Here is a 72089-nt window from a genome sequence, read left to right on the forward strand (position 1 = left end):
ACCTCTGCTGTGCATATTATGAGGGGCTGCCACCATCCCTGCGTTGTGCTGACTTCCTCCTGGGGCTGCTTATTATGAGGGGCTCCCACCATCCCTGTGCTATGCTGACTTACTCCTGGGGCTGTACCTCTGCTGTGCATATTATGAGGGGCTCCCACCATCCCTGTGCTATGCTCATTATAAGGGGCTCCCACCATCCCTGTGCTATGCTGACTTCCTCCTGGGGCTGCTTACGGTGCAAGGTGTCAGTGCTGTATATCACGGTGCTGGTGTCAGTGCTGTATATCACGGTGCTGGTGTCAGTGCTCTCTATCATGGTGCTGTTGTCAGATCACTCTATCACGGTGCAGGTGTCATTACTGTATGTCACGCTGCTGATGTCAGTGCTCTCTATCATGGTGCTGGTGTCAGATCACTCTATCACGGTGCAGGTGTCATTGCTGTATGTCACGCTGCTGATGTCAGTGCTCTCTATCACGGTGCAGGCGTCAGTGCTCTATATCACGGTGCTGGTGATCATCGCCTGCACCCTCTTCTTTGCCTACCCTGACCTTCCCTCTCCCCCATTGCCTTCATGTGCTCCACAGTCCTGAATTGTCACAATTTCACATATAAAAAAAGAATGCTTGTAGTTGTCGATCCCAGATTCACCTCATACATGTGTTATGTCGTTGGCCATATGGTGGGACTATGTATGCACAGCTAGTAATTATTTTGTGGCTGCAAATATGACCTGTAGGTTTGTAAAGTTTGCCTCCTATTGAAGTCAATGGGGCCCACCGCGAACGTTACGGTTCGCAAACTATCGGCCGCGTTCGTGGTTCGCGAAACGTCCAGTCGGAAGTTCGTCCATCACTATTTGTGAACCTGGTTACCTTTATGATTTATCTATCAAGTTTGGAGTGTGCCATCCAAGTCCACTAGTCACCATTTGCATCGTATGATTACATGCGTTTTCATACTATTCTGGTAAGCAGACTGAGAGCACATGGGTGTGGTGTGCTTTTCATATGCACATTGAACCTTGTTGGAGGATCTACGTCATTTTTATATGGATAATCACATTTATTATTTACATGTTTTTTTTTTTTTCACATGGACAATTGCATTTCATTTTTAAATTATTTCAGCGATGCACTTTGGATTTTTTACATGTAAATATCTGGTCTGGAATGGCAGAGGAAAGGAAGAAAGTACTTGGAGGAGGCAGTGGCTTAATTTCCTGAGCAGCTGCTCCCCCCTTCTCTCAGACATACAGGCAGGCAGGGAATAGTAACAATGCAAACCGGGCTTCCTTTCCCTAGAACAAGCCTCCATCAGTAACATGATCAGAAATAGAGCATCTTAAATAGTCAGAGTGTCTCAGAAGTAAAGATGGGCAGAAGAGCCCCAACTGTACTAGGTGTGACTTGGAGGTGGGAACATTTTTCCATATGGTCTGGTCGTGTCCGCGGCTGCACCAGTTTTGGAGTGCGGTTGCGGATACCTTGGGAGAGGTATGTGGGATGCCGATACCACTAGACCCATTGACATTCTTACTTAGCCACTTGGATGATATAGAGGGAGACCGGTATGTTAAACTGTGCCTAACCTACGCTCTATTCTATGCGAGACGGGAAATACTACTCAGGTGAAAACAAGCAGACCCGCCGTCTAGAGAATCATGGCAAAAGACGATAAACAGTGTACTGCCACTATACCGCATTACATACTAAAGCAGAAATTGTCCACAGAAATACGATAAGATCTGGTCAAACTGGGTTGATGCGTGCGTCTGACCCTCCACAGAGGGGGCGGGCCTCATACGGAGCTCTACGCTCATAACCCCCTGGGCCCCGTAGTGAGTCCGCACTTGACCTCCTTCACATGGTGTCTGGTCTCACTCCCTGGTCAGCCTATGCCGGAGGTGGAGTTTCTCCCCACACCCCCCTCGGCCTGAGCCGGAGATGGATTTTCTCTCCCCCCCCCCCCCCCCCCGCAGTCGCCTGGCTGAGGGGTTGAGACTAACCCCTGAGGGTATGCTTTTTTTTGGTTAAGTAAGTCCCTCCCAGGTACGATCCTTCAGAGCCCCGGGCTGCGATCGTTCATGCCTTGATAAGACACGGACAGGAGATCTCACCGTTCTTCACTCTGTGTGATGGGTTGTTGTGGCTGTATATTACTTTATAATACTGATTATGTACTAAGTGTCTCTTAGCGTGTTCATGTTACCAACTACATGTATTTGGATCCTTCTGTAAACGAATGTTATGCAAGTACTGTCTTGACTGATTGTCACAATGTAAACAAAATAAAAAAAAACTTCTGTTAAAAAAAAAGATGGGCAGAAGTTCAACAATCTGTGAAAAGCTGCATCTAAAAATGATCAAACAATTTCAAAATAATCGATGTAAAATTGCAAAGACTATAAATATATCATCATCATCTACAGCAGCCCTCAAATTTTCCACTCGCCTGCTCGCATTTTGTGAGTGGAAAATGAGGGCTGGTGAGGAGCTGGGCTACCTGAGAACAGGGTGGGTGAGCACCGCAGACAGGCGGGGATGAATGGGAGCCGTTCTCCCAGAGGAAGAGACTGTTATTAAGTTTCTTTAATCTAATATTCATCAATTAACAAATTAATGAATGGATTAGATCTTTATAGAATAAATGAGTTGAATATAATAAATATATATTTATTTATATCTTCTAGGTATAGCTAAAGTGATATTATATAGACTCTTAAACTTGTGAGAGTATACATATTGTTATAAGCTTTATATTTCTATGGAGATCCAACATGTGTTAGTAATTATCTTGAGCTGGATTCTTACCATCCCATGGCAAATAAGATTAATGGTTTCACATTTCTTAAGATGTAAAAGTTCATGTTTTAGTTAAGATTAAAAATTCTTTATACTAAAATATTTCTTGAGTAGGATCTTAAAAAGAACATTGTTTTTTTTTTTTTTTTTTTTTTTTAAATATGTTTATTAAGAGTTTCATAACAAACAACACTTATAACGACAGTGCTCACAGTATACAAGAGCCGTTCAATGACACAGAAATATACAATGCAACATAATATTTCAGCATTTCACAGTAAAAAGGGTGCTCCGCTGGCGGCCCCAATGCCCTCGGCCAGTATATACGATCCCCCATCTGGTTCCATAAAAGAAAAGGACAGCTCCTAAGGGCATGAAGGGGGGAGGGGAGCAGAAATAGAACATAACAGAGCAAACGTACCAATTCCCCCCCGCAACCACAGTCACTATCCCCATCTAAGCTGTTTCGGGGTCAGCTACCCAAGCATGCCAGACCTTATCATACTTCTTTGGACATCCACGATGGAGGTAAGTATCTTTGTAAAGGGGAAGACTGTTATTCACCAGGCGCTTCCATTGCACCACGGATGGGGGTTCTGCCTTTTTCCAGTGCATAGCAATATTCTTACGAGCATAAAAGAGCAGCAGGCCAGTCATCGTGCGTTTGGCGGTGGACTGCACCAGCCATTCCCAGTATGCAGACCTCCATGGCCAAAGGCACCGTAGTCATGGTGACCTTTCTGATCAGATGTAACACTGACTCCCAATACTGCTGGACCCTTGGGCACTGCCAGAAAATGTGTGAGAAGTCCCCAGGGGAGGCCCCACACCGCCAACAGCTCGGAGAGTGCGCAGGGTTCATCCTATGGAGTCTGTACGGGGTGTAGTAGGCCCGGTGTACAATTTTAAATTGCACAAGGCGGTCCCTAATAGAGACCAGGGAGTTAAAAGGAAGGTCCCAAACATCATCCCAGTGATCTGTGTCTAGTGAGGGGATGTCAGTCCGCCACCTGGTCCAAAGTTTGTCAAGACCCGGCAGCGACACAGTTATGAGATGGGAGTATAAAACTGAAGTAGGTTTCCTGTCGCAGTCAGCCCTGAGTGTGTGTTCCAGTTTCGATTGTGCCAAATTGCAGGAGGAATTCGGGAATTGCGCTGTGAACGCGTGGACCAGTTGAAGGTATCTAAATAGATAGTGACCAGGCACATTGTACACAGAGATCAGGCTGGTAAAAGGGAGTATAGAGCCCTGCTCCACGACATGCGACATAAGCTTAATCCCGTGCCTAGTCCATGCGCATGGGTCAGGGATCTGGTATAGGTGAGACAGGCCAGGATTCAGCTACAGTGGGGCATTCGGGGACACATCAGTGCGTCCACGTCCCTCCAGGGCCAGCCCTGCTCGCCATGCTCGCAGGGTAGCGACCATGGAGGGAGTCAAAGAATAAAGAGCCCGAGGGCCTCGGTAGATTAGAAGCTGGAGGGCCTCCAACGAACCCAGAACCGAAGCCTCCAGAAAAGTGGAGGAGTTTGTTTGGTCCGGCTGCAGCCACCAGGCTACCGTAACCAGCTGTGCGGACAGATAGTATTTGTAACAGTCTGGGAAAGCCATGCCCCCCTGTGTCCGTGGTCTCATCAAAGTGGTCAAGCGGTATCTGGGTGACGAGGAGCCCCAAATAAAGGAGGAGAAAATCTGGTTCAGTTTTTTGAAAAACGACTTAGGCAACCACTGCGGGGAGTGACGAAACAGGTAAGTAAGTCTGGGGATGACCTTCATTTTAAGGAGATTTACACGCCCCCAGAGCGATAATGGCAGGTTACTCCATGATTTAAGCTTAGCCTGGATATCCAAAAAAACTGGGGTAAGATTTAGTGAGAGGTAATCTGACGCCAAGTGAGATACCTGAACCCCCAGATACTTAAATGAGTCAACCCAGACAAGGGGGTTGTCCGAGAGCGAAGTGGCCCTTGCCCCCTGATCAATCGGAAACAGAAGAGATTTGGACCAGTTCACCCTGAGACCAGTGACCCCTGCATAAGTATCCAGCACATCCAACACTCCCTTCAGTGCAGGACCAGCATCATTTAGAAAGAGCAGCATGTCATCTGCGTACAGGGCCACCCTCTCCTCCAGCAGCCCAATACGCAATCCTGACACCCGGGGCGAGACACGCAGTGCCTCCGCCACAGGTTCGATCGCAAGGGCAAACAGAGCCGGAGAGAGAGGGCAGCCCTGCCTGGTCCCCCTAAAAAGCCTGAAGGGGGCGGAAAGGGCTCCCCCCAACTGAACCGACGAAGTCGGGCTCTTATAAATCACCTGAAGCCAATTAATAAACAGCAAAGGGAAGCCCATTTTCCGCAGGGTTCCCCATAAAAAAGGCCATTCCACCGTGTCGAAGGCCTTTTCGACATCCAAGGAGGCCACCACCCGGGTTCCCACATTTAAATGGTGGGCGTGAATGTTAGTAAAGAGTCTCCTGAGGTTAATATCCGTAGATCTACGGGGCATGAAACCAGTCTGGTCAGAGTCAATCACCGAGGGGAGTATGGGATAAAGCCTACGGGCCAGGAGCTTGGTCAATATTTTAAAGTCAGAATTTAGTAAGGCTATGGGCCTATAGGAAGCACAGGAGGTGGGGTCCTTAGGGGCCTTGTGAATCAATGTTAAGTGGGCATGGTACATGGAAGCAGGCAATTCACCAGCAGTCAGACAGGTAGTATAGAGCTGAGCCAGTAGGGGCGCCAGAAGAGCCCCGTGGGTCTTGTAAAAGGCCATCGGAAGTCCATCAGGCCCCGGAGCCTTACCCGGGGGAAAAGAACTAATGACCCCCAGGACCTCCAGCGCCGTAAAAGGTTGGACCAGAGTCTCCCTCTCCGAGTCAGAGAGCCATCCCAGCGCCAACTGGTCCAACAAAGTATGGAGTGACTCGGGTCGAAAGTCTGTAGGGAGGCCAGAGGAGTACAACTTTTCATAAAAGGCGCTGAAAGTCCGCAGTATATCCGAGGGGGAGGTCACGGTGTCCCCATCCGGAGTCTGCAAGGCAGACACCAGAGTGAGGGGTTGGTCATGCTGAGCCATCGTCGCCAGGAAACGTCCATTTCTATCTCCTTGTTCAAATACCCGCTGCTTCCCCTTATACATGTCAAGTCTTGTAATTTCCGTCAGGTGTAGCTGCAAGTCCCTCTGAGCTGCCATTAGTAAGTCAAAATTGGTAGGGTTGGGGTCCGCCGTGTATGTGGCATTACAATTATCAACAGCTTGTTGTAGTGAGAGAGTCATATTCGCCTGTTTTTTCTTAATGTCAGCAATACAGGAAATATATTGGCCCCTGGTATATGCTTTGAAAGCGTCCCAAACATTTGCAGGGGAGGAGGACCCCACATTCATCTCCCAAAATTCCGCCAACTGATCCGGCAATTTGTCGGACAGGTCAGAATGCGAAACCTAGTGTGCACCCAGCCGCCAAAGTGCCACGTTACGGGAGGCTGGGGAGCGGAGCACCACCGACAGCGGGCAATGATCAGACAATCCATTGGGGAGATAGGACGCCTCCAACACGTCCGCTAACAATGCGGGGTTGGAGAAAGCCAAATCAATCCGGGATGCCGTCTGGTAAGAAGCTGAAAAACAGGAGTAAGCCCTCTTGTCAGGGTGCTTCCACCTCCAGACCTCCACCAAACCAACCGCCTGAGCCCATCCGGAGAGCTCCATACACTGCCTCTTAGCAGGCGAAGGCCTGTCTAGGTCTGGAGACAGGGTGGCATTGAAGTCTCCCATCACCAGCACCCGCCCAGGACAGAAAGGTGAAATCTTGTCTAAAACATCATACAGTAATGCGGGTGAAAAAGGGGGGGAATATAGAGATTTATAATAATGTACCTTTGAGAACATAGGGTAAACACTAAAATCACAAACTTCCCCAGGGGGTCCGTGCGGACCTCTTCAATAACACATGGAAAATTCCTGTGAATAAGAATTGATACCCCCCTGGCGTAAGTGGAGTAAGTGGCATGTACACCCCGTTGTATCCAGGGTTTCTTAAGAGTTAGGACCTTGCTGCCCAAAAGGTGAGTTTCCTGGAGGAGAATAAGCTGGGGGGAGTGAGTTTTTAAATATTGGAAGAGCAGAGCTCTCTTGAATTTAGAGTTAAGGCCTCTAACATTCCAGGAGAGGACAGTGAATTAATCCGAGACCTGGCTAGCCATATGGCATATAAAGGAAGGGGGAGCAGGAGTATTGGGGGAGGCCTGTCCAGGGGCACCCTGTAAGCAGCAAGATCATAATTACATTGCAGATAATACTGTCAGCGCTGAGACACAACATAAAACACAAACAAACATATGCAATTGCATATAGAACTGCGGAGACCCAAACAGGCTCCAAACTACCCAGGCACGGAGTGCCTTTCCTACTATATCCCATCGCTCCCCCTAAAAAGAAAAACGAGGGGGGTTCCGGGAATAGTTTGTCCCCAAACAAAAAGAAAGTCCTACCTAACAGGTGTAAGCGCCCCCGACTGGGAACCTACACCGTCAGTGTTCGCCCCTCGCACCACTGGTCAAAGGCACATGGCCAGGAAGCAAGTCAAAGTTAGGAGGCGTTGACCACTGACCAGAAAGGGGGAAAAACAAAAAGTATAAAAAAAGAGGGGGGGGGACAGGGAAGGGGGGTATAAGAAAGACCAGGGGGGGGGGGGGGGGCGGCAATCACGCCGCGGTGGCAGTACTTGCTTGTAGTAGTGTGTGTGTGTCTTCCGCAGTCTGCTGAGTAGGCCCGCTCCTGCAAAAGTGCCCAACAGATCAGTAATGGTAGCACAGCCAGGTGTACAGGAAAAGAAAAATAAAGACACAGGGGTGTAGGTGCCGGAGCAGGCACATGGTAGGTGGCAGCACTCCGATTCCCCGTGTTCAGGCAGGATGAAAGATGAGAGTCAGCAGGTGCAACGGCCACCTGGCAAGGATCCAGCGGGGGGAATCAAGTAAGGAGCAGAGTGCCAGGCAGTGTAAAGGTGCAGGTGGCATCCATAGTTTGGTGCAGCTCATCTGCGGCCATCCAGCCAGGACATGGCAGCTTCTGGGTCCATGAAAAAGTGTGCACGATCATCAGCAATCACCCGAAGTTTGCTTGGATACAGCAGGCTAAACTTGAGGCCCTCATTTCGCAGGCGCTTCCTGACCTCAGTAAAGGAGCGCCTACGGTGCTGCACTTCTGGGGAATAGTCAGGAAAAAGCATTATCTTGGCACCATTAAAAAGTAGGTCTCGCTTTTCTCTAGCCGCCATCAAAACCCTGTCTCGGTCTCTGTAGTTTAACAACCTAAGCAGAAACGGCCGCGGTGGAGCCCCGGGGACCGGGGGAGTTGGAGGGAGCCGGTGCGCTCTCTCCACTATGAATGTGGGAGGCAGATCAGGCAGGTCCAGGAGCGTTTTCAGGAAGGCCTCTGTGAATTCAGCAGGCCGCGCACCCTCTGCCTTCTCGGGGAGGCCTATGACACGGATATTGTTCCTCCTGAGCCTATTTTCAGTATCTATGGACTTCTCCTGCAAGGCTCTAACTTGCAACTGTAAAGCACGGAGGTCCCGGGAGTCAGATCTGGTGGTGTCCTCTAGCTGCGATATGCGGCCTTCGGCCTCTGTAAACCGGGACCTAAATTTGTCCATGTCATGCCTAATTAGGCTTACATCAGCCACTAGGTGATCAATCTTCACCATCACTGAATCCCTGCCCTCCTTGATCACCGCCAGGAGCTCAGAGTGGGAATCTGCCTGAGATGGAGGAGGATCAGCGGCGGCCTGAGAGCCGACAGACATCGTGGTGGCGGGGGACCTCGTGGGGAAGATGGCCGCCGCGGACCGGGCCTCACCTGCTGCGGACGAACAGAGCCTTCCCGGGGGCTGCAAAGAGGGCCGCAGGGTACCGGAGGTTTTCTTCTGGGTGTCAGGGGGAGAGGCTGTGTGATGGTAGAAACGGCGCTGGAAGTAAGCAGGATAAGCGGTGGAGCGGAGCTCAGCAGTCACACGTCTGCTCTCGTTCACATCCCAGCCACGCCCCCCGAACATTGGGTTTTTAATGAATATAATATACATACTGATTTATGTAGTATTTGGTTTAGATGTTAAAGAAGTTATATCCTATACTTAAAAACTTTCCACATAGCTCTTCTGGCCCATCCCCATGGAATGTTGTGAATAGAGATGGTGTTGTATTTCAACATCTGGCGTTAGACTGACAGATAGAAAACCATTTGCCACTAATTCCTCGTGCACACTATCGGATTGTTCGCTAACAAAACTGTGGAATTTTGTCCGAAGGGCGTTGGCTCCAACTTGTCTTGCATACACACGGCCACATAAATGTTGGCCAACAATTCTGAACGTAGTGACATACTAGAGGTACGACAAGCTGATAAAAAGGAAGATCAATAGTCATGCGCCACCCTTTGGGCTCCTTCTGCTTATCTCGTGTTAGTAGAATTTTGGTGAGTGACAATTCGCTCTTTTCAGCCTCGTGCTTTTCAGTTCGTTTCTGCTTTTCAGGTTGTGCTTGTCAGTTTGTAACGGTTTTTCAGTGCGTGCTTGTCAGAGCTTTCTATTTATAGGTTGCTTCTGATTTTCAGGCCGTGCTTGTCAGGTCCATTCTCATTTTCAGTGCGTTCTGTCAGTTTGTTCTGAGCAGCCGTTCATATACTAGCCATGTGGTGTTTTCGTCAGAGGGATTTTGCTATTGTTGGGCTTGGAGTTATTGCTATGACCCAAGTCCAGTACAGGAACAGGGGGAGGAATTCTTGGACCAAGAACTGGTTGCTTAATCGTGACCAATTCTGTCATATGCCTTTGCTGCTGGTGCTCCAGGAGAATAATCCTGATGATTTCAGGAATTATCTCCGAATGACGGACCCCTGCTTTCACTGTCTATTGGCTTTGCTGTCCCCCTATACTACTAATCAGGACACCTTGCAGTACTTGGCGATTGGGAGAAGTCTCCAGGACCTCAAGTTCACAACTGTGATCTTCCCCCAGGCTCTGGAAATCATTATTCCAGAGACCTGTTCTGCCATCATTCAAGTCCTGCAGAAGGACTATATTTGAGTAAGTGTTATCCTTTAACATCACATTCTATGTATTTAATGTTTGCTAATATATTGTATTCATTTCTTAATTCCATAATTACCATTATTGTAATATGCTGTGAATATCCTCTTTGTCCTTGTGCATGCTGTAAGCTTTTAATGTTCCTTTTTTGTCCTTCATGCATATTTGCCTTCACTAACCTCCCTAGCATGCTATCCTGGGCCCATACACACCTAGCCTAGTAACTCAACAATGTATTTTGTCAGCTCCATTTTAGTGCTTACCCTAAACACCCCCTAAAATGTGTCCAAATGTTATTGTCCTTAAATTCAGGCAGAGTGCAAGAGGCTATTTTTTGGGGGGCCCAAACTCATTTGGAACCCTCCCTCCCCCCAACCACTAAGTCAACCGATACCAATACTCTATCTGCTGACTTGCCAAACCCATACACACTATACCTCTTTTGTGGTCATATTTATGGATGAATTCACCAAAGCATGTAGTGCAAGGGCCTGCCTGAATACTTTCAAATGGTACTGTTGAAAGTTTTGGTCTCCTATTATCTTGATGGGTAATTTCAGAATGTAAAAATGTGCTTCAATTTGGATAGTGTGTATCCATATTTTTGGATTATGACACTTCTTACACTATTGGCAGCCCACTGGACAGGTAAGTAAGGAGAGGCTGGCCAAAGTAACACACATTATTTATGCATTCAGCTCTCAATGAAGTGGAGAGGGTTACCTGTCCAAAACTTCTACCCATCCACCCGTCCCACACCATAAAAATTTTCCAATGAGCCAACAGAGGGGGTGAGGAATCTGATAAGTTGACCTTATACTTTTGTCTTTAACCACTTCCTTACTGGGCACTTAAACCTCCCTCCTGCCCAGACCAATTTTCAGCTTTCAGCGCTGTTGCACTTTGAATGACAAATTTTTATCATTTTTTCCCACAAATAGAGCTTTCTTTTGGCGATATTTGATCACCTCTGCTGTTTTTATTTTTTGTTAAAAAAAAAATGTAAAAAACGAAAAAAAAAAAAATATATATTTTTATATTTTGTTATAAAATTTTGCAAACAGGTAATTTTTCTCCATTGATGTATGCTGATGAGGCTTCACTGATGGGCACCTATAGGGCGGCACTGGTAGGCACTGATCGGCAGCACTGGTGTGCACTGAGAGGTGGCACTGAAGGGCATTGATAGGTGGCATTTGTGGGCACTGAGATGTGGCACTGATAGGTGGCAGTGATGGGCACTGTTAGGTTACAATGAAAGGCAGCACTACTAGGTGGCACTGATTGGCACCACTGGTGGGCATTGATAGGTGGCACTTGTGAGCACTGATAGGTGGCACTCATGGGCATTGATAGGTGGCACTGGCAGGGGGTACTGATTGGCACAGAGGAGGCTAAGGAGGCAGATGTGCCTCCTTTCTCTTCGGGACCAATGTCCCTTGAGCATAAGCCTGTGATTGGCTTTTTTTTCTCCTCATGCTGTCAGCGTGAGGAGAAAAAAACGAAATCGATTACCGAGCTTTTGTTTACACACGTGATCAGCTGTTATTGGCTGACAGCTGATCATGTGGTAAGGGGCCGGGATCAGCCCCTTACTCGGATCAGTGATCACCCGAGTTTTGGTGACTCAGTGATCACAATGCATGCCTGTTGTCGACACCATTTCTACAACTTCATCCAGTACTTCCTGCACATCAGCATCCACATCTTCAGGGTGTGTGGCAAGTTTCCTTTCTTCAGGATGTTCAGTAGGTGCTTGGTTACTGGTGGTTACTGGTGTCACCAGATGTCCCTCTTCTTTTCTCCCCTATGTGAATACAAAAAAAGTATAGTTAGCAGACAGATATGTTAGGCTTGAAATAGTAATATGAAACATTGCTTGGAAGTAAGGATGAGCCGAACACCCCCCCCCGGTTCGGTTCGCACCAGAACCTCCGAACACACCTAAAATTCGCATGAAATTTAGAACCCTATTAAAGTCTATGAGACTCGAACGCTCAAAAGTGCTAATTTTAAAGGCTAATATGCTAGTTATTGTCCTAAAAAAGTGTTTGGGGACCTGGGTCCTGCCCAAGGGGACATGTATCAATGCAAAAAAAACTTTTAAAAACTGAGGTTTTTTTTCAGGAGCAGTGATTTTGATAATGCTTAAAGTGAAACAATAAAAGTGTAATATTTCTTTCAATTTCATACCTGGGGTGTGTGTATAGTATGCTTGTAAAGTAGCGCTTGTTTCCCGTGCTTAGAACTGTCCCTGCACAAAGTGTCATTTCTGCAGGAAAATAAGTCATTTAAAAGCACTCGTGGGTATAATGAATTGTCGGCTCTCCATAATACATAGAACAGTCATTTAAAAGTCATTGATAAAAAAAATTAAAAAAAATGCGTGAGGTTTCCCCCAAATTCAATTACCAGGCCCTTCAGGTCTGGTATGGATATTAAGGGGAACCCCACGTCAAATAAAAAAAAAATGACGTGGGTTTCCCCCCAAATATCAATACCAGACCCTTCAGGTCTGGTATGGATTTTAAGGGGAACTGCACACCAAATATTTTTTTTAAATGGCGTGGAGTTCCCCCCCAAAAATCCATACCAGACCCTTTATCCGAGCACGCAACCTAGCAGGCCGCAGGAAAAGCGGTACATTGTACCCCTACCATTTCACAAAGAAAGTGTAAAAAATTGTTAAAAAACACCCAGACACCGTTGGGACCCCGGAAAGATGATCAGCCATCGCAGGATACCAAAAGTGGATTACCACCGCTGGAATTTATTTTTATTTTTTTTAATAAAGCACTTATCCCAACAGTGTCTGTGTGATTTTTAACAATTTTTACTGTCTGTGTGATTTTTAACAAATTTTTACAATTTTTTTGGGCCAAGGCATGTCTGCACTTCAAATTGGAGTAGATGATATAGAAAATTATGCATCAAATTATTCAACAGATATTGAAAGTCTTAAAGAGGAAAATACGGTCCTCCAGTTCAGATTGGAAGATTATGAAAACCGGGCTAGACGCTCTAATTTATGCATTAGAGGAATTCCCGAATCTGTGACTGACTTACAGGCTACAAAGATAGCTTTTTCGGGAATTGCAACCAGCTATACCGGTAGAACGCCTCGAGCCCTAACACCTAAAAAATCAGATGGCCTGCCCCATAATATTATTGCAAAGTTCCATTTCTACCACACAAAGGAACAATTGCTAGCCACAGCAAGAAATAGTGAATCTTTTCATTTTCAAGGGCACAATTACTAACTATTTGCAGACCTATCACAACTAGCCATCAATAAAAGACAAGCACTGAAACCACTTCTTCAAATATTGCAATGCAATTCAATCATTTATGAGTGGGGTTTTCCCTTCTCTGTGTGTTTCACCTATTAAAGCTACAAATACATGTGCCGTTTCCGCTAAAGACCTGCAAACTACTCTGCAGAATTTAGGATTGATGAATATAACCAAAGACCCTCATGACACACGTCAAAGAACAACCTTGTCTTCTGGTAATCCTTCCTCTGCATCAAGGAGAAATGAACACCAGAGCTCGCATAAAAGAAGTTGCATACAATCTCCTCATCCGGATCTGGCTGATGCTATGAATTGAAAATGATCTTTCACTAAGACTCCCCTTTTCTGAGAGACTGATTGAATAAAATAGTTCAGTTACATTCTTCAACTGATTCCTTCATGGTTATATCTCTAGCACTGCATATTGGTTTCTGCTAATGAGAATCTTCCTTACCTTCTCATATAAATGGTTCTAGTTCGTTATCTTTTGAAGCCTAGTGAATTTATTACTATTGGTATCATTAATAATTATCATATTTTTTTTTAATTATTTTATTTGCCAAATATTCATACATGTTATCTCCACATTACAATCTCAGTAAGTCCATACTATTTGTGTAGGTAATAAAGATTATTATTCATTCCAATGTCTTGTTCATGCATTCGGCTACTCCTTTTCTTAAACCAAACCGGGTTGTACAAAATAGAAGTACATTGAATATTGAAAATAATAAAACCTCTTTGGTTTCTGTACCTAAGTTATAGGTTGATTTCAGTGTACTCCAGAAAGGGAAAAAAAACAAACAAAACAAATACACTTAAAACCTGAGTGAAAGATCCCTCAAACATTTGTGCTGTGTGCTGCCGTTCATCTCCACATCTGATCATCCAATTGTCAATTCAACTATATCTCGATCTTTTACAGTTATCCGTCGGAATGTATAGTGCTTTCGGAGTTAACCCATCTCCCCAAGACTTTATTGAATTTTTTGGTTGAGCCCCTGTATTCATATGTCATTTTATACACGGTGATGTTAGCATTTACCAACTTTTTCCAATCATTTAATGTAAGACGCATTCTCCTGATCCAATTAAGTACAATTTGTTTTCTTACATAATAGAACAGGAGCCTTAAAAGTGTTCATGTATTATTACTCACAACCTCATCTTCTATAACTCCTAACAGTCCTAGAAGTGGGCTACATATATTTGGTATATCAAACGTGTCAGCAATAAATTGGGTTACCTGTGACCATAATGGTCTTATTCTGTCACATTCCCATACCATATGTACAAATTAACCTTCTGCTATCAGACACTTATGACATGTGGGGTCATCTTTCCTTCCCATTTTATATAACCTTAGAGGGGTATAGTACATTTGGTTTAGATATCTGAGTTGTATCAATTTGTCTCTAGCCAATTTTCTCTTGGGTTCAGCCTTTCAGTTAGTGTGTTATAGTAAGTAGATATTATTTTTGTATGATCTGGATCAGCAAGTAATTTTTTCCAATTTAGAGTTCTAAAGGGATACTGTACCCACTCCAAATTGTGCATGAGCAGAATGCCGCAGTCTAGTGAACTAGTATTCCCATGTCCCTGGAATGTTTAGTTCTCTTTTAAGTTGGACTGTTGTGAATTTATGAAGAAATACATTTACTATTCACTGGCAGAAATGTATAATTCCAAAAAGGCCTCAAAAATGAACTATTGGAGACCTTTAAGACTCATGTACCCCAAGCCGTTAATTACACCAACCACCTTGTAAGTTTTACAAGCCTGTATTGAAACAAAATGTTGCCTGAACAAAAGGATCTTTTTGTCACAGACACCAGAAAAACTCTTATCTATCTCCTTGAATGGACAAGGAAGGCCGTGCAAATATATATATGGCAAGGTTTGGGCCATACTTAGGATGTACCTGTGACTAACAGTCATTAAACCTGAATGACCAGAACAAATATCCCATTGTCTCAGAAAGTGAGAGATCAATAAGCCAAGTAGTCAGTATTGTCCTAGCTTCTCATGAGACAATGGCAGGAGATATTTATATGCTAGGATGATAACAGTTATAGAAACCGAGAGTTGAATGACAGGTGCATGTATCTGGGGTGTTGTGTCACAATGTTGGAATAGATGTTATAAGATTCATATACCAGTATCATCCACATCTTTTCTAAGCCATTCAAATTATGAATAGATCACAACAGAGACATTATAATTTTAGTATCCGATGAGTTGATGAAAACGGTTATAAAGAAAATATATATGAAAGTATAAGGTTATTAGCAGAATTGTTTTAGGAACAAATTAGTATTAAGACAAACATATGATCATGATATGAATGTATAAGAACTGAACCTACGCTTAGATAAACAAATATTGATTGGATACCCAAATTATACAGGTATCCAGATAGATAAAAATTGTATGTGTTGTTGATATATATATATATATATATATATATATATATATATATATATATAACCTGTGTCCTTTTCAAATGGACTAAATTTTTACAGATATACAATGATATGCATATATATCACCATTTTATGCAAGTGATTAATCAATAATTATGCTAAGCATATTTGATAGTATGTGGTTAGTAGAATTCCCAGTTTGAGAGATTATTTTCACTAAGGTACAAAAAAAAATACACAATATAAAATTAAATATATCACTTATAGAGATAAACCACAAAACACGTGTGAGACACCTGGTGGTTGAAGGTGCAATTACCTTAAAAACATTTAGACTACTGGGAAAGGTGATCATTAAGTCTGCCTGCCAATAGGAAAGGGACACATACCTTTTGGGCTGAACATATTACAAGTTTTATAATCTTATTGTGTGAGAGGGTATTTAAGAGACAAGAAGGATACCATTGAGGGACCTCAGGGAGAGCTGAGGGACATATCCTGGGGGGAGGGGACACTGGGAGACTCCCAGACTGATCCTCATGCACCATGCATGAATACATATTTTTACATTCCTCTGTAAGAGAATCTATATTGAAAGCCATGGCAGCCATCTTAAAATTCCTGGTAACCAACAATCCACACTAGTAGCCAATTGGAATGGGTAAATATACCATATTGATAATATTTTCTATGTTCTCTTAAAAATGGATGTTTTGAATATTCTATTATTGAAAATCTTTCTCCCGAATCAATAACCGCCTTTTAGATTTTTCTCTAAATTCTATTTTTCATTATAAATTTCTTTTTTTGCATAGTTGCCAATTTTATTGACAAACGTCTAAATTATTTCACATTGTTAACCACTTACTTACCTGCAGTATAGTAATGGTTGGACGTGTGAAATACAGTCGTTCTGTTTAATTGTCAATTATCAAAAGGTTATTGATTCTACCGAGAAGTGATAATGGTGATGATTAAGTCCAAAGTACGACACTCCCATTTTGTGGGTGTTTCCATTAATTGTGAAGGTGTTCATGTGACGCAATCGATATTTTAATTTCATGTAAATATTTGTCTTTTGTCAACCAATAAATGTAACTATTTTGTATGATCACTTGTCTCCGTGAATACGTTTCACATGTATAGACTGTGTCATATAGATTGATTCTGTATCTTAAAAATATCTTCATTAAAAATTACTTAATAAATATTGTGCGGGAAAATGTCCTTAAAAAGCACAACAGGATGAAGGACTTTAATTTTGAGACCAAATTTGGCCCATTTAGATCCATCGTCCAAATGAAAAAAATCCTTCAAGCATGGACTGAACTATAGTGGAGCATTAGGGGAGAGGTGGAGAGGATTGTCCATTATATGTTTTATACAAATCTCCAAAATCTTTTTTGCAGATTTAAGTACCTTCTGTGGGTACCTCTCACCTAAAATAAAAAAAGTTTAGTAGGGTTTCGTATGAGGTAACTGCTGCTGCTTCAACTGCGGCGTTGCTTAGTTGTGGCAACATACTCCAGTGGGTAAATACTAGTTGAGATGCTAGGTAGTATAAGCGCAGGTCAGGTATCGCTAATCCCCCTCTCTGTACTGGAAGTTGTAAGATTTCTAGAGAGACCCTGGCTGCCTTATTGCCCCAGAGAAAGGATGTTAGTAATGAGTTAATGTGTTTGAAAACTCTCCTTGGGATGTAAATTGGGGCATTAGAGCGTGCATATAAGAATTTTGGAAGAAAAATCATATTAAATAAGTTGGCTCTACCATAGAGTGTAAGTGGGAGATCTTTCCATTGCTGTATTCTAGCACTAAATGCCCTTATTAGCTGCCATAGATTGAGTTCAGTGAACAAATCTACCGGTAATTCGATCATTATTCCCAAGTATTTAAATTTATTGATGATAGCTAGTGGACACTAAGGTGGAAGGGTCAGGTCTGGTTGTGGGTCCAGTGGGAAAAGAACTGACTTAGTCCAATTGATCCGGAATCCAGAGTAATCTCCATACTCCTGGATCAAGGAGACTGCTGCCTCTAAAGACATCTCCACATCTCTCAGGTATAGAAGCATATCGTCTGCGTATATTGATATGCGTTCCTCCAAATCCCCCACTAAAAAACCTTGCAATGTGTCATGGTTTCTGATCTTAGCAGCTAGTGGCTCAATGGCAAAAGCGAATAGGAGAGGAGACAGAGGGCCCCCCTGTCTTGTTCCCCTATTTATCTGTAAGGAATCAGCTATGAGTCCGTTTACTCTAATACTTGATTGGGGTTCCTTATATAGAAGTTTGACCCAAGACACAAATTTTCGGGCCGAAGCCCAAGTAGGGAGAATAAATAGTTCCATTCTACAGAATCAAATTCTTTTTTGGTGTCCAGAGAGGCAATCACTCGTTTAATAATAATTATCATATTTAAACTATTTAAGTGTAGTTATAGTTTACATTTTAATAACTTTAGAAATAGAGGATATAGAAACTAGTTGTCCTTGCCTTACATGGTGTGCTTCATCCGATATTTTGACTCCTAGCTGGTCATTGTAACTGACAAGTCCTTAAACCGATCATATATGCTTGGGTATTTTCTTTGATTTTAATTTTGTTTATAGATTGTAATAACACAATTTATATGGTTGCCTCTGTAGGGATGTTCACTACGCCTCCCTTTAGCTACCCTCAGTTGCTTAGTGATTCAATGGGCAACTGACGGTAGCTTATGTACCCTTGGAAGGAGATTTTCTGCATGCGAGTTCTGGGCCTCATGGTAGCCACTTTCGAAGCGGTACCATACGCTCAATTTCACACTTGTGTCCTGCAAAAGGAGATTTTGTCAAAATAGGACAAATCTCCGTTATCCCTGGGATTGTCAAATTTGGGCGAGTTAGCTAGTCAGAGATTCCCTTCTCTGGTGGCTGAGGTCTCCGGCCCTTTGGTCCAGGAGATCGTTCCTTCCTCTCCATTGGATGGTGATCACAACGGACGCCAGCCTGAGCGGTTGGGGGGGATTAGGGCATAGAGTTGGCCCAGGGCATTTGGTTGCGGGAACTGACAATCAATGTGCTCAAACTGCGGGCTATCAGGCGGTGCCTCTCCACATGGTCAAGGAGGCTATAGGGGCATCCGGTCAGGATCCACTCGGACAACGCCAGGGCGGTGGCGTACGTCAACCATCAAGGAGGAACAAGGAGCTCGGCTGCAGCATGGGAGGTCGCTCACATCCTCCAGTGGTCAGAGCGGCACGTGCCGGGCCTGTTGACCATATACGTTCCTGGTTTAGAAAACTGGCAGGCGTACTACCTAAGTCATCAGATGCTGCACCCAGGGGAATGGTCGTTGCATCCGGATGTATTCCGACTCCTTTGCTTAAAGTGGCACACACCAGATGTGGATCTCTTGGCCTCTCGGCTCAATCAGAGGGTGCAGAGGTTTGTGTCCAGGATGAGAGACCCCTGGGTGGATGCATCAGATGCGTTTGGCTCCATTGGGGCTTTATGCCTGCCGATGCGAGAAGACCTTCTATCACAAGGTCCGATGCTTCATCCTGCTTTACAGTCGCTGGTGTTTTAACGGCATGGCTGTTGAAAGCCAGGTACTAAGGGACTGAAGTCTGTCAGACTCGGTAATTTCCACTATGCTGAGGGCACAGAAGTCATCTTCTCGAAAGATTTACCATCATGCATGGAAGGCTTACATCTCCATGTTTAAGACAAGCTAATATATTCAATAGAGAACGAAAAGACCTTTGTCGCACTTCAGAAACAAATTTCAATGCATGTTATATAGCATTTAAACATAACCCTTCTCCATCAGCCAGATTAAAATGAGATAAAGCCATATTGGAATTTGACTTATTCCTCACTGAGTCAGCAGACAAAACCATTAAAAGATCACAACCTAAAACTTTTACATGAACGCAAACCAAATACGCTTTTAGCACGGGCATTAAAATCTTGTCATAATCCAACCAAACCTATACATCTTAAACTATCCATTGATGTATACTCCAATAACCCTTTGAAAATCTTACAAAAATGTAAAACAAAGTTAAAAAAATTATACTCATCTGACAATAAGTTGGATCCTGCTAAAGCAAATTATTTTTTTCTCCCACATTTCTCTTCCTGCATTATCCAAGCTGCAATTGGAAATGGAGAAATTTGTGTCGATTGGCTAGGTATCAAATAATATTAAGAATTTGAAATGAAATAAGAGACCTGTTCCCAATGGATTTTCTGCTCTTTATTATAAAACATTTGCAGATACTTTATCACCGGTTTTGACATGAACCTTCAATTCCCTCTTGGAAGGTCATTATTTTAGGAGGGAAACTTTAAAGTGGTTATAAACCCTTACAAACCACTTTGACCTACAGGTAAGCCTAGATTAATCCAAGAACTATCTCCTAAACCTACACCGTTTAGGAGATATTTACAAAAAGACAGGCACCGCTGTCTACGGCACATGCGCCGTTAACAGCATGCCGCTGCTAACGGCAATGTGCCGTTATTGGCAGCTCCCGTGCGCATGAGCAGGAGTGAACTCATCGCTGCTCCGGCGCTGTGAGTGGCCGGAGCAGCAATACCCGGAAGAAGAAGGGCGCTCCGTACTACAGGGGACATCGGTGACATCGCTGGCTCCTGTGTCAGGTAAGTCACACATAATGGGCTACCATGCGATGCATAGTAGCCCATTATGCTTTACCTTTGCAGGGAGACAAAGAAGAAGTAAACCCATCAGACATCTTTTTTAGGGAAGGACTTATTTCAGCAGGGGAATACTAAACTGCATCTATAGGACCAAAGCATGGCTTTGTAGAAGAGAGTTTGGGTGCTTAACTGGCCTGCCTGCAGTCCAGACCTTTCAGCAACTGAAACTATTTGGTACAACTTGAAACAAAGAATACAAAGACAACCCAGGACTGTTGAGTTGTTAGAATCCTATATCAGGCAAGATTGAGATAACATTCATTTCCCAAAATGCCAATGTTGCTAAAAGAAGAGCTACAACATGGTAAACAAGGCCCTGTCCAAACTTTTTTTGAGATGTGTTGCTGCCATCAATATCAAAATGATCTTCATTTTTTTTTTTACAAAAATGGTTCATTTTCTTAGTTTAAAGATGTATATATATTTGGACATTATCTATTTTTTTTTTTTGGGGGGGGGGGGGGGTATTTACCAAAACATATTAAAGATATATAATGGGGTAGATAGGGGCTGAAAGTGGACAGGTTTAATTTGAGGGTATGTACATCCAAATCGGAGGAAGGGTTGAGGAATTACAGCTCTAAGAATAGCCATTCCCCCCCCCCCCCTTTTTTTTTTCTAAAGGGACCAAAAGTAATTGGACAATTGAATTATAAGCTGTTTCATAGCAAGGTGTGGGCTACTCCTTAGTTATTTCTTCATCAGTTAAAAGGTCTGGAGTTGATTCTTATGCCGCGTACACACGATCAAATTGTCCAGCGTACTTAGTCCGCCGAAACGCATTTCACCGGACAATTCGATCTTGTGTGGGCTTCAGTGGACTTTCTCAGCGGCAGACTTAGAAAGTATTTTTGCAGTCCAGTCCGGATTTGGGTTTCAGCGGACAATACGTTCGTCAGTATACTAGTCCGGCGGACTAAGAATGACGCATACTCAGAAGCAAGTACGAAAAGGAAGCTATTGGCTACTGGCTATTGAACTTCCTTTTTCTAGTCCCGTCGTACGTGCTGTACGTCATCGCGCTAGCAAACGCCAGACTTTCTGTGTGTCCGTGTGTGGCCAAGTCCGTTCGGTAGAAAGTCCGCCGGATTGTTTTCCGGACTAAGTACGCCAGACAATTCGATCGTGTGTACGCGGCATAAGTGTGGTATTTGCATTTGGAATCTATTGCTGTGAACCTACATCATGCGTTCAAAGTATCTGTCCATACAAGTGAAACATGTTTATGTCAATTTTACAGCTTCCCAAAGTTTTTGGAATGGGGGTTACAGAATGCACATCGCCAAAGCTGAGCAGGAGGAGGCTTTAAGTTTTGTTGGAAGGTTGAATTTAAAATACTCACTCCAAGTCTATCACTAATATATTATTATCTTGGAATGGAGTGTCCGTGATGGCCAGGTGTCCAGACCCAGCACATCACGGATCAGTGTAGAGGACATATGAAAGCGGCCCTTTACCATGTGAACGTTCCATCCAGACAGATCAATCACCTGTAAACGAGCTGGCGCATGTCCGGTTTAACTCTTCCCTCTCTTTAGACCGATCGGTATAGTGTGAGAGGAGGGAGCCGGGTGCAGCAGTACATTTTCTTTCCACGTTATCTAAAAACTTGTGGAAAAAAAATGACAAGTTCAAAAGACTCGTAATGCCTCATAGATTGTGTTGGGGTGTTTGCTTTCCAAAATGGGATGCAGGCATTTCCACCGTCCTGGTGCTCCTTGGCCTTCAAAAGGGCAAGCAGTAATCAAGAAATTAAATGTGTAATTTATGTCCCTAGAACATCTGACGGTGCTCCCTACATGTTGGGCCAGGCTGTGAAAAGTCTCACACAAGTGATATCGCCATACTCAGGAGGAGGAGGAGGAGGAGCAGAATGTGTTTTGGTATGTAATTTGTGGTATGCACATGCCATATGAGATAAAAAAAAAAACTCAATATGACAATTTTGTGAGAAAAAAATATCTAATAAAAAAAAATCTTCCTTTTGCAAAGAATTGTGGGAAAAAAACTCACCATGCCTCATATTAATACATTGGGGTGTCTACTTTCCAAAAAGGGGTAATTTGGGGGGTATTTGCACTTTCCTGGCTTGTCAGGGTCTCAAGAAATGACTGTCAGTACATCAGGCTGTCAGTACATCAGGTGTGATCAATTTTCAATGACTGGCACCATAGCTTGTAGACTCTATAACTTTCACAAAGACCAAATAATATGCACTGATTTGGGTCATTTTCACCAAAGATATGTAGCAGTATAAATTTTGGCCAAATTTGCAAAATTTTATAACAGAAACAAAGAAAATGCAATTTTTTTACAAACTGACAGGCCGGGCAAGGAGAACATTAATCAGAGCAGCCACCCAGAGGCCCATTGCAACTCTGGAGGAGTTGCAGAGATCCACAGCTCAGTTGGGAGAATCTGTCCACATGACAACTAGTTGTGCATGCCACAAATCTGGCCCCTATGGAAGATTGGCAAAAAGAAAGCCACTGTTAAAAAAAAGCCATATGAAAAGTCGCATTTGCAGTTTGCGAGAAGCCATGTGCTCTGGGCAGAGGAGACCAAAATTGAACTTTTTGGCTTTAAAAGCAAAAACGCTATGTGTGGCAGAAAAATAGGATTTATTTTTTTGTACTCACCGTAAAATCCTTTTCTCTGTAGTTCCCCGACTGACACAGCTCCTTTCTTAGACCATTGGGTTGTTACGCCACCTTCAGGAGAGGACTAGGCAGAACATTTTATAATAAAACTAGAACTTTCTAGTTCCACCCAAGGGGCGGTCCCTTAGGTAACAACCCCTCAGCCTGCTACTACAGCCTCAGTACATCAACAAGCAGTATAACGTAGACAAAAATAGTAGGGAGCTGTGTCAGTCGGTGAACTACAGAGAAAATGATTTTATGGTGAGTACAAAAAAAATCCTATTTTCTCTTACGTTCACCGACCGCCACAGCTCCTTTCTTAGACCATTGGGCCGTCCCAAGCAGTGCGAAAACGAGGGGTGGGAAAACGGCATAAAAACCTTCACTCACAATGGCATGTTGAAACTAGTATAAAAACTTTATTCACAAAAACAACAGTGTGTGGGACTATATTTTTTTTTGTGTAGAAGAGTGCTCCTCCATCTGGGAATCACTACCTTCAAACCACCTCAGAACTGCAATAACATATGCAACAGTGCCTTTACTTAAAAAAAGGTACTGTGTTTTTACCAGGAAAAAAAAAATTAAATAAATATGTAAGTGCAATTGCAATTATACGTCCGCCTGCAAAACTTTGCGGCCAAAACAGGCATCAGCCCATGCACAGACATCTAACTTATAGCATTTTGTAAAGGTGTGGACAGACGACCAAGTCGGCACTTTACACACTTGAGCGTCAGACGCTTGATGTCGGAAGGCCCAAGACGTTCCAATTGCCCTGCTGGAGTGGGCTGTGACCAGAAAGGGGGGCACCTGCCCCTTCAAGACGTAGGCCTGTACTACAATCTGTCTGATCCACCTGGAAATGGTGGCCGACGAGACCGCTATGCTTTTTTTTTGGACCAGCCACCGAAACAAACAAGGAGTCCGACTTCCGAAAGGGAGCCGTAGCAGACAAATACACCCTCAGAGCCCAAACCACGTCCAGGGAATGGCGGGCCACCTCCTTAGGATGCGTCGGTTTAGGACACAGAGATGGTAACACAATGTCTTCATTGATGTGGAACGCCGAAACCACCTTTAGCAGAAAAGGTTGCGGACGCAGCACCACCTTATCCTTGTGGATAACCAGATAGGGTGACTTGCAAGACAAGGCCACCAGTTCCGAAAACCTCTTGGCCGAATTAATGGCCACTAGAAAGACCACTTTCTGAGAAAGAGTCAACAGAGGGATCTCTGATATTTTCAAATGGCAATAACACCAGGTTCAGATCCCACGGGGGTAACGGTGGATGCACTGGAGGAACTACATGTTGGACCCCTTGAACAAAAAGGTACTCACTAGAGAGAGTGAGACGCCAGGGGTCGCTGGAAAAAAAAAAAAAAGACAGCCAAACCCGAGATTTGTCCCTTAATGGTGCTTAAAGCCAATTTCTGGTCTACTCCTTGCTGTAGAAACAGCAGGATCCTGGATAAAGAAAAGGATAGCGCAGACGCTATCCTTTCTCCTCACACATGGAGATGCAGGCCTTCCAGGGACGACGATATATCTTCCGAGAAGATTTCTGTGCTCTCAGCATAGTTGGAATCACCGAGTCTGAAAGACACCAGTTCCTCAACATCTGGCTCTCAATAGCCATGCCGTTAAAACCCGGATGGAGAATCGGACCTTGAGACAGAAGGTCCTCTCGTAACGGCAGTCACCAGGCACACCAGGTCTGCGTACCAGGGACGCTGGGGCCAATCAGCATTACTGGAATCCACTTGGCCTCCACCCTGTGGAGCAGACGTGGCAACAGTTTCAGCGGAGGAAAGGCATAGATCAGCTGGTACTGATCGCACGGAGCCACCAGCCCGTCTGACGTGTCTCCCAAGGATCTCTTGTCCTAGACACGAATATCGGCACCTTCCAAATGAGACGGGAGGCCAGAAGATCCACGTCTGGTGTGCCCCATTGCAGGCACAGTAGCCTGAACACCTCCGGATGCCACGCCCATTTTCCTGGGTCCATCATCTGGTGACTTAGGTAGTCCGCCTGCCAGTTCTCCACTCCCGGGAGGTAAATGGCCGACTGGGTCGGTACATGTCGCTCTGCCCACTGAAGGATGTGAGCGACCTCCCGTGCGGCGGTCGAGCTTCTTGTTCCTCCTTGGTGATTGATGTATGCCACCGCCGTGGCCCTGTCTGACGGGATCCTGATCCGACACCCTCGAAGTCTTATCAACCATGTGGAGAGGCACAGCCTAATCGCTCTCAGCTTGAGCAGATTGATCGGCAATTCCTCCACCGACCAGAGGCCCTGGGTCGACCGAACTCCCAATACTCCACCCCAGCCGGTTAGGCTGGCACCCGTTGTGATCACTGTCCATTTCAGAGGCAGGAACGACTTCCCGGACTGAAGTGCTGGGGACCTCCAGAGCAGGGAATCCCTGACTGACTGGCTCACTGGGCATACGGTACTGCCTCAAAAAAGGAGGCCACCATGAGTCCCAGGACTTGCATGCAGAAGCTTAGCAATGACCACATCAGCAGCTATACCGCGGCTCTGAGAGTCTGCAGCTTGTCTGAGGGGAGAAACACTCTCGCTCCAATGGAGTCCATCAATAAGCCTAGGTACTCCAAACCCCGAGTTGGTACAATCACAGACTTTTTTTTAGGTTCAACAGCCACCCAAATTCCTGCAGGGTCTGCATGGTGATCGCCACATCCTCCTCTAAAACTCTGAGGAGGAAGATGCTCTCAGGAGGAGATCATCTAGGTAACCCACGATCGCGATCCTGCATTGTCGCAGCAACGCCAAAACAGGAGCCTATACCTTGGTAAAGACTCGGGGGGCTGGTGCCAAACCAAAGGGGAGAGCCACAAACTGGTAGTGGGCTTCCCCAACTGCAAATCACAGAAACCTCTGATGCCGAAGGCATATGGGTATGTGCAGGTACGCATCCTGGATGTCCAAATACGCCAGGGAGTCCCCTTGATGGAGCGCAGCGACTACTAAGCAAACTGATTCCATTCTGAACCTCAGGTATGATCACCCCACGACTCAGCAGGTCCCTTACCGCCCCCAATAGGGCCTTCCGGCGAACCGGGAGTACGGGTATGCCGGTGGGGAAGAATCTGTTTTGTGGCCAAGAGAAGAACTCTATCTTGTAGCCTGAGGAAATCGGATCACAGACCCATTGGTCGGACAGCCGAGAGGCCCACCAGGCTGCAAACTCCCGTAGGCGACCCCCCCCACCTTCATGCGGTAGCACTTTTGCTCGCAGGCTTGCGGTTCCAGGGACATTTTTGTCCTTCAGAAGTCATCCTGTCGGCTGGGGACGCTTAGCCGAAGCCCCGGATGGACAAAAAAAAAAATCGGTTTGTGAGCGGAAAAGGAGGGCCCTTGCCTATGGCATGGCTCCTTAGCCTTCCTGGCCTGTGGAAGTAGCGTACTCTTATTGTCATCTACTGAGGCTCCAAAGAGCCATTCGCCAAGGAAGAGAAGATCAGTCAGGGCTTTCTTAGATGCCTGGTCAGGTGACCAGCATTTTAGCCAAATCAGCACCACTGCTGACACTGAAGCCCTGAATAACAGAGGAAGGGTATCCAGGGCTGCATCACAAACGTACTTAAGGCCTTGCACTAACTTGTCTGCTAGTGCCACGCAGACAGGAGAAGCCTGTTGCTCCCCCAATTCACGGTGCAAAACATTTTGCACACTCAGTAAGTGTCTGTGACACAAGTGCAGATGCCAGTACTGGTTGCATTGTTGACCCCACACCCTTAAACAAGGAACGAGCCACTGCCTCGGCCTTCCTGTCCGTGGGGTCCTTAAATGCAGGAGTCCCCTCCATCAGGCTTGTGGTTACTTTGTTTAACCTGGATACTGGGGGGTCCATGACCGGAGGAGCATACCACTTTTTGAGAAGGCTCTCCTCAAAGGGGGTAACGCACCGCCATTTATTTGGGGACCAAAAAGGTCCATTGCGGTCGGCCCCATTCCTCGTATATGAGCTTATCTAAATAAGTCAGATACGTGAACATCTTAGATGTACGGCTGGCTTATGGGACCCAAAAGGGACTGCTACACCAGCAGAGGGATCTGCTGGCTCCTGAATTTTCAGAGTATCACGCACAGTTGTGATAAGTGCGCCAACAAGCGCTTTGTCGCGCACGGACCCGGACGGGGGACTCATCCTCATTGTCCGATCGGTCCTGGTCAGCGTCATCTGAAATGACAGAACAGGGGTCAGCCAGCCTCAGCAGGGCCTGAGTCTGCGTCAGAGCTCTCCCCGGAGGATGGGGGGCAGGGGCCATTTTTTAATACCTTTGCGCCCACGCACGGCCTCCATCTTGACAACGAACGAATTAAGGTCCACCGACAAAGCGTCCAGACGCACTGCACTGTCTCTGCAGGCAAACTAGTTGCAATTGCCTGGATTTCATGGGAAGAAACACCAGTTTCTGAAGCCATGCTGACCCTATCCTGTCTGCCACCTGTTGGGGACTTAGGAGGGTGGGACCATCACTGTCCTAACTGCTGCTGGCTGAGGGGCTCCTCCCACAGGACTCACCTCCCTGACCAAGTTCTGTGGCATCCAGCTAGGCGTGCCTGTGTCAGCTCCCAGATGCATAAGAGACCAAACTGCGCTGTGCTGTTCTGAATAGCACTGAAGCTGAAAAAAGTGTTCAGGCTTCAACAAAATGCCCGCCAAGCATCCAGTATAAAATGACAATCACAGGGAAGATGGTCACCGGACTACAGGAAAATGGAGAGCATGTTGTTCCCTAGTCACACCCAACATGGCCGCCAAGCACTGCAATGAGGGACAGTGAAAAAACAGGCAGAGAAATGGTGGGAAAACAGTGATCAGCAGACACAGCCTCCAGATACCTCAGGGGAGAGACCTACTCACATCCAGGGTACAGCTATCCAGCGCAGTACCCCCCAGGAGAGCCACTGTCTATGGCACACACACTGCTCAGCAGCCTATGCAGCATCCCCCACAGGGGAGGGGAGATGGGGACAGGGAGAGAAGAGAGGGAGGTGAGGGACCCCCGAATCAACCTCACAGGGAATGCCCAGCCCCACCGAGGCAGGGAGAGCTGTACTTACCAGTCCTGAAGAGCTGGGAGACGTTCCATCACAGACCCACTCTCCGATCAGTACGGGGTGGCTGCTGGCCCGGCCCACTGACGCAGACATCAGTAGCCCGGTCATATGTGTGCCCCGGGGCATTACGCCCAGCGGCCGCCCCTGGAGCTGGGGGCATGTTGTGGCCGACCCAGCGCAGAGCTCTGGTCTGCACACACTCACTGGCCAGGCTGGGGAGACTACAAGGATAAGGGTATCCTGCCTGTCACCCAGCCGTCTCTTGATAGCAGATCACAGGATCTTTAATCTTGCACAAAAAGCAAAACTTCTGCAGAAAAATTCTACGGACCGAGGGGCCCACAGGGTTCCTAGGCTCTTCTTCACTAGACAGAAAAAAACTGAGGCTGCAGTAGCAGGCTGAGGGGTTGTTACCTAAGGGACTGCCCCTTGGACAGAACTAGAAAGTTCTAGTCTTATTATAACATGTTCTGCCTAGTCCTCTCCTGAAGGTGGCATAAAAACCCCAATGGTCTAAGAAAGGAGCTGTGTCAGTCGGTGAACATAAGAGAAACACTGCAAATCACCTGAACACACCATGAAACATGGTGGCGGCAACATCATGTGGGGAATAATTTCTTCAGCAGGAACAGGAAAACTGGTCAGAGTTAATGGGAAGATGGAAAGAGCAAAATAGAAGGCAATCTTAGAAGAAAACCTGTTTGCAAAAGACTTGAGACTGGGGCAGAGGTTCACCTTTCAGCAGGACAATGACTCAAAACTAAACAAACATACAGCCAGCCAGAGCTACAATGGAATTGTTTCAAAGCATATTCATGTGTTAGAATGACCCAAAGACCAGACCTAAAGCCAACTGAGATTGTGTGTGGAAAAGTGCTGTTCACATACACTCGCCATCCAATCTGACAGAGCTTAAGCTATTTTGCAACAAATAGGCAAAGTTTCACTCTCTAGATGTAATATATAAATAAAACCATTTATCTTCCACTTAATTATGTGACACTTTGTATTGGTCTATCACACATAAAATCCATTTCCGATTTTGGTTGTAACATGACAAAATGTAGAAAATTTCAAGGGGTGTGAATACTTTTGCAGTAACTTGTAATTCAAAAAGACCCCAATGTGGAGGAAGACCAAACAAAAAACCCCAATGCATATAGCATAAAGATGTCTGTTCTCCCCAACCACAAGAGCAACACAAACTTTCTACATTATTGCCATAAGAAACTTTGCTAAGAACACACCCATGCACCCAACATTACACACTTGGGCTTTGCAAATGAGCACTGCATTATTGGTAACTGTTAATGTGTGCTACATTCTCAGAAGTAGCAGATGTCTGTTGTATATCTAGTGGCAGGGGAGTAGAGGTCAAGGCATTAGCTGGGACCTTTTGTGGCAGGATTTGTTTTAATAAATATATATATATATATATATATATATATATATATATATATATATATATATATATATATATATATATATATAATGTGAATAGTTTATAGATGGATAACACAAAAATTGCATTCTTTTAAAAGTCAATTGACACCAAATCTGACTATATAAATCCTATCGAACTTTAGAAATACTGCTAATTATAATTACATAGGGAATTTATACTTCACAAAAGTAGTGCAAACTGCTGCCCTTACTGATCTTTTTTGTTTGAATGCCAGCACACGTGTGGAAGTTAATGGGTGTTGCTGGTTGCAGCCTTATGTAAAAGCAGACAGATGATGCTACAAGACTTGCCACTGACATTAATACAGTGATCACTGTACTGACACTGGCTGGGAAAAGGTTAACATCTAGGGCGATCAAAGGGTTACTTGTGTACCTAACAAAGTGTAATGTGTGTTGCTTGCAGGGATGAGAGTGACAGATCACTTCCTCTGTATCAAGACAGAGCTCTGGGCTGTGAATGTACACAGCCGATCAGAAAGTTCTGGTCATGACTCATTGGTTGGGATGTGCCGACAGGGCTCCCGATATGTACAGTCACAGCAGGTTGCCAGGCGGGGGTAGCATGCGCACACCTTAAACCCCAGAGGTAGGCAATGTACGGGTACATCACATTGCAAGTGGTTAAAGCTAGTTTCATTGTTACAAAGAGCCTGATTACCCAACTTCAGAACTAGGCTCCACCAATTGTACACAACACACATATGTGAACCGGCCTCATTCAAATGAATGCATTTTAAAATGTCATGAGAATAGGATGCGGTGTAATCCACAAAGGGGGGGGGGGGATGCGATGTCTAAAAAGGTTCACTATTGAAGAAAAAATAAAAAATAAATTAAATAAATCTACAAAACACTAGACAAAATACAATTTATGAACTGTAACCATTACAGAGATATGCATGTATGTGCAGGTAAGCTCAGGTTAGAAAGAAAAAAAAATAAAAATAAAAAAAAAAAAGCTACAAAAGAAAAAAGTTTGACTGAATCCGAGAAAAAAATAAAAATAAAAAAACAAGTTGTCTTAGGAAAAACAAAAACACTGCAATTAATAGTCTTTTATATTTTCTTTGTTCTCCCCATCACTCTGCTTGAGTTGCTGGATCTCATTTTCTAGTTGCACAATAGCACGCTCAATCTCATAGTTCTTACTTACAAGGGATACCCACCTGAAAAAGGAGAAGAAAAATATAAAAATTTAAGGTTACATGCACGGAGAATTGGTAAACATTTTTAGTGTTGAAAAAGGTTGACATGAATTTACAGAGAAATCATTTTTCTCTAATCAAATACACCAAAAACGTACAACAGCACAAGATAACATGCTGAGAAAGACATTGGCCCTTGGGGGGAAATAAACAAAAAAATAAAAATAAAAAATAAAACCCACACAATAATAGTGGCGATTTATAGCAAAATCATATAGGGGTGTCTGAAATGTCCAGTCTTTTTAACCACTCCAGTAGTAGCCTTTAATAACTTCACTATTAGGTAAATCTTCAGTCAAATGCAACACTGAACTAAATATTATATATTTTTATACTTAGATGTTGCATTGACCAAGTAATTGTCACAGAGCTTGTTTTTGGTGATATTAGTCTTTTTTCTTTTATGCTAAAACCTAAAAAAAAAAAGTGTTTGGAACAAAAAGCAGACACCCCAAGGTGATTTTTTTTTTTGCCACATTCTTTTGCGAGACATTGCTCAGCAATAACTATAAACAAGGTATCATTTGGTTCTTTTAGAGCAAAAAGGATGAACTATTTTGCTAGAAAATTACTTAGAGCCCCAAACATTATATTTTTTTTGGTAAAGACCCTAGAGAATAAAACAAAATACAATGCAATATTTTAGGTTACACTGTTTGCGTAGAAGTCTTCCAAATGCAATTTTTATGGGAGGAAAAATTAAAAAAAAAAGTAAAGTTAGCCCAATTTTTTGTATGATGTTAAAGAGTATGTTGCGTTGAGAATTGAGTCGCAATCCTCATTTTTTCCAGAATTGCGCAGCTCCATTGGCTCTTTATCCCTTCATTGAGAAATACTTCCTCTCCTTCAGTTGTAAGAGGTAGGAGCAGACTCTCAGATGAACAGTGGGGTTGATTTACTAAAACTGGAGAGTGCAAAATCTGGTGTAGCTGTGGATGGTAGATAAAGAGACTTCAAACTTCAGCTTGTTCAATTAAGCTTTGATAAAACCTGGAAGCGGATTGGTTTCTATGCAGAGCTGCACCAGATTTTGCACTCCCCGGTTTTAGTAAATCAACCCCATTGTGTTTTTTTTCTGCCAATGTGGCTTCCTCTTCACATGTAGCAGAACCTGGCAGGAAAGTTGGATCGTGGTCTACCCGTCAGCTGCGATCGACGGGTTGCAGAGCCCAGGTGCACAGATCTCATCACAAGAATACAAAAACCATTGACTGGTGGTTTAATGCTGAAACATACAAAAATGGATATATACTACATTTTAAGTGGAAAGATCCTTTGTTTACAGTATAGGCATCGTTATTTTGGTCAGCCAAGCCAATTCACCTCTGTTGTAAGGTCAGGAGGTTGTTTACAATGAGACAAAATTGCCTACAGTTCTTACCAAAGAATTTTTTTTTGCTGTATAGTGCTCCCAACATGCCATGCTCATTGAAATGAATGGGCAGTGCTTTCAAAAGCGCCTGAAGAGCTATTCGGAAATGCCGAAACAGGCGTTTTAAACCCCATTCTTAGGGGTTAAAAGCGTCCCGCTAGCGACTGAAAAGCACCGCTTAACCACTTCTCGTCTGGCCTATAGCAAAAATGATGGCCGGGTGGTGGTTCAGTTATCGTAACTGGGCGTCATGACGTCCACAAGGATAACTGCTGGCGTGCACCCGTGCAATCGGTGGTGTGGCATGTCAATCTGACACACCGATCTCGGTAAAGAGCCTTTGACAGAGAGGCTCTTTCATGATCAGCCATGTCCAATCACAACTAATCATAGTGTAAACAGGAAGCCGTTATTTTTTTCGGCACTCGCGTCTGACACGAGTAGAGGAGAGCCGATCGGTGGCTCTCCTGACAGGGGAGGGGGGGTTGTGTGCTGATTATGCCCATGGCCACCAGGGATGCTACAGTGCCCTGAAAGATGCCAATCAGTGCCCAATTTGAATGCCTGCCAGATGTCTCCCCATCAGGGGAGAGAAAAAAAAAAGTAAAAAGTAAACACATTTTCACTTACGTTGACTCCATTTCTCTCAATTTGGCACCTGATGTGAGTTGAGAGTTTTTTCTCTGCCAGTTCAAATCCTGAATACGCTTTCTAGAAGGGAAAAAAAAAAAAATATATATAAAAAAAAACGAAACAAAGACAAGTGTAAACAGAAAAGCTTGCGAGCTACCAATAATGAATGCATTTTAAAAAGACTAGAAATTCAGCTGCTGGCACTGATCACGTCCCATACATTTGTGCTGCATAAATTAAATGTATATGAATGCCACGTTAAAGTGCTCATTTAAATAAAAAAACTACACACACTATACACTGTCCTGTCACCTCCCGCATATTGACACAGGGATATAACGCATCTAACCCCCTGAGGACACTTAATATCCTTGTGTCAATATGTGTGAGGGAGAGGACAGGACAGTTTGGGAGACAGCAGCAGGTCTGGTTGGATGTGGAGGGATACACAAATCTCAGTGCTTTTGGCTTGTCGAAGAGTGGTGCACTGAAGCACCGGTACCATGCAAGTACCCTTGAAAAGGGCTTTTGTTTTAAATACACACACGGTATTACACTATACAGTTCTTATATGCAGGTGGAAACAACGCTACTGGGCAGCTTAGGATGCCATAGCTCCATCTTCACAGAAAGCAGAGGTGGTTCGCAGGCATGTACAGGCCAAGCTTCAATTTTGAGGTCACAGTACCTGAAGTGAGCACACTCACACCAGGGGGGCTGAGGAGCACAAGTGTGTTGTCACCTGGACATGTTTGGAACACTAATGCAAGTTTTTGGATCATGCTTTGACTTTATGATTCATTGTGCAAAAATAGCTTTGGTTTACTTTTAATACTGTATTACCAGCACATACAAATCACTAAGATTTGGAGCATGTTAAATGAAATTATGCGATTTTGAATATTATTGCGTTCTGTCAAAGCACTTTGGCACTTTAATATGGTTGGTTTTCAAAAACCATGCATTATAATAATGATGTTTTTTGTTCTTTTGTTTTAATTAAACACACCATTCATATAAATTCACAAGAGCAATTCAAATTCTACTAACTGCAAAAGGAAAAACCTCAAACCAGCCCTACATTGTTCTAGGCAGCCTTTAATGCCTATACGTTCTTTTATTACATCACCAAATTCACTGCATATACAGTATTATCCTGCTACTTCAGGGTATGGGGGGGGGGGGGAGCGCATCTTTCAAAACTAAAGTTTAAAGATAGGAAAGGATAGAATAGGATAGCGGCAGTATTTCCAAACAAGGTTTATAAAACTTCAAGAGAAAGGCTCATCCTCTCATTTTTCCCCCTTTATAAAGAATAATTTTTCAGAAAAATAAAATGGAAGTTCTTACCTTAATTTTTGAAGATCTTTTTGTGCAGTTTCAATCATATGCACAAGGTTTCTAAAAAGACAACAAAAATCGGAATATCAGACATTGGACAGAACCAACCAATATTAACCTTCAAGTATGATCATGGACAGGTAGATGTCTGCCCTGAAAGTGAAGGGTGAGCATTTGCTACTGATTTAAAGCGAACACAATTTAATATCTTAGCATTCTCTTGAGCAGAACTCCCCAGCCTGGCCTGCTGCCCACCGATTCCTCTCCCACATCACAAGTCACCTCTGCTATCCCCATGCTACATAGCCATCGCTGCATACATTTTGCCACCCCCATCATTCATGCGATAGTCCCACTAGATCTCCAGAGATCTTGGTGCAAGGGTGTCATAGGTACATTGTGCTTCCATATTTGTATGTCCAAGGCCTTTTGAACACTGCAGTTTGAAAAAGTTCAGCACATATTTGTTTTTTAAACTGATCTAAAATGCACCCCTTTGTTTAAACTGTGCATGCACACACAAGCACGTAAACAAGCTCTGTATTTTCTTGAGTAAAACAAAAAATACGAGGTCGACCGATATGGGTTTCTCTGGTCGATGCCGATATTTAGAAATTGCAGATGCCGATTTTTTTGGGCTGTTAGATTTTATGAGATGAAGGGGGAAAAAAAAAATTGGCCTAAGTTAGACACCTTTCACATTGGGGCATTTTCAGGCACTTTTGGGCTAAAAATAGTGCCTTCAAAACAGCTCCGCTGCAGTCTGTGTGAAAGCCTGAGTGCTTTCACAAGGAGGAGATGCACTGGCAGGTGAAAAAAAAAACAAAAAAAAAAAAAAAAAAAAAACGGAGTTACGTACCGGTAACATCCTTTTCCGGGAGTCTTTCAGGACAGCCACCTTAGAGAGACCCTGGCTCCTCCCCTCTCAGGAAACACCGCCTTCAATTTCAAGATTTAAGCCTCGTCCTCCCTCTGTTCCTCAGTTCTTCCAGAGTACCTCCGGCCAACTGGGGAGACACAAGAACACGTCAAACAAACAAACTTTCAATCTTACCTGACGGTCTCGTGTGACGAGTTCCCGACGATCTCCAAACACCTGGGTGGGAACCGGGGCTGTCCTGAAAGACTCCCGGAAAAGGATGTTACCGGTACGTAACTCAGTTTTTCCCCAAGTTAGTCTTTCAGGACAGCCACCTTAGAGAGGATAAGCGAGCACATTACCTTAGGGTGGGACCACTGCTTGCAGCACTTTACGACCAAAGGCCTGGTCTTTGGCTGACAGAAGATCCAGTCTATAGTGTTTCACGAACGTAGCAAAACTGGACCATGTTGCAGCTCTACAGATCTGTTCAGGAGATGCACCAGCCCACTCTGCCTGAGAAGTTGCCACTGCCCTGGTTGAGTGTGCTCTAATCCCAACTGGGGGTTCTAACCCCCCTGCCACATAAGCCTGCCCAATGGCTAACCTTAACCATCTGGCTATCGTACGTCTAGAGGCTCTGGAACCCTTCCTAGCCCCTGAAAATAACACAAAAAGTGAATCAGACTTCCTGAACTGACTTGTGCAATCTAAATAATGAAGGACACATCTTCTAACATCCAATCTATGAAAGATGTGTTCCTGTTCTCTTACTGGATTTGAACAGAAAGTAGGTAGCACAATCTCCTGGGCTCTATGAAAACTAGAGGCTACCTTAGGCAAAAAGGCCGGATCCGTCTTAAAAACCAAACGGTCCGGAAAAGCCTGAAAAAAAAGGTGCCCTAACAGAAAGGGCTTCGAGTTCACTCACTCTCCTTGCTGTAGTGATCGCCACCAAAAACACCGTTTTGAGAGTGATCAGTTTTAATGAGCAACATTCCAATGGCTCAAAAGGTTCTCCTGTGAGAAATTGTAAAACTAAAGAAAGATCCCAAACTGGGAAGGGGGAATTTGAAACAGGTCTCTGCCTACTTAGGGCTTTGAAGAATCTCATTATCCAAGGGTCTGAAGCTAGCTGCCTTTCTAAAAACACGCTTAAAGCGGATACCTGACCCTTCAGAGTTCCAAGGGCTAAACCTTTATCTGCCCCAGCCTGTAGGAACTCTAGAACGGCTACAGAGCTGTGCACATTGAAGGAGCTCTCTGAGCACCAGCTATTGAACCGCCTCCATACCTTTAAGTAAATGGTCCTGGTTTCCTTTTTCCTGCAGTTTAGGAGCGTGGCTACTAAGCGATCTGAGAAGCCCTTGCCCTTCAACAGTTCTTCCTCAGAAGCCAAGCTGCAAGGTTCCACCGCTCTACCTGAGGACAGCAGATTGGACCCTGAGAAAGGAGATCCTCCTGGACTGGGAGAATCCAGGGGGGTTCTACAGACAGGCCTTTCAGAATGGAGAACCACGGCCTCCTGGGCCAGTGAGGTGCGATTAGAATAAGGGTAGTGTTCTCCACCTGAAACTTCCTTAACACTGCCGGAATCAGTACGGGAGGGGGGAAAGCATAGCACCTGGAGAAACCAATTCTGTGCTAGTGCGTCCACCGCCAACGCCCCGTCCCCCTTGTTTATAGAAAAGAAGCTGGCTACCTTCGCGTTTTCCCTCGAGGCAAAGAGGTCTATCGAAGGAATCCCCCACCTCTGGGTGATCATTTCGAAAACCTCCTGTTTGAGAACCCAGTTGCCTTCTCTCAATGTTCTCCTGCTGAGGAAATCTGCCACCTGATTTTGCTCCCCCTACAAGTGGACTGCTGACAGGGACAGGACATTTGCTTCGGCCCACCCGAGGATGGCTTTTGTTAGGGTCCATAAGGATTCGCTCCTGGTGCCCCCCTGTCTGTTGATGTAGGCTACCACTGAGGAATTGTCCGACCTGACTTTTACGTGATGCCCCCTGAGTTCTCTCTGAAAGGTCCTGAGAGCCAGATCTACTGCCCTCAGCTCCCTCCAATTCGAGGATCTCTTCGACTCCCTCCTCTCCCAGGTACCCTGTATCAGGCGTGAGTCTAGGTGTGCACCCCAACCTGAGCTGCTTGCATCGGTTGTGACCACCCTGGATATTGGTAAAACCCACTCTAGGCCCTGGGACAAATTTGCTCCCTTTCTCCACCACCAGAGGGACCTCTTTACCTGGTCCGGAACCGACACCAAAGAATCCAGGGACCCCTGGCTGTGATCCCAAACCTTCAGTATAAATAATTGCAGGGGACGGTAATGTAATCCCGCCCACTGGACCGCCGGGAGCGTGGACGTCAGCAAACCCAATGCCGACATGACCCTCCTTACTGAGATCTGGTGGCTGCCCTGGAGAAACAGTGCCTTGTCTACCTTTTGAATTTTTTCTGAAGGGAGGAAGACTTTCTGTACTGTTGAGTCCAACACATATCCCAGGAAGGTGACCCTCTGGGAAGGATCCAAGTTGGACTTCTCCAGGTTCAGAAGCCAACCCAAGTTTACTAACAGGTCTCTTGTTGTCTGTAAATCTCGAGTCAACTGTGTCGGAGAAGGGGCAAACAGGAGAAGATCGTCGAGATACGCGATCACCGAGATTCCCCTGAGACGCAGATAGGCCAGAACTTCTGCCATTACTTTGGTGAAGATCCGGGGGGGGAAGAGGATAGCCCGAAGGGAAGAGCCTTGAACTGTAGGTGTAGAACCCCTACCGCGGTTCTTACTGCCAGTCTGAGGAAACGCTGGTGGGTCTCTGCGATGGGAATATGCAGGTATGCATCTTTTAAATCTATCGATGCCATGAAACAGTTTGGTGGAAGAAGTGCTTTCACCGAGTAAACTGAATCCATCCGAAACCTTTTGTAGGTGACAGACATTCAGAGGCTTCAGGTTCAGGATAAGCCTGAACTTTCCCGAAGGCTTGCGAACCACAAACACGTGGGAATAGAAGCCCCTGCCTGTCTCTCCTGCTGGGACCCGTACTACCACTTCTTGTTCCTCTAACTCCTGCAGAGAGGAAAGAAGGGCAGACGATTTTTCTGCACATTGTGGCAGCTCGGTGACAAGGAGTCTCAGAGGGGGGAGTTCTGAAAACTCCAAACGGTAACCTCTTCTGATGACCCCCAACACGAACTGATTGGAGGTGATCATCTCCCACTGTGGGAGGAAGGCCCCCAACCTTCCTCCCACTGTGACCCTGTCACTGAGACTTTTTGGGCTGTTCAGGAGGGCGAAAAATTGCTCCCCCACGCCCTTTGCCCTTGAGCCCCCAACTTTTCCTCTGCCGACTAGTTCTAGGGGCTTCAAACTTCTGAGGAAGAGTCTTTTTCTTTGACTGCTCCCCAATTTTCCTCTTAACGGGAAAGGCCTTTTTCTTATCCGCCGTGCGATCAAGCACTGCTTCAAGACCTGGCCCAAACAACAAGTCTCCTGTAAAGGGGATCCCACGAAGCTTTGCTTTTGACACATTGTCCCCCTGCCAGGTCTTCAGCCATAAAGCCCTCCTAGCTGAGTTGGTCAGAGCCGAGGACCTTGCAGACATTCGCACGGATTCAGCTGAAGCATCCGCAATGTATGCTATCCCCTTAAGCAGCATGGGAAAGGAGGATAGAATGGTCTCCTTTGCCGTCCCTGCTTCAATGTGCGCGTTAATTTGGGTAAGCCAATACTCCATATTACGAGCCACCACTGTGGCTGCCATGGCCGGTTTAAGATTCCCCTGTGATGAATCCCAGGCTTTTAGGAGTGAATCCATCCTTCGATCCATAGGGTTTGAAAGTACCCCCATGTCCTCGAAGGCCAGATCAGTGTGTCTGGACACCTGGGAAAAAGCAGCATCTAATCTGGGAGATTTATTCCAGACGAGAGCCTCCTCTTCTGAAAAAGGAAACCTTCGTTTTAATGCCCCAGAAAAGAAAGGTTTCCTCTCAGGATCCTGCCATTCCTTCTTGATGGCATCGATCAAGATGTCATGCACCGGGAACACCCGTTTTTTCTGTTCCCCCATGCCCTTGTACATCTGATCATGGAGTGACAATGCCTTCTTTTCCTCTTGTATGCCTAAAGTGGTATGAATAGCTCCTAAGAGCTCATCCACTTCCTCCAGGGAAAGCTTATACCGTGAGGTTCTACTGGATTCCCCATCCAACCCCTCATCATCAGATTCCCCTTGGGAGTCTGAGCCGACACTGTCAACCTCTTCCTCAGCTTCCTCTCTGGGACCCCCTGGATTCTCTCCACCTGCAGGAGGAACATCCACAGGGCTGGATGGTACACTCTGCTGCGCTGGTGTAGGAGTGCTCTGGGGCTGAGGCCACTGTAAACTAGAAAAAAGTGTCTGGAAGGACTGGAAAGTATTAGAGAGTTCCTTCACAGAAGCCGCCAGATCTGCCCCCTGTTCTGCTGCCTGCTCTCTAACCAATCCCTCAATACACTCTCTGCAAAGTGCCTTGGACCAGGAATCCCCCATAGAGGCTCTACATGAAGGACACTTCTTCCTAGAACCATGGGGGGGACTTGCTTGTGGCTTTCTGAAAGACAGAAATAAAAGAGAGCAGCATAAAATTAAAAAAGAAAAAGAAACACCAGCGCTACATAGAGGACCACCGGGAGTGCCCCCCCCCAGGATCAACCACCACCAGGATCCCAGACGCACTGCCCTTCCCCCCGACCACCAAGGGGGAAAAAACACCAGTGGAGCTACTGGTTATAATGTAAGGGAACACCTCCCCAGGGTTCCCCTTACCTTTGAGTGGCTGGTGCTGTTATCTCCAGGAGCTCTTGGAGCCTCTGCTTCAGACATTCTCCTGTTGAGGAAGAGTGGTGCGAACGTGCCTCCTACAGCTGCCTGTACAACTTTAGAAAGAGAGGCTGCACCAGCCGAACGCTTGGTCCCCTTTCACGTGCCGCGTCCGGAACCGGAAGACGCAGATACAACGAAGAAGTCCGCCCCCACCGGAACTGACGTCGCCCGTCATCCGGTCCGGCCTCCAGCTCCAAGCCGACTGCTAACACAGGGGGACCTTGGACGTCTCGTTGCAGCGCCCCCCTGGGCGAACGAAGGGATGGACCTCCCCAAACTTCCTGCTTTCCCCAAGCGAAGTTTAGAGTGCGTGTAAAAAAAGGTCAGTACGAGGGTCCAGCTCCCCAGCCGACCGGACTGCCTACCCTGTTGCAGCACCCTCCTGGGCGAACGAACAGGAGAACCTCTAAAACTTCCTGCTTTCCCCAAGCGAAGATTAGGGTACATGTAAAAGACGGTCAGTCAAAAACCAGCTCTCTGGCCACCGAGACTGCCGAACCCGTCGTAACACCCGCCTGGGTGAACGAACGGGTGAACCTCTAAAACTTCCTGCTTTCACCAAGCGAAGATAGAGTACATGTAAGACGGTCAGTACGACAGAGTCGGACTGCCGAACGGAGTCAGAGCTCCGTTTCAGATACGTAGCCTCAGTTTCGCCAACTGATTTAGCTAAGGTTCCTTAGCGGTGTCTCCCCGCCGGAGGAAACACCATAACTGAGGAACAGAGGGAGGACGAGGCTTAAATCTTGAAATTGAAGGCGGTGTTTCCTGAGAGGGGAGGAGCCAGGGTCTCTCTAAGGTGGCTGTCCTGAAAGACGAACTTGGGAAAATCCTGCAAGCAGCATCTTTGGAGCAGTGTAAACCGCTCCTGCCCATTGAAATGAATGGGCACCACTGCTGAAGCGCATGCAATGCGATTTGGCAGCAGCGCTTCACAAGCACATTTAGGTTATAAGTGCCCCGCTAGCAGCCAAATAGCGGTGCTAAAACTAGCAGCGTTTTACCGTCAACGCCTGCCCGCTCCAATGTGAAAGCAGCCTTAAGTAATAAGGGATACAGAAAATTTCTTACATTAAACAAAACAAACCTCCAATCAGTTCACTTGTATGTATAATTTAGATAAAATAAAAAGTTTTTGAGTACCTGTTTTTGTGTATTTAATACACACATTATATATATATATATATATATATGGGTGTGCGTTTTTTATAAAACAAAATAAAAAAAAGTGTATTTTTTCCAAAAAGGTAAGCCCCCGGGAGAGTGCTTCTCCCAGGGGGAGATCTGATGTGGGGAGGAGCCGCCATGGGACCCCAGAAGAGCAGATTCATGGCTACTCTGTGCAAAACGAGTTGCACAGTGGAGGCAAGTATGACTTTTTTAAACAAACCCTTTACAGTCATTTTAATGAAACATTTGAGACTTTGAAAAGTCTTAAAGTGATTGGAAAGTTTTTTTAAAGGGGGAAAAAAATAAAAATAAACCAGCAACATATTGTACTTACCTGCTCCGTGAAATGGTTTTGCCCAGAGCAGCCTGGATTCTCCTCTTCTCGGGGAAGAATCAGCTTGCTATGGGGGCACCCACGCCGAGTCACAGCTCTGTGTCCATTCTCTTTCCTGATTGGCTCTCACTGCAGTCAGTCAGCCAATCAGAAGGGAGAGTCCGGGGCGGCTAGCATACATCGCTGGATAGAGAAGGGGCTCAGGTAAGTATTAGGGGGCTGCTGCACAAAGAAGGTTATCTTAATGGATAGAAAGCATTGATAAAAACAGTCTGCCTTTAAAACCCCTTTAAAATTATTGCAAGTTGCAAGTGAAGACAAGAAAATCCTCAAATACAGTTCAAGTAACACACTAGTTGGCAAAACAAGAGAAATATGCATTTCTGCCACTAGGAAGGACTGCATAGGAAAGGCTCAAGTTTAGTTTGCTTGTGGGCTCCATCCTGTCCTCTCAGGCCTTAAATTGACAGTCTTTCTGCTGCTTCTGGATCACAAAGTGTTTTTACATCAGCAGCATCTGCAAGTAAGGAAGTGTTACAAACCACAACCTCCCAACAATACACAAAACCTTAATTTATAGATAAAATGACACCTGAACAAAAAAAAAAAAAAAAAAAAAAAAAAAAAAAAAAACCCCAACCCGAGAGAACATTGATCAAGCTCTTGCAAGAGCAATATATGCTGCTGGATCAGCATTGTCAATAACTGAAAATGTATATTGGCAGGAAGCTTTTACATTTACGGGGCAAAGGGGTGGTTTCTCGATCTCCAAAAAAAAAAATTTAATTTTCTGATGGCTTCCTAATTTTCCAAAAAAAAAAAAAATGGACATTTCTAGTTGGGACCATACACAGCTGCAGCAAAAAGTGACAGCTTATGCTACCATATTCAATTACTGTTTGTCACAAATTTGCAAAGCCATTACAAATAAATACACACACTTCCAAAGTTGAACTCACTCATTATAGACTTTCCATGCATTGCAACCATGCTGGGACATAATATCTAGGTTCTCAATTCGAATAGCCTGGTGCTCCAGCTGTGCCATTGAGTTATTGACGCACTCCTGCCATGCTGTGATGTCATTCCTCTGACCTGAAGAAGGGGCAGGCAATTCATATCTGAAAAGTATGACACAAAAACAGCGTTATGACAAATCATTTTCAGGACATGTCTAAATACATTTTATGAACTTTGTTTTTATTACAATCCTCAAACATTTTTACAAAAGAGGAATATTGCATTTCAGGAAGAAATCATCCACAACGAAGGACACAAATATGACAAAAGGCATAAAAGCATAGCATTTACTGCAGCTTTACACTGCACCCTGTATGAATATCTAAAGATATAAATACAAAAATACACATTTACAAAGCAAAGCACAGAATTAGTAGCCAGTATTAAATTCACAGATTCTGTGCATAGGCATAGACAATTGGGTAAATCAAAGCAATGTCTGCAACATTTAAAAGCAGATTATGTATCTGAATATATTTACTTTATAGCCTTAAATCAAAGAACAGATAAAAGTAGACATGCACGATTACATGCTGGGAATGTGAGAGGGCCACACATCAATATAAAAACAAAATAAAAGCCACCTTTTCATGCTGAGAAGTTCAAGTGGTTGGCGAGCAGCTAGTCTTTCAAACTCATTCCTCATTATTTCAGTCTGCAAAAAAAAAAAAAAAAAAAAAAAAAGTTACCCAACTTGAATAAAGAAGTTCCCTAAGAAACGTATAAAGCAGCGTTGATGTGTTTCCAATTGTGAGGGCAATTTAATTTATGATACAGAGCATCCCCTTCCCCATGTGACAGCACGGATATATTGTCGAGAGGTAGGGAGTTGAGTATTATGTTTCAACACTGGACTTTTCAGGCCTATGGTGGTGGACTGATATGGTGGAGAATCACAGAAAGGGAAGTGCAAGATACCTACTCTGCTAAAAAATAATAAATAAAATTGACCTTGTTACCCTGCCTAGGAGCAAAAGAATTTGCAAAAAAGCTCTGCTGTCTGGGATTACATATATAAAAAGGTATAAATATTTCCATTTGTTTTAAAGAAATTCTAACTTGACATTCTAGCACTGCTGGTTTAAAAAAACAATTTGCTAAAAAAATATATATATATATATATATATATATATATATATATATATATATATATATATATATATATATATATATATATATATATATATATATATAAAAAAAAAACGCATGAGAAAGGATCTTCCTATCCGACACTTCCATGAGTGTCAAACGCCTGTGTACCCCATCATGTGCATTGGTTTGCTCCACCAGCCCCCATGTCACTACAAGACAGCAATGACATAGCAGCCAGCAAGAAAAACCAAAGCGAACAAGAGAACATAAAAGCACACCTGGAAATATGTCAGCTGCGTCTGCAGTGGCTGTAAATCTTGAGCAAACCAATGTATGTGTAAAGGGTTGGCGTGCATGGACTAGGTGTATTTAACTTGGAACAGCAAGTCCCTCTGGAAGAGGGTGCCTGTTTGGAATTGTGAAATTTTAGCCGATTTAAAATTACTGCGCTGTGTCAGAGCATCCTTTTCGTGTCTTGTTCAATGTGTCAAGTTTATTTTTTAATTTATTTTTTATTCTATGAAAAAGAAAAGGAAAATACAACCACCTTATCCAAGGACTAGTAAGCTGTATAACTTTTTTTTTGGGGGGGGGGGGGGGGGGGGGGGAGTTCCATACTCTAAATAACTAAAAGCAAAACCTTTTCCTTCATTTTGGATAGCTTAAGGGAGGGTTATTCTCCGCCCCCCCCCCCCCCCCCCCCCCATCAGTTTTTTTGTCATCTGTGTCCAATAGGGAAGATTCCCTTTTACTTCCTGTCCCATAGCCACAACAGGACATAAGAAAAATAATCCACCCAAAGTGAGGGTATGCCAGGGTCACCAGAACTAGCATCCCCACCGGAAGATTTCCCCTCTTACTGTTCTGGGGTAAACCCAAAATGTGTGATTGTCTTACTTTCAATAACTAAACAGAACAAATAGAGGAGGGTGACTCTCAACAATGGGGGCACAGACAGCAATAAAAATGTACAGGGTTGGGGTGCATGCTAGCAGCGACACAGCATGGATGTCTCCTGAGGTCGTGCCACTCGTTCTAGGCATATACAACGTCCTCCACTTCACAGCACTCCAGCGGAAACCCTTGCTCCAGCTAGCAGCCTGTTGGGGGATGAGCCGGCATGCTAAATCCTGCTGAAAACACTGCACTATCCATTCCAATGGTTCACCATGCACCTGCCAAGATCGTGTCAGGCATGATGAGGAAAGCGTTCGTCTAAACTACCAGACGAACCAGAAGACAGCCCGGACCTGTTCATGGAGGATCAGCCCCAGTTGGTAACTCCACCCAATGCCTCTCCCCTTTCCGACTTGAGATTGTCAGAGATCGGCTAGCTGAAGCCATAGCAGCTATCAACTCAGAGTTCTGGCGCAAGATCTGTGAAATCAACAGTTACACGGCATCATTGGAGTGTAGGATAGGACACTGCTACAGCGGTCCTCGAAGGACGTGAGCAGAAGCTGGCCTAGGTGACTAAACTTTAGGACCTGCAGAAACCGTATCGCACATTTTTTGTAAATATTTTCTTCTATCTTTTCATGTAACACTGCAGAAATTACACTTTGCTACAATGTAAATAAGTGTACAACTAAAATAAAAAATTTATATACATACACTGGGGAAAAAAAAAAAGTGTATGAACACCCCCCCACACACAGCACCATGTCAAAGAGATGTATAAAGAAAGTATTAGGTTTTCAGAAATAACGAATTGCACATATATAGATTTATTTTGTGTATATGTGGAACAGAACCAAATGGGAGGAAACAACTGAAGTGAATTAGATGACTACGGAAGTTCCTCATTCAACCCATTGGGTGAAAGTATTCAGCTTATACATCCACATGGACATAAAACACAGAAATCTATCGTTCTCCCTCATGTCACCCAAGGTTATAGATTCAATGGCTAGGACTGACTGGTCCTTGAAATTCTTAATATTTTGAGTGTCAAAATGACAGGAAAAGTTTTGCTCGCCAAAACCACAAAATAACTCACCCAGCCATTAATGTCTAAACCGCTGGCAACAAAATTGAGTACACCACTAACTGAAAGTGTCCAAATTGTGCCCAATTAGCCATTTTCCCTCCCTGACTCGTGAGCGTTACGAAGTCTTAGGTGTGAATGGGGAGCAGGTGTGTTAAATTTGGTGTTATCGCTCTCACTTTCTCATAGTGGTCACTGAAAGTTCAACATGGCGGTTTAACAGGACAGGTTCCACTCAGAACAGGCCTCACCATGGTCGACCAAAGAAGTTGAGTGCATGTGCTCAGCATCATATTCAGAGGTTGTCTTTTGGAAATAGACTTATGAGTGATGCAGAGATTGAAGGGGAGGGGGTGGGGAAATCAGTCTGTCAGTGCTCAGACCATACTCTGCTCACCGCATCAAATTGGTCTGCATGGCTCTCATCCCAGAAGGAAGCATCTTCTAAGGATAATGCACAAGATAACTGAAGACAAGCAAACCAAGGACATGGATTACTGAAACCATGTCTTGTGGTCTGATGAGACCAAGATAAAGCTTATTTGGTTCAGATGGTGTCAAGCGCACGTGACGGCAACCAGGTGAGGAGCACAAAGACAAGTGTATCTTGCCTGTAGTCAAGCATGGTGGTGGGAGTGTCATGGTCTGGGGCTGCACGAGTGCTGCCAGCACTGGGGAGCTACAGTTTGAGGGAACCATGAATGCCAACATGTACTGTGACATACTGAAGACTAGCGTGATCCCCTCCCTATGGAGACTGGGCCGCAGGGCAGTATTCCAACATAATGACCCCAAACACAGAGTAAAGGGGATGGACTGGCCAAGCATGTCTCCAGACCTAAACCCTATTGAGCATCTGTGGGTCATCCTCAAACGAAAGGTGGAGGAGCACAAACTCTCCAACATCCACCAGCTCAGTGATGTCATCATGGAGGAGTGGAAGAGGACCCCAGTGGCAACCTGTGAAGCTCTGGTGAACTCCATGGCCAAGAGGGTTAAGGCAGTGCTGGAAAATAATGGCCACAAAAGATATTGACACTTTGGGCTCAATTTGAATATTTTCACTTAGGGGTGTACTCCCTTTTGTTGCTAGCAGTTAAGACATTAATAGCTGTGTGTGGATATTTTGAGGGGGACAGCAAAATTTACACTGTTATACAAGCTGTACACACTACTTTACATTGTAGCAAAGTGTCATTTCTTCAGTGTTGTCACATGGAAAGGTATAAAATATTTACAAAAATTTGAGGGGTGTACTCACTTGTGAGATGAGAAAAGTTACATATGAAAAAATAAATAGTACCTTTCATTTCTATTTAAAACAAAATGGGTTGTTTACAAGGTAAGGGGGTTACACATATATCCCAAGTAAATCAGAATACCTCAAACACTGAGTAGTCAGGAGTGGGTAAATAACTCAGGTAGTTTTTTGTTGGACGATATCTTCTGGTCTCCTCTTCCACCAGAGCTGCTGCCTAGATACATAAAACACACAGAATGAATAAAAATAAATAAATAAAAAAACAAACACACAACCCGCACCAACACACACACACACACACACAGTGAACTGAACGAAATGCATTAACTACTCCCCTATCAAAGCAACTGAATGGCCAGGCCAAAATAAAAATGCACATTGCTTTCCACTTTAATGGAGAAACTGCTGCCCAAAGAGTCTTCAGATTGACACTTCTAGGAGTGTTGGGTTCACAATCCCTCACTGCACAAGTTAAGGACCAATCATAGCAGGGGTCCGGGAAATGTGCCCCCCCCTCCCCCCCCAAAGTGTTGAATTCTGAAATTCCTATGGGTCGTAGTTTCACTTTGCATTAGAGCTGCACGATTAATCGTTATTGCAATTTTTTCCTCCTTGCGATCTTGACAAAGTATTTCCCGATCCTTTCTAAGCAGAGAATTCTCTCTGCTCTGCTGAAGCAGGGAAAAAATAATGGGCAGTCTGCCAAGTATCACAACATTCTTTAGCAGTGGAACCAAGTATTGCAACAATGTGTACTTGAGATCAAAAGGAATACACTTCAGTGTGTAAATGAGGAAAGTTTAAAATGTATATACGATTTTTTTTTTTTTTTTATTTTTTTTTTTTTTTTAAGTAGAGACCCTAGAGAATACCATTTTTACCATCGTACTTTGCCATGGTTTCAGCAGCAGGCGAGTCAGCTGGGGTGATGATTATGCTCACATTGCAACATATAAACAATATTAAACTGTACGCAAAATCAGACATCGATGACAGAAATTAAGTAGCTGGCTCATCTTGTAAAGTTATACTCACCTGGGTCCCTCAATCCAGATTTCTCAGTCATGCCAATTTCAGCTGCAGGATTCTGCTAGTCCAGTGCTGCACATTAATCCTTGTTGGATGGTCCTTTTAACTCCACTTGATCAGACATTGGTCCTCTGGATTCTGAGAAGATCCCTCAGATGAGCAGCCAATGGGAATCATCCACGTCACTCACACAATGACATGGAGACTCAGAAAAAGGACCCATCCAAGAAGTAAAAAGAGGAAAAAGACCAGGCATTTGATGGCCTCTACCCAGCAAATCGGAGAGGGGAGCAAGAGGGTTTACTTTTATCCTCCTCCTCGTGATTAACAGCAGGCAGCGAGCAGAGCAGACTCTATAGCCAACAGGAGGCTCTGATGGGGAACTGGTGTCTCCGAATCTCCATCTAGTTCCACTTACCCGGCTGCAAAACTCCTCAGCTGCTATCCCAATTACATGCCAGCTGTAGAGGCTGTGATGGAGCCCGGCTGCACTGAGGATAGTGTCTATATGGACACTCCGGCCTCCTTGCACACAAAGATTTCCCCAAATTCATGTAGCTACTACACAAATCCTTCACCTCAACTCACATGTGCAGACAATCAAATTCTAAAAAGGTCCATTCACTGTTGGTGTTTTGGGATCTCGGGCAGAATTGCTGCAATTCTACCTGAAGCTCAAATTGCAGTGCAAATCACAAAACGCATATTCAAGTGCCATTCATTTTCTCTGGCTCATTGCCCACAAAGGTGCAGTAGCTTCGTTTGGGCAGGAAGCTTTGCATGTTGCTGTGATACTCAGATTCTGCTCAAAATTGCAAATGTGAATGCAGCGGAACTAAACTCTTAGGTGGTGCAGTGACAGTTTTACTGAAGTGTAAAACGCCTGTCACTGCAAGGACACACAGATAATTGTTTTCTATGTGCCCCAACCACACTCCAAGGCAGCATATTGCTGAGCTGCAGCATTTTTTGCAGAACACCAGCCCAAATCGCACTGCAATGTCAGGGAGCGCATAGCGACACCCGACATTGCAGTGTATGAAATGTAGGTTTTGTACACTATACGTAAAGTTTGTTAAAAGAAAAAGTGGAGGGTGTGGTATTCCGAGTTATGCACCACACTGCCCCCTAGCCAGCCAGCAACACAGAGCGCCAGAGGCAGTGTGAATTGTCCCTTACTGTTTTCAGCTGCCATCTTGGCCTCAGTTTGATCAACTGCCATTGTGCGGCACATGTGATCAGTTACAAATACCAGCCATTTGATGGCTTGGCAGTTTGGTTGAGAGCACAACCAATGTAACAGTTACTTTCCCAGTATACCAGGAATGTAACTTTTTTTAAGTTGTTAAATCAATGGGTTTAGTTCCACTTTAACCACCGGACGATTTACCCCACATCATGACTAGGCCATTTTTGCGATGCAGCACTGCATTATTTTAACTGACAATTTCGGGGTCATGCGACACTGTACCCAGATAGAATTAATGTCCTTCCCCCCCCCCCCCAAAGAACTTTCTTTTGGTGGTATTTGATCACCACTGCATTTTTTATTTTTAACGCTATAAAACAGATTTTTTATTTTTTTTTATTTTTTTACTATAAAGATGTATGCAATTAAATAAAAAAATATTGCATTTCTTCATAAATTTAGGCTAATATGTATTCTGCTACATGTCTTTGGTAAAACAAAAAAAATACTAACAAGTGTATATTGAATTTGTATACACTAATGTTATAGCATCTACAAACTATGGAATATATTTACAGAATGTTTATTTAGACTATTAATGGTGGCGATCAGCGACTTATAGCAGGACTGCGATATTGCAGAGGACTACTGGACACTGACGGGAACCAGTGACACCAATAGTGATCAGTGCTACAAATATGCACTGTCACTGTACTAATGACACTGGCTGGGAAGAGGTTAAACATCTAGGGTGATCAAAGGGTTAACCATGTGCTTACCCAGTGTTTGTGTACTGCTTTCCCTGGGTCTGCTTTGCAAAGACACAGAATACATGTCAAACCTGAGATACGCCTTGATTACATAGGCATATTTCAGCCCCCCCCCCAGACACCTCTACACTGAGAGCAGAGTGATAGAACAGAGCCATTGGCGACGTTCATACAGCTCCGAACAGAGAGCTGCCGACTGTCAATCAGCAGCTCCCCACACTCATTGAAATGCTGAGCTGCGGAGGGGCAGGAAGCAGCTATCACAGGCTCTCAGCAGCTCGCTGAGAGGTCAAGACAGATGTCAGTCCACCTGGCGGACCCAGACTGTCGCGATGACACAGTGCCTGGACTGATTTCTGCAACGTCAGACAGCAGATTTCAGACCGCTCTCTGCTGAAAACGGGTTACATGAGTGAAAATTGAACTGCACTCCTGTGACCCATAGGAGAAGCCTGGCCAAACGAGCCCAGGTTGGACTTTTCCTTTAACCAACGACAGGTGGGTGCCGGGGACGTCACCGAGTCCCTGGAACTCACTTCTGCTGTGAATTATCACAGCAAACTCGGCCCAATGACGGAGCACGAGCCCCCTGCAGAATCAAGGTGTGTGTTAGAGATAGAGAAACATATATTAGGGCTGGTACTGATTAAAATTCTCACGTTCGATTAATCGTTTGGTTTTTTTCTTTTTAAATTGATTTATAAACACACGTACAGATCTAACTACTTTTAACTGATCTCCTTGCATTGTAACTCTGCATTACTTAGTGGCAATTGTGGTATACACACAATCAACCGACACTAGTTAGTTTCCACAAACCATGACTTAACTTCACACAAATACGTTTTAAATTCAAACTGTAGCACTGATATAAGCATTTTTTTTTCTACAGTAATGCGAGAATCCCTCCAGTCTAATCACTCTCACCCTATAGCATGGACCCCTGTGCAAACAGGTCTCCTTAGATCTCAGCAAGGACGCCAGGCCATGGGTAGAAAGAAAAGATCCACGTGCTCACCGCTTAAGTATAAGATTTAATTTTTGTGTTCAAACACAAACTACTCACATAAAGATGACAAAAACACAGCATGTAAAGGCAACAATTGTGTTAGTTTCGTAGGGGGGCAGCAGCAGGTGACATCATGCGTAGCTCCTCCCCCGTACGCGTTATGTTCAATCAGAACTTAATCATCGGACTCCTCCCCCTTCCCTAGCAGACAGAGGCACTTGGGCAAGGGGAACTCCCTGAAGACGGCATAGAGGTGAGTGCCGATCAAAAAAAAAAAAAAAACGAATCAAGGAATTAACCTTTAATTTCCACAGCCCTAATAAAGATAGATATATACATACACATGCAATTCTGATTCTGCCCAGTTGCCACCCTGTAGCAGTAAAAGTGCTATAGGGCAGTCAGCAAGTGGTTAACCTGCCCCTACATCTCCATTTACCTGTTAGGCTGGGAGGAAAAAAATAAATAAAATAGATTACACTTGCCTGCCCAAGGGTTCCAGCAGCAATCCACTGTTAAATGTGTCTGTCTTCTAGGTTCAGGCAGCCTTGCCCCCAGTGACACGCCTGAACTCCTGCAGTCTCCTGGGATATGCAACATGGGTTTCCCAGGGGGCTGCGAGAGGAAGACAAGACAGCAGCGCTTGGGCCAGAATGGTGGTGTAGTGTCACATTTTGCTGCCTATCACAGGATGCTGCGGAAGTGACGTTGCCGCCAGAAATTGCGTACTGCGCATGCGCGATGCATTCCAACATAGTTTCGGTAATACAGTTCAGCGAAACCATCACATAATGTTATGGAAGTGATGTTACACACAACACAAACACTGGCCCGTTCGTTACAACACTATATATGTATAATACTTCCCTTGTTACCTAGTAGGTTTTGCATTGCTGGGACTTGTAGTGCCTATCCTGAGCTACATGCTTCAATGTTCAGTGTCCTCATCCCCGAGCTTCAATGTTCAGTGTCCTCATCCCTATCCCCGAGCTTCAATGTTCAGTGTCCTCATCCCTATCCGCGAGCTTCAATGTTCAGTGTCCTCATCCCTATCCCCCTGCTTCAATGTTCAGTGTCCTCATCCTTATCCCCCGGCTTCAATGTTCAGTGTCCTCATCCTTATCCCCCTGCTTCAATGTCCTCATCCTTATCCCCCTGCTTCAATGTTCAGTGTCCTCATCCTTATCCCCGAGCTTCAATGTTCAGTGTCCTCATCCCTATGGATGAGGACACTGAACATTGAAGCACAGAGATAGGGAGGAGGACACTGAACATTGAAGCTCGGGATAGAGATGAGGACACTGAACATTGAAGCTCGGGGATAAGGATGAGGACACTGAACATTGAAGCTCGGGGATAGGGATGAGGACACTGAACATTGAAGCTCGGGGATAGGGATGAGGACACTGAACATTGAAGCTCGGGGATAGGGATGAGGACACTGAACATTGAAGCATGTAGCCCAGGATAGGCACTAAAAGTCCCAGCAATGCAAAACCTACTAGGTAACAAGGGAAGTATTAGTGTTGTAACGAACGGCCCAGTGTTTGTGTTGTCTGTAACATCACTTCCGTAACATTATGTGATGGTGTCGCTGAACTGTATTGCCGAAACTATGTTGGAACGCACGGCGCGAGTGTTTGGAACGCATCGCGCATGCGCAGTACGCAATTTCTGGCGGCAACGTCACTTCCGCAGCATCCTGTGATAGGCAGCAAAATGTGACACTACACCGGCAGGGCATCATCAGAAGAAAAAAAAAAAAAAAAAAAAAAAAAAAAAAACTCAGAGACATAGAAACAAATCATGAAGTTCTATTTTACAGCCCAACTCTGGCAAACTTTAAGACCCCTTTGCCACTGAGGCAGTTTTCAGGTGTTTTAGCACTAAATAGAACGCTTGTAAAGCGCCTGAACACTGTCTCTCATGCTGCTCAATGTAAGAGCCTGAGTGCGTTCACACTGGAGCGGTGCGCTTGCAGGACATTAGAGAAAAAAAAAAAAAAAATTTTTTATATATATATATATATATATATATATATATATATATATATATATATATATATATATATATATTATTAATAATAATAATAAATACACACACACACACACATAAAAAAGAAAAATATATATCAAAGTTCATAACAAGTGAAAGGTACAGTGGCAGAGCGCCCAGTAGTTGCCCTATACATTGCGCACACACACACACTGACATACATAGAGAAGGGACCAGAGCAGCTCTACACTCCCATGTGACCCATCCAACAAGGCACGGGGCACGCTGCACTCCTTCCAAAACCAGGACCCGACCAGGGCCAACGCCGCACTCACCGCCTCCCGGACCCCCTGGGCATCATAACCCTGATCAAAGTACGGTAGAGCGTCCACCACCACATCACCGGCAACCAAGCTCGTACCAGCCATCTTGCAAACTGGCAAAACCGAAACCCACACATGCGCAGTTACGGGCGAGATTCACGTTTCTGGATGGAGAGCTGCTATTTGATAGGGAGGCATAGAGACGGCACCCTATTGGCCGCTAAGAAAGGCGGGCTTAACACCACATGTTGAGGCTGATTGGTGGTGAGTTTGTTTATAAAGCGCGGCCGCTGACAGACAGACAGTAGCTAGGAAAGTGAGACGTGAGGGAGAATAGCGCAGTGGAAGGTGTGGGGGAATTAAAAAGAGCATTCGAAAATCGCAAAAATAGTAAATATGTGCGTTTGTTAGTTAGCGTTGGAGCCTGCCGACAATTACAACCCAGATAACAGTTGCAATGCTAGTTGGCAATCCTGCCAACTATTATTGTGGCCATAGATGCTTCTGTTTTATAAGCGAGTCCATCCAAACAATTGAATAAGCAAACAATCGAATAGTCATAACTCTTCTACATGAGTTAGACTCAATTTATATTGAAGTTAATTAACCACTTGCCTGCTGGCCACTTTCATCCCCTTCCTGCCCAGGCCAGCTTTTAGCGTTGTCGCACCTTGGATGACAATTGTGTGGCCATGCAACACTGTACCCAAATTACATTTTTATCATTAGAGCCTTCTTTTGGTGGTATTTGATCACCTCTTGGTTTTTTATTTTTTGTTAAAAAAAACGAAAAAAGACCAAAAATTTAGGAAAAAAAGTTTTTATTAGTTTCTCTTATAAAATTTTGCAAACAAGTAATTTTTCTTCTTTACTGATGAGGCTGCACTGATTGGCAGCCCTGATGGGCACTGATAGGCGACACTGATGAGGAGGCACTAATTGGCAGCACTGATGGGCACTGTTTGGTAGCACAGGTTGGCATTAGGGTTGCCATATCATCTCTTTAATCCAGGACACACATTAATTACACAGGTTTTATGGCAATTCTATGGTAATTAAACTCACTTGGTGCCTTATCTGCATTAAATCAGGCTCAGAACTTGTGTGATTCATATGTGTCCTGGATTAAAGGGGTGATGTGGCAACCCTAGTTGGCACTGATGAGGAGGCACTGATAGGCGGCACTGATGGGGCACTGTTTGGCAGCACTGATGGGCACTGTTTGGTAGCACTGGTGGGCACAGGTTGGCATTAGGGTTGACAGATCATCCCTTTAATGCAGGACACACATTAATTACACAGGTTCTATGGCAATTCTATGGTAATTAAACTCACTCGGTGCCTTATCTGCATTAAATCAGGCTCACAACTTGTGTAATTCATATGTGTCCTGGATTAAAGGGATGATGTGGCAACCCTAGTTGGCACTGATGAGGAGGCACTGATAGGCGGCACTGATGGGGCACTGTTTGGCAGCACTGATGGGCACTGTTTGGCAGCACTGGTGGGCTCAGGTTGGCACTGATAGGCAGCACTGATAATCAGGACACTGATGATCAGCTCCCTGATTATCAGTGCAGATGACCCCTTTCACACTAGCTGGTCACCAGATCTCGGTAATCGGCAAGTGTGTTTACATCGTGATTGGACACAGCCAATCACGTGGTAAAGATCCACTGTCACTGGACACGGACACAGCTAACCACCAATTGCTGCGCACCCCCAGAGGGTGCGCATGTGCAGCAAGAATGTGAGGACTTCATATGACGTCCTACCAGGACTAGAGTGGCCCCGTCCAGCCGCCATTTAACTATAGGGCAGGCGAAAACCAGTTAAACAAAGTCAATCAGCCAGGATGGAAAATTATCACTGACACAGACTTAGCACTGACCAGCAGAATCAAGATCCTGTGTTCATGTACACGATCGTGTTTCAAACGATCAGATTATATGGTTTAAGAGAAATGCAATTGATAACTAATGCTTGTAAGTAACAATTATCAATTAAAATACACTTCCCCATGTGAGACATAGTGATCATTTGTGTTGTCAGCTTTAGATAAATTTTTCCTTTTTCTTTTCTGTCACAGGGGGAGTGATACCAATCAGACTACTCCTAGGACACAGGGCCAGATTAAGAACATCGTGGGCCTGGTGCTGAGGATTTTGGTGGGGCCTTTTATAAACAATAAATAAAAATGCTAACTATTTTTTGTTATAACAAATTAAATTAAAGAGAGAGAAGGAGGATGAGAGATGGATACTTGTACATTATGGCATAACCTACCCAAGGGCCTCTAAAAAGTAGTACTGTTAGAAAAGTTTACTACCGCTTTACTATCACCGGAGCCTCTCATGGGGCCCCTACTGACCCTGTGGCCCTTGGGCAGTGCCTAAGTACATGGTTGTCAACATTTCAAAAATATTTTCAGGGACGCTTTTTTCACAAGTGCTATATTTAGAGTAGCTGACATCCCCCGTGTTCCTCTATACATCACAATAGTAATTAGAAAATAAAATAAGTACTAATAATGGGGCAGAACAAATATGAGGACTGTGACATTTCCTTTAGTTGAACTGACAAAAGTGCCCATTCTAGAGCTGGTAACATTGAGGAACATATAATTTTAACATATAATTTTAAAGAACAGTTTTTGTGGGTAAGAGGCATAGGGGAGGAGTATGGATGGTATAAAAGTGGGAAGTATGTGCAGGTGAGGGAGAGGAATGTGGAGGGTCTAACAGTGGGCCCTATGTACATGAGAGGAGTGCAGAGGATATGGCAGAAGGCACTATGTACAGGAGAGGAGTGTGAAGAGTAAGACAGTGGGCAGTATGCACAGCAGAGGAGTGTAGAGGGTATGACATTGGGCACTATATATAAGAGAAGAGTGTGGAGGGTATGACAGTGGGCACTATGTACAGGAGAGTAGGACAGTAAGCAGTAATTACAGGAGAGGAGTGTGGAGGGAGGGTATGACGGTGGGCACTATGTATAGGAGAGGAGTATGGAGGGTATGACAGTTAGTAGTATGTACAGGAGTGGAGGGTATGACAGTGGGCACTATGTATAGGAGAGAAGTGTTGGAGGTATGACAGTGGGCACTATGTATATGAGAGAAGTATGGAGGGTATGATAGTTAGTAGTATGTACAGGAGAGGAGTGTGGAGGGTATGACAGTGGGCACTATGTATAGGAAAGAAGTGTTGAAGGTATGGCAGTGGGCACTATGTATAGGAGAGGAGTGTGGAGGGTATGACAGTGAGTAGTATGTACAGGAGAGGAGTATGGAGGGTATAGCGGTGGGCACTATGTATAGGAGAGGAGTATGGAGGGTATGGAGGTGGGCACTATGTATAGGAGAGGAGTATGGAGGGTATGGCGGTGGGCACTGTATAGGTGAGGAGTGTGAAGGGTACGACAGTGGACACTATGTACAGGAGAGAAGTGTATGACAGCGGGCACTATGTACAGGTGAGGAGTGTGTAGGATATGACAGCGGGCATTATGTATAGGAGAGAAGTGTGGAGGGTATGACAGTGAGCAGTATGTATAGGAGAGAAGTGTGGAGAGTATGACAGTGGGCGCTATGTATAGGAGAGAAGTGTGGAGAGTATGACAGTGGGCGCTATGTATAGGAGAGAAGTGTGGAGAGTATGACAGTGGGCACTATGTATAGGAGAGAAGTGTGGAGAGTATGACAGTGGGCGCTATGTATAGGAGAGAAGTGTGGAGAGTATGACAGTGGGCACTATGTATAGGAGAGAAGTGTGGAGAGTATGACAGTGGGCACTATGTATAGGAGAGGAGGATGAAGTAATCTGGGAAGGAAAAATGTAAAGGTTTGTGGAAGGATGATTAGGGACTGCGTAGTGGTTAAGCGGGCCAGACATGGATTGAAATTACACCAATTAAGCAGAGACCAGCCATAGTCGATCTATGTATGGGCTAGCTGGTTTTACACAAGTCAACCTATTAACCGACTTGAGTACAACCAGCCTGTCAGGTTTTCCCCAAAACAATCAGTGCTGCCAGCTATAGTTAGCAACACTAATCATTGTATTCACTGGCAGAACACAATAACACTGCGGGAGTGATTGTCCCATTCACAGGTCAGCAGGTGAGACGGTATGTGGGGACAAGCTGGGGAGAGATACTAGTCAGTCCCTGGGTAGGCGCTGGTTAGTATCAGAGTCAGATACACACAGGTTACATATGCCAAGATCATTAGAGCGAGAGCAATAATTCTAGCACTAGACCTCCTCTGTAACTCTAAACATGTAACCTGTAAAAAAATGTAATGCATCGCTTAATACACAACAAAAAATCGTGATAACTTTAGTGTTTTTTTTTATGAATGAAACAGTTTCTTTCCAACATAAAAAGTTGCAAATACCACCATTTTATTCCATAGGGTGTCTGCTAAAACAATATATAATGCTTGAGGGTTCTGAGTAATTTTCTAGCATAAAAAAATGATGATTTTTACATGTAGGAGAGAAGTCTCAGAATGGGCCTGGTTGCCAAGGGGTTAATTATCATAAGTAATATACAAATAATTATTATAAGCACTGTGAGTTCATCCTCTCAGTCTGCTGCAGAGTGTTCCAGCTTGTATTTATACTGCCGCTCTGTATGTAGCTTCTGACAGGCTGCGCAAGGAGCCCTGTATCTCCGGAACCATAGATGATAGCAGCCCCATATTTTAACCAGTGCTGGAGTGGGTCTTTAGCTACCTACCCCCCTACCTACAATCCTCGAAGTCGATCTTTTTTTTTTTTTTTTTTTGATTTTTTTTTTTTTTTGGGGAAAATGGGCCTATCTTGAGAAAGGGGCCTGGAGCTGCAGCTCCAATAGCCCCTATGTTAATCCGGCCCTGCTAGGACAGCAACAGCCGGAAATACCTGAATGGAAGCCTGTTATTAAAGAGGAAGTAAACCCTTCCAAACAACTTGGACCTATAGGTAAGCCTAGATTAAGGCTTACCTGTAGGTCCAAGCAATATCTCCTAAACCTATATGGTTTAGGAGATATTTGCCCGAAAATGGGCACCGCTGTCTACGGCGCATGCGCCGTAGACAGCGGCGCGCAGGCGCACTAAATGCGGCAAATCCAAGAATGGATTTGCCAAATTTGTCGACTCCCGTGCGCATGCGCGGGAGTGACGTCATCGCGGCTTCGCCGTATGACAGCAACGGAGCTGCGAGGCGCGACTCCCGTGCGCATGCGCGGGAGTGACGTCATCGCGGTTGCGCCGCTGTCATTGGTCGGAGCTGCGAGACGCCACCAGCAAGATGGACGCGGCGGACTACAGGGATCAGCGGCGACTTCGCTGGCTCCTGTGTCAGGTAAGTGACACATAATGAGCTACTATGCGATGCATAGTAGTCCATTATGCTTTACCTTTGCAGGGAAAAAAAGAGGAAGTAAACCCATCAGGGTTTACTTCCTCTTTAAAAGTCAGTTTATATTCTAAAATCACAGTGTATATATGGGCTTATCTCTTCCGCAGGGGTTACTGGGCTGCTTTCAAACTGATCTTCAGATGCAGCTCATTGCACCTGCAGATTACCTGCACTGAGTCATAAACTTCTGTTTTTACCTGCATGTTTAGTGAGCTTTCAGAAAGTGCACCACACCTGCAGGATATAATAGAACTTTATGGCAAAGTACAGCTAACCCGCATGAATGCCACAAGTGCATTGCGCCGCACCCGTGGTGTATCCGTGTGAAAGCAGCCTTAGCACCCTTTCATATGATTGGTCCGACCCAATCGGACTCTCCATTCACACTCACTTCCAATCCAATCCACAAAAAAAAAAACAGAAGGGGGTTCCGTCCCCTGCCAGCTAGGCAGATCAGAGGGCTCGTAGAGATGAGTGGGCTGTGTCTGCTCTACATATAGGGTTGCCACCTGTCCGGTTTTGACCCGGACAGTCCGGGTTTGGACACACGTGCCCGGTTTTCCACCCGTTGAAAACCCGGGCACACATCAACCGTCCTGTGGGAGCCAGATCTCTGGGTCTGGCCGCAACAAACATCCATGATCATCCCAGGCCTGCTATCAATGTTCAGTTGACATTGCCTAAACATCAGTGCGCTCCGAGTCTGAGCCCAGCTCAGCAAAGGGCAGCAGCGGGTGTTCTGTGATTGGCCGAGTAGGCTGCAGGTCATGTGTGGGATGGACCGGATGGCGGACACGAAGGTCCCTGAATAATTCGCCTCAAGCCGTAGCTGTTGGTCACATGTGGATGCGGGGCTGCACTGTGTCTGGATCATCGCGACAGTCCTGCAGCCCTGCATGCTCCGGAGTCCTAACCCGTGCTGTGTGTCTGTCTCCCGTCTGTCTCTCTCATCCGCTCTGTCAGCCGCCCCCCCCCCCTCTCCTCTCTGCCAGACCCCCCTCTCCTCTCTGCCAGACCCTACTCTCCTCTCTGCCAGACCCCCCCTCTCCTGTCTGCCAGACCCCCCCTCTCCTGTCTGCCAGACCCCCCCCCCTCTCCTCTCTGCCAGACCCCCCTCCCCTCTCTGCCAGACCCCCCCTTCCCCTCTCTACCAGACCCCCCTTCCCTCTCTATCAGACCCCCCTCTCCTGTCTCTCTCTCTGCCAGACCCCCCTCTTCTCTCTGCCAGACCCCCCTCTCCTCTCTGCCAGACCCCCCTTCCCTCTCTACCAGACCCCCCTCTCCTGTCTCTCTCTCTGCCAGACCCCCTCTCCTCTCTGCCAGACCCCCCTCTCCTCTCTCTGCCAGACCCCCCTTTCCTTCTCTGCCAGACTCCCCTCTCCTGTCTCTCTCTCTGCCAGACCCCCCTCTCCTCTCTGCCAGACCTCCCTCTCTTGTCTCTCTCTCTGCCAGACCCCCCTCCCCTCTCTGCCTGACCCCCCTCCCCTCTCTGCCTGACCCCCCCTCTCTTCTCTGCCTGACCCCCTCCCCTCTTTTCTCTGCCTGACCCCCCCATCTACCCTGCCTGACCCCCCCCTCTTCTCTGTCACACTCCCCTTCTCTTCTCTGTCACAATCCCCTCTCTCCTGTATCTCTATCTCTCTCCTGACCCTTTTTTACCTCCCTCCCCCCACCTCTTTCCCTCCTCAGGTGATGGGGGCCCTAATCATTTCTAACAGCAGCCCTGTGAGTGAATGCTCCAGCTCCCACACTTCCTGGCTCGAAGCAGCTCTCGGTAAGGCAGTCTAATGGGGGTCTTTCAGGGCAGGGGACACTGATGTGGGGATCCCTGATCTATCAGGGGGGGGGGGACCGATATAAGGGAAGGGAAATCTGAGCTAATGGGGGGAGTCTGTGGGGAGGGGGGTTCTGACTGCTGTTGACCACTTAGAGACCCCCTATTATATCAGCACCCCCTCCCTCTACTTAGAGACCTCTATTAGATAAGGGAAACTCTCTTTATATAAGCACCCCCTTTAGAGACCCACATTATGATATAAGGATCAGTGTGTCCTTATATCAACCCCCTCTTTAGAGACTGATCTCCTCTCTGCCAGACCCCCTCTCCTCTCTGCCAGACCCCCCTCTCCTCCCTGCCAGACCCCCCTCTCTTCTCTGCCAGACCCCCCTCTCCTCTCTGCCAGACCCCCCTCTCTTCTCTGCCAGACCCCCCTCTCCTCTCTGCCAGACCCCCCTCTCCTCTCCGCCAGACCCCCCTCTCCTCTCTGCCAGACCCCCCTCTCCTCTCTGCCAGACCCCCCTCTACTCTCTGCCAGACCACCTCTCCTCTCTGCCAGAACCCCCTCTATTCTCTGCCAGACCCCTCTCTCCTCTCTGCCAGACCCCCTTCTCTTCTCTGCCAGACCCCCCTCTACTCTCTGCCAGACCACCTCTCCTCTCTGCCAGACCCCCCTCTCTTCTCTGCCAGACCCCCCTCTCCTCTCTGCCAGACCCCCCTCTCCTCTCTGCCAGACCCCCTCTCCTCTCTGCCAGACCCCCATCTCCTCTCTGCCAGACCCCCATCTCCTCTCTGCCAGACCCTCCCTCTCTTCTCTGCCAGACCCCCCTCTCTTCTCTGCCAGACCCCCCTCTCCTCTCTGCCAGACCCCCATCTACTCTCTGCCAGACCCCCATCTACTCTCTGCCAGACCCCCCTCTCTTCTCTGCCAGACCCCCCTCTCTTCTCTGCCAGACCCCCCTCTCCTCTCTGCCAGACCCCCCTCTCCTCTCTGCCAGACCCCCTTCTCTTCTCTGCCAGACCCCCTCTCCTCTCAGAGACTGGTCTCTAAAGGAAATCTGATATTAATTCAAATGTGAAAAAATAAATTGTGAATGATGATTGAAACCCCCCAGGATAATCCAAGTATTAATACACTCCAATCTTATTTAAACATACATATTGTTCAATTTCCACACACATACAATAGTGTATGAATAGTGGTGTAAATCCATTCCACAATGTGCTGTGCTAATATCCAACATATCTAACTCAAAAGGTGTTTATAAATTGTTGTTAGCACAGCACATTGTGGAATGGATTTACACCATTATTCATACACTATTGTATGTGTGTGGAAATGAACAATACATATGTTTTTTTTTTTTAAAGATTGGAGTGTATTAATATTTGGATTATCCTTGGGGGTTTCCACCATCATTCACAATTATTGAGGTTGTGCTGCATTTTTTTTTAATTACATTTTTTTGGGTCTCTAAGGGGAGGACTGATATAAAGGGATTCTGATCTAATGGGTTCCTCTATGGGGGCCCCTGTATTATGGAGGGTGTAATACTGACCCCTATATTAAGTGTGTGACACTGACCCTGTGTTATGGGGGTTAACACTGACTCCTGTATTGCAAAGGAGGGGTGATACTGACCCCTGTATTATGTTGTCTAGGATTGCCACCTGTGCGAGGTCCACTTGAATAGCTCAGGTTTTCAATCGTGTCTGAATTTCTGCCTAAGACCCAGACACATTATTCAGATCAAACTGTGGCTTCGCAAGTTACCAAGATAGTCGGACACCAATCCGTTGCCACCTGTTAAAATTGGCCAAACAATGTTTGCCGTGGAGTGCTAAGTGCGACGCATTATTGCTCTCCTACAGGTCTTTAAAATCCTATGGAGTATAGCACAAAAATTTTTGCCATGCACCACTAAAGTGTTCGGGTTTGGCTTGAAGAAAAGGTGGCAGCCCTATCTACAAATTCAGAGTAGACACAGACCTGTCATGCGCCCGCTCCGCTCATTGTGGCCTGCGATCGGTTACCAAGCCGCTTAAGTGCTTCTCACTCCTCAAAAGGTTGGGCACCCCTGCACTAGTGGATCATGTTTTGATATTTCAAAGTGCAAGCATTAAGACCTGAAATTACTTCCCTAACAGGGACTTGCGGTGAGGTCAGTGGCAGAGCCAGATACACACAGGTTATATACGCCACGGTCATTAGAGCGAGAACAATAATTCTAGCACTAGTCCTCCTCTGTAACTCTAAACATGTAACCTGTAAAAAAATTTAAAGCGTCACCTATGGTGATTTTTAAGTGCCAAAGTTTTGCGCCATTCCACGAGTGTGTGCAATTTTAAAGTATGTCATGTTAGATATCTATTTACTGGCGTAATATCATCTTTCATAGTATACAAAACATCAGGATAACTTTTGTGTTTTTTTTTTGTTTTTTTGTTTTTTTTATTCATGAAACGTGTTTGAAAAATTGCTTTACAAATACTGTGTAACATAAAAAGTTGCAACAACCACCATTTTAATCCCTAGGGCAGTGATGGCGAACCTTGGCACCCCAGATGTTTTGGAACTACATTTCCCATGATGCTCAACTACACTGCAGATTGCCTGAGCATCATGGGAAATGTATTTCCAAAACATCTGGGGTGCCAAGGTTTGCCATCACTGCCCTAGGGTGTCTGTGTGTGTTTGTGTGTATATATATATATATATATATATATATATATATTTATTTATTTATATATATATATATATATATGATATCTAACTAATATTTCACACTGGAGTGAATGGAGCCACTTTTTTCAGGCACCATATTGGCGCTATTTTTAGCGCTGTAGCGCCTGAAAAACGCTGGCAGTGTGAAAGGGGTCTTATAGAGGAAACAGAGCTGCAGTAAAAGATGATGATATGTGACAATGTAAAAGCTCATCTATACTTAAAATCTAAAGTTTCATTGTGTAACAAGGCTTAATTAGCACAGTTTAATGTGGCAAAACAATTAGTAAAAATTTACTATTAGCATATAACATGTACCAGTGCCTAGGGATTTTTAGCCCAGAGGTACACGTCACAACTTTGACATCATGAGAGGTATATCCTGCTCGCTCCGGCCTCTGATTGCTTTATTACATTAAAGCTGAAGGGTATGACAAGTTACAGTGGTTCAGCTTGGGCCAATGTAAGCATGCATATGCCATACCTGTGGGATCCACATGGAAGCTGGAAATCACTGATGTATGCACAGCTGCTACAAAGATCTCCACTGGCTCCTGGGTCCCGTGCCAATTGGCTGCTCTGATGCATTGTGAACACAGGAGATGGAGAGTTGGAACAGTGATGTCACAATCTGCAACTTGTCCAATCAGTAAACACTTTGCAGTCATGGAAAAACAGTTCACTGAATGGCTCTCATGCCAAGTGGGCAACCTTTCGTGTTCAGTAAGCAGCAGAGAAACTGCTAGGCATGGGATCCAGAAGCTATTGGAGGGCACTGTAGTAGCAGTGCCTAGTACAGTGAATTCTAGCTTTCAAATGGGATCCCACAGGCAGTGGCGTATTTTGGTTTTGTGCTGCCCTAGGCAAAACCAAAATCTAAAGTTGTCCCACTCCAGCCACAGTATACCGTTCTTGTCTCAGAATCTGATGAGGAAGCTGCAACCGTGCACAGTAAACAGCTGCAGCTTCCTTTTCAGACCCTGAGACATCATTTTTCCAAATGCCACATATGTGCTCAATGGGGCAGAGGATAGGGCCAGCGAGACATAGGACGGGGTCAGCAGGGCAGAGGATGAGGCGACACTGGTGGGCACTGATGAGGAGGTACTAATTAAGCTACACTAATATGCAGCACTAATGGGCACTGATATATGGCACTGATGAGCACTAATAGGTGGCACTGAAGGGCACCAATGGGCACTAATAGGCGGCACTGATATGTAGCACTAATGGGCACTGATAGGCATCACTAAGTAGCACTGACAAGCAGCACTGATGGGCACTAATAGGTGGCACTGAACGGCACTGATTGGCAGCACTGGTGGGCACTGATGAGGAGGCACTGGTGAAGCTGTACTGATATGCGGCACTGATGGGCACTGTTGGGGCTGCACTGATTATCAGTATAGATGTTCTCTTTTACACTGGCCAGTTATCGTCTCCAGGGGCGGACTGACAACTGATGGGGCCCCCGGGCAATAGAAGATCATGGGGCCCCCTGCGTCCCAAGCCACACCTGGACAGGGGGACATTTTGGTGGAGCACAGCACACAGGGGGACACTGTGGGGGGGGGAGCACACAGGCGGACACTGGGGGGAGCACACAGGGAGACCCTGGGAGGGGGAGAGGGCACAGGGGGACACTGGTGGAGGGGGAGACCACACAGTGGTCCCTGTGGGGTTGGAGAGCACATGGGGGATACTGTGGGGGGAAAGCACATAGAGGGACACTGGGGGGAACCACACAGGGGGACACTGAAGGGAGCACACAGGGAGACCCTGGGAAGGGGAGAGGGCACAGGGGGGCACTGGGGGAGGGGGAAAGCACACGGGGGATACTGTGGGGTTGGAGAGCACATAGGGAGACACTGGGGGGAGCAAACGGGGTCACTGGGGGAGAGCACACAGAGAGACACTGTGGGGGGAGAGCATACAGGGAGACCCTGGGGAGGGGGAGAGGGCACAGGGGGACACTGGGGAGGGGGGTAATCACACAGGGGGACACTGGGGGAGCACACAGGAAGACCCTGAGGGGGTGGGGAGCACACAGGGGGACCCTGAGGGGGTGGGGAGCACACAGGGGGACCCTGAGGGGGGTGGGGAGCACACAGGACACTGTGGGGGTGGGGAGCACACAGGGGGACACTGTGGGGGTGGGAAGCACACAGGAAGACACTGTGGGGGTTGGAAGCACACAGGAAGACACTGTGGGGGGTTGGGAGCACACCGGGGGACACTGTGGGGGGTGGGGAGCACACAGAAGGACACTGTGGGGGGTGGGGAGCACACAGGAAGACACTGTGGGGGGTGGGGAATACACAGGAAGACACTGTGGGGGGTGGGGAACACACAGGAAGACACTGTGGGGGGTGGGGAACACACAGGAAGACACTTTGGGGGGTGGGGAACACACAGGAAGACACTGTGGGGGGTGGGGAACACACAGGAAGACACTGTGGGGGTGGGGAACACACAGGGGGACACTGTGGGGGTGGGGAACACACAGGGGGACACTGTGGGGGGTGGGGAACACACAGGGGGACACTGTGGGGGGTGGGGAACACACAGGGGGACACTGTGGGGGGTGGGGAACACACAGGGGGACACTGTATGGGGTGGGGACTCACACAGGGGGATACTGTATGGGGTGGGGAGCACACAGGGTGAACACTGTGGGGGTGGGGAGCACACAGTGGGACACTGGAGGGGGGCACATACAGGGAGGCACTGGGGGGAGAGCACACAGGGGGACACTGTGGGGGGGTCACACAGGGGGACACTGTGGGGGGGGGTCACACAGGGGGACACTGTGGGGGGGGTCACACAGGGGGACACTGTGGGGGGGTCACACAGGGGGACACTGTGGGGGGTCACACAGGGGGACACTGGGGGGAGCACACAGGGGAACACTGGGGGGAGCACACAGGGGAACACTGGGGGGGAGCACACAGGAGGACACTGTGGGGGGAGCACACAGGAGGACACTGTGGGGGGAGCACACAGGAGGACACTGTGGGGGAGCACACAGGAGGACACTGTGGGGGGAGCACACAGGGGAACACTGGGGGGGAGCACAGTGGGACACTTTGGGGGGGGGGAGAGCACACAGGGGAACACTGGGGGGACACACAGGGGAAAACTGGGGGGGGGGAGAACACAGTGGGACACTGTGGGGGGGGAGAGCACACAGGGGGACACTGGGGGGAGCACATAGTGGGACACTGCGGGGGGAGCACACAGGGAACACTGGGGGGGAGCACACAGGGGAATACTGGGGGGGACACGGGGGACCCTGTGGGGGGAGCACACAGGGGAACACTGGGTGGGGGGAGAACACACAGGGGGACACTGGGGGGGAGTACACAGGGGGACACTGGGGAGGGGACACACAGGGGACACTACTGGGGAGGGGACACACAGGGGACACTACTGGGGAGGGGACACACAGGGGACACTACTGGGGAGGGGACACACAGGGGGACACACGGGAACACTGGTGGGGGACACTGGGGAGGGGACACACAAGGGGACACTGGGGAGACACATAGGGGGACACTGGGGAGGGGACACACAGGGGGACACGGGGGACACACACACAGGGGGACACAGGAGACACTGGGGGGGACACACACTGGGGTACACACTGGGGGGGACACACAGGGGGACACGGGAGACACTGGGGGGACACACAGGGGGACACTGGGGAGGGGACACACACAGGGGAACACTGGTGGGGGACACTGGGGAACACTGGTGGGGGACACAGGGGAGGGGACACACAAGGGGACACACAGGGGGACACTGGGGAAGGGACACACAGGGGGACACTGGGGAGGGGACACACAGGGGGACACTGGGGAGGGGACACACAGGGGGACACACAGGAGGGGGCATACACACAGGGGTACATGGGAGACACTGGGGGGGCACACACTGGGGGACACACTGGGGACACACAAACAGGGGGACACGGGAGACACTGGGGGGACACACACTGGGGGGGACAAGGGAGGACAAACAGGGCGACATTGGGGGGACAACATTTGGACACTGGGGAGGGGGACACACAGGGCAACACTGTGGGGGGAGAGCATACAGGGGGTTAGTGTGGAGAGGGGAGAGAGCACACTGAAGACTAGCCTGGGCTCCATACATCTGTACTGGTCACCCCCTCCCTCCGATGGCAGCCCTACAGTAAAAAAAGTTTCACTCACCCCGGTCATGCCTGTAATCAATACCGCTAACAGCGCGCTGCTCCCCGCCGGCCCCTCCTCCCTTCTCATCCGTCCTAGGTGATGTAGTGTACAGTGCAAGCCCCGGCGACGGACGGGAGGGAAGGAGGGGCTGGCGGGGAGCAGCGCACTGTTAGCAGTATTATTACAGCCGCTTCAAGGGGCTTCTCTTTGGGACAGCCACGGGCCCCTAATGACTCCGGGCCCTCGGACGGCGACCGAATGACCGATGGGTCAGTCTGCCCCTGATCGTCTCTCTCCTTGTGCTATGACAGCGTGGGGAAAGGAATGCCGATAACCGGCATTTGTGTTTACATCATGATCAGCTGTGATTGGACATAGTAAAGAGCTCTTTACCCTGATCTGTATTCAACTGTGTCCTAAAGACACAGCAATCACAGAGCACGCTGGGTGCACACCACAGTGGGCGCGTTTGGGAGGACCTCAATAGAGGCCCTCCCAGAACTGGACGAGCGTGCTGTAGCCGTCATTCGGGTATAGGGCTGTTGCCGGAGACAGCACCTCCCCCCTCCCTGAAAAATGCTGCCCAAGGCAGGTGCCTTGCTTGCCTCGCGATAGATATGCCCCTGACCACAGGTATGGTACTGTACATACTTATAAACTGTATACACTTATATAGAATGGTTAAAGTTGTACCAATATAACTATGTAAAAATTGCAATATCTAAATTTCAGTTTTAAGGGTGTCATTAGGAGGGGTCAAGTCTAGGTGCAGAGAGAAGTGGCTAGTAATAGCTTGCACCTCCACAGATAAAGAGGCTACCTAGCAAAAGAGCAGCTGCGGAATGCTCTACTGTAAGTATTCAATCTTTTACAATATTTTCTGTTACCACAAGATGGCGATAATGGTTAGGTTAAATGCTTGTTTAAAATACCTTTTGTTTTTCCCCATTTCATGTCAGTGCCCTCTTTTGTGATTTAGTTTAACCACTTCAGCCCCGGAAGATTTGGCTGTTCAATGACCAGGCCATTTTTTGCGATATGGCACTACGTCGCTTTGACTGAAAATTGTGTGGTCATGCGACGCTGTACCCAAACAAAATTTAAGTCCTTTTTTTCCCACATATAGAGCTTTCTTTTGGTGGTATTTGATCACCACTGCGTTTTTTTGCGCTATAAACAAAAGAAGAGCGACAATTAAAAAAAAAAAACACAATATCATTTACTTTTTGCTATAATAAATATCCCACATTTTTTTTCAAAAATACAAATTTTTTCCTCAGTTTAGGCCGATATGTGTTCTTCTACATATTTTTAGTAAAACAAATCGCAATAAGCATATATTGATTGGTTTACGCAAAAGTTATAGCGTCTACAAAATAGGGGATAGTTTTATGGCATTTTAATTATTTATATTTTTACTATTAATGGGAGCGATCTGCGATTTTTATCAGGACTGCGATATTGCGGCAGACAAATTGAACACTTTTGACACATTTTTGGGACCATTGACAATTATACAGTGATCAGTGCTATAAAAATGCACTGATTACTGTTTAAATATCACTGGTAGGGAAGGGGTTAACACTAGGGGGCGATCAAGGTTTTAGCTGTGTTCCATCAGCGTGTTCTAACTGTAGGGGGAAGGGACTATCTAGGAGGAGAGAGAGATCAGTGTTCATACTTAGTATGAACACATGATCTGTCTCTACTCCCCTGAATGAACCGGGATTTGTGTGTTTACACACACAGATCCCGGTTCTCGCTCTATCATGAGCGATCGCGGGTGCCCGGCAGCCATCGTGTATACTGGGTGCTCGCATCGGTTGCGGACACACTTGCCACCCCAAGTAGATAGAAGGAAAAGCGATGTAAGGTAACGTAGATTTGCTCAGCCGAGCCAACCTGCCGCAGTAAAACTGCAGCGGCTAGCCCGGAAATGGTTAAAGTTTTTTTATAATCTACTGTATGCAAAAATAAAAATACTTTAGTCCTTCAAAGATAATCTAGTCAAAATAACAAAATACATTCACTTGTACAAAAGCACTAAGGAGTTTATTTATAAATGTTTTCACACAATATTCACACAGCCTTTACCCAACATTCACACATTTTTCTGATTTTAATTTTAATACTGCTACGTTAAAGTGATTGGAAACGATCACCTTGTAAAACAACCCATTCAGTTTATAATTTAAATGAAAGGCAAAAGATTTTTGTATAAATATAAAATTACATTATACAGTATCTCACAAAAGTGAGTACACCCCTCAAATTTTTGTAAATATTCTATTATATCTTTTCATGTGACAACACTGAGGAAATGACACTTTGCTACAATGTAAAGTAGTGAGTGTACAGCTTGTATAACAGTGTACATTTGCTGTCCCCTCAAAATAACTCAACACACAGCCATTAATGTCTAAACCACTGACAACAAAAGTGAGTATACCCCTAAGTGAAAATGTCCAAACTGGGCCTAATTAGCCATTTTCCCTCCCCGGTGTCATGTGATTCGTTAGTAAGGTCTCAAGTGTGAATGGGGAGCAGGTGTGTTAAATTTGGTGTTATCGCTCTCACTCTCACATACTGGTCACTGAAAGTTCAACATGGCACCTCATGGCAAATAACTCTCTGAGGACCTGGAAAAAAGAACAATTGTTGCTCTAAATAAAGATGGCCTAGGCTATAAGAAGATTGCAAAGACCCTGAAACTGAGCTGTAGCACGCTGGCCAAGACCATACAGCGGTTTAATAGGACAGGTTCCACTCAGAACAGGCCTCGCCATGGTCAACCAAAGAAGTTGAGTGCACATGCTCGACATCATATCCAGAGGTTTTCTTTGCTAAATATATGTATGAGTGCTGCCAGTATTGCTGCAGAGGATGAAGGGGTGGGGGGGTCAGCCTGTCAATGCTCAGACCATACACCTCACCCTGCATCAAATAGGTCTGCATGGCTGTCATCCCAGAAGGAAACCTCTGCTAAAGATGATGCACAAGAAAGCCTGCAAACAGTTTGCTGAAGACAAGCAGACTAAGGACATAGATTACTGGAACCATGTCCTGTGGTCTGATGGGACCAAGATAAACAAATTTGATTCAGATGGTGTCAAGTGTCTGTGGCAACCAGGTCAGGAGTCCAAAGACAAGTGTGTCTTGCCTATGGTCAAGCAGGGTGGTGGGAATGTCATGGTCTGGGGCTGCATGAGTGCTGTCGATACTGGGGAGTTCAGTGAGGGAACCATGAATGCCAAAATGTACTGTGACATGCTGAAGCCGAGCATGACCCCTCCATTCAGAGACTGGGCCGCAGGCCAGTATTACAACATGATAATGATAACAACCACACCTCCAAGATGACCACTGCCTTGCTAACGAAGCTGAGGGTAAAGGTGATGGACTGGCCAAGCATGTCTCCAGACCTAAACCCTATTGAGTGTCTGTGGGGCATCCTCAAATGCAAGGTGGAGGAGCGCAAGGTCTCCAACATCCACCAGCTCCGTGATGTCGTCATGGAGGAGTGGAAGAGGACTGCAGTGGCATTCTGTGAAGCTCTGGTGAACTCCATGCCCAAGAGGGTTAAGGCAGTACTGGAAAATAATGGTGGCCACACAAAATATTGACATTTTGGGTCCAATTTGGACATTTTCACCTAGGGGTGTACTCACTTTTGTTGCCAGCAGTATAGACATTAATGGCTGTATGGTGAGTTATTTTGAGGGGGCAGCAAATTTACACTGTTATACAAGCTGTACACTCACTACTTTACATTGTAGAAAACTGTAATTTCTTCAGTGTTGTCACATTAAAAGATATACCGTATATACTCGAGTATAAGCCGAGATTTTCAGCCTCTTTTTTGAGGCTGAAAGTGCCCCCCTCGGCTTATACTCGAGTCATCGCTGTCTGCCCGCTCGATCAGCGTGTCGAGCAGACAGACAGCGGCCATTCTATTCAAAAGCCGCGCCTCCGGCTCCGCCTTCGCCTGTGATAGGCGGAACACTGAATTTCCCAGCAGCCTGTGTTCCGCCTATCACGGACATCGTATCATCCTCGTACTACGGACGAGGATGATACGACGTCTGTGATAGGCGGAACACAGGCTGCTGGGAAATTCAGTGTTCCGCCTATCACAGGCGAAGGCGGCGGCGCAGCTTTTGAATTTTACAATGGCCGCCGACGAAGAGGGCACGGGACGGAGGCAAGGCAAGGCACGGCACGGCACGGGACGGGACGGGACGGGGGCAAGGCAAGGCACGACACGGGACGGATGCAAGGAGGCAAGGCACGGCACGGGACGGAGGCAAGGAGGCAAGGCACGGGACGGAGGCTCGGGACAAAGGTAGGCTGGACACACACACACACAAACACACACACACACACACACACACACACACACACACACACACACACACACATGGATGGAGACACACACAGGGATGGATGGATGGATGGATGGAGACACACACACACAGGGATGGATGGATGGATGGATGGAGACACACACACACAGGGATGGATGGATGGATGGATGGAGACACACACACACAGGGATGGATGGATGGATGGACACACACACACACAGGGATGGATGGACGGACACACAGGGATGGACGGACACACAGGGATGGACGGACACACAGGGATGGACGGACACACAGGGATGGACGGACACACACACAGGGATGGACAGGCATGTCTCACCCTCGGCTTATACACGAGTCAATAAGTTTGCCAGTTTTTTTGGGGGTAAATTGGGGGCCTCGGCTTATATTCGGGTCGGCCTATACTCGAGTATATACGGTAATACAATATTTACAATGTGAGGGGTGTACTCACTTTTGTGAGATAATGTAAATACCTTTTCCCCGTTTTTATAAGTGATCACATAATCTCTGTTCTCAGCTGCATAATAACGGGGGTGGGGATAGTGTGTGTGATATTGGAGAACTGACCACATTGTGCTTAGTGTGATCAGTTTTTAATAAAAAAGCAGAGACTGGCAGGAA

The 72089-nt window shown here is 45.9% G+C and overlaps 1 protein-coding gene across 1 annotated transcript; it reads right to left on the reverse strand.

Annotated features, from left to right (window-relative positions):
• Positions 1-30374: 30374 nt before the first annotated feature.
• On the reverse strand, positions 30375-53148 carry BCAS2 (BCAS2 pre-mRNA processing factor). Its single transcript, XM_077481590.1, has 7 exons — positions 52990-53148; positions 46784-46876; positions 42907-42977; positions 42262-42423; positions 34084-34134; positions 32731-32811; positions 30375-30689 (listed from the first exon to the last, which is right to left on the reverse strand). The coding sequence occupies exons 1-7, from the start codon at positions 53080-53082 to the stop codon at positions 30569-30571; spliced, it is 672 nt and encodes a 223-aa protein (XP_077337716.1). The 5' UTR covers positions 53083-53148; the 3' UTR covers positions 30375-30568.
• Positions 53149-72089: the final 18941 nt, after the last annotated feature.

This window comes from Lithobates pipiens, unplaced genomic scaffold, assembly GCF_037356315.1.
Source record: "Lithobates pipiens isolate NorthernLeopardFrog02 unplaced genomic scaffold, aLitPip1_a1.2 Scaffold_16, whole genome shotgun sequence".
In the NCBI taxonomy this organism is placed as follows: domain Eukaryota; kingdom Metazoa; phylum Chordata; class Amphibia; order Anura; family Ranidae; genus Lithobates; species Lithobates pipiens.

Bases quoted from the DNA above. Each gene is read 5' to 3' on its own strand.
- BCAS2 (XM_077481590.1), bottom strand. From the start codon at position 53,082: ATGGCTGGTACGAGCTTGGTTGCCGGTGATGTGGTGGTGGACGCTCTA. The intron at 34,135-42,261 runs GTGAGTTCAACT...TTGTCTTTTTAG, and splicing joins GCATGGAAAGTCTATAATGA to AAACCTTGTGCATATGATTG. The intron at 30,690-32,730 runs GTAAGTGAAAAT...CTCCTTTTTCAG, and splicing joins TTGAGAGAAATGGAGTCAAC to GTGGGTATCCCTTGTAAGTA.